The sequence below is a fragment of the Dendropsophus ebraccatus genome, chromosome 5 (genome assembly GCF_027789765.1).
Source record: "Dendropsophus ebraccatus isolate aDenEbr1 chromosome 5, aDenEbr1.pat, whole genome shotgun sequence".
Lineage (NCBI taxonomy): Eukaryota > Metazoa > Chordata > Amphibia > Anura > Hylidae > Dendropsophus > Dendropsophus ebraccatus.
In genome coordinates this window covers 54,062,554-54,134,642 of record NC_091458.1, presented here as the reverse complement: position 1 = coordinate 54,134,642, position 72,089 = coordinate 54,062,554, and the positions used below count along the sequence as shown (strand labels likewise).

The window sequence follows — 72,089 nt, the reverse complement described above, 5'->3', positions numbered from 1 at the left end:
ACTTTATGAACATTTCCCGTAATAAGTGTATATTGGTGATTTGTATAACTTTTTGGGGGCAATACAATACTTAAATAAAAGAAAATTGCTGGACTTCTCCTTTAAACAATTTCATGATAAATGATGGAAAGTGTGTTGGATGGAGATTTGCGTGCAGCCATAGGCTGGAGAACTACAGAGCAATGTGGAATACATTAGCACTCTATAATTACTATAATTAGCAATAATTAGTTTTTTTTCCATCAGATTCTGTAAAAAATCGGAAGTATATATAGGTATGCTAAGTTTCCATACAGATTCATGGATGCCCTATTACAGCTGTAATATGGCAATGAGCTGAGGCTTACAACTAGAAATATATATGACAGACACTTTAATCTCCAGCCACACAGGCCCATGTCTGAGAGCTTCTTCTCACCTCCCCTGTCGTCCCTGAGTGCAGTTTTTCTCTCTATAAGAGCTGACATGTACACACTTCAGCTATGTCAGATCTTTAATTTATTCTCTATTTTGCTTCTCATCTTGGATCATCCAGCCTATGGTTGAGGTTGTCAGCAATAACTTTTAATGGCAATGAACAGCCGCCAAATGGTTGCTATGGCGCCTGGATCTAAGTAATCTGATGGACTGTGAAGTGTTAATTATTCCCCGATGACCAAACCTGCTTTAAGCCGTCATAAATTTCCCTGAATTATACCAAATGCAGGACATTCTTTATAGCTAGGTAGTGTGGGGGACATTTATATGGATCTACATGCTGTGCTAAGCAGATGTGTCTGTAGTAGCCCTACAACATGAACGCTAAGGTATACACACCTATAATGTCCCACGTACCTAATATGAGATTGATTGGTTAAAAGAGATCATTGCGTTACTAGTGCTGAAAATACATCCATGCTTTTTTTAAGGTTGTCTTCTTTTCTCAATGTTACATATTGTTATATTGCAATCTAACATTAACTTCAATGACAGAAAGTATATTCAGGCTTATATACCGGGAATATCTTGTATCACATACATGTAATTTCAAGGAAACGTTATACCCTATGAAATCCAAACTAGATTAGTTTCACCCATCAAGGTAACATTACTCACTCAAAATGTTGGGCTGCTTCTGTTTATTCTGAAGCCCCTGGTTTACAATTATACCAAAAAAAGTAAAGACCTGCCAAAAGTAAGCATGAAAACACAGATTTATAACCCATTAAGCCATATGGGCATTGTAATAGCTAGCATTAATGTCATTAAAGCAGTGTGGGGTAATCATTGTATAGACTCATCTACTATATCACTGCTCTCCTGGTCCCATAGGCATGGCAGTAGTATTACTTTCTATAAATGAAGGGGGCTACAGATACAGCTGGGTGGGAAAGGGAGCGGTATGGGAGCTGCCAGGAAGGATCTGACAGGAGATTATATAATCCTGTAGCTCACATAAAGTCTGCCACACTATTGGTTGTCAGGCATGACCCGGCATCAGTGATGAAATCTATGGATTATGGCTGCATCTTTTCTCTAGTGTACACCAGGGGCGTAAATGACAAATTTTCCCCTGTGTGTCTTTTTTTAATTAACTCCTAATATTGCCAGCTGGCACTATGCAACTAGTCATTTCCCCAGCATGCCCCACTGCAGGATAACTGTAGTAGTAGATGACACCCATTGAAATTATAGGATACTTCATTGCGCCAAGTCCACTCGAGCAAGAGTAACTGTTTGCTTTGCTCATCGAGGGAGTGATAATTGAGCAAAAGTCTCTATGTGTCCATATTCATCAGGGCATAGGGGAAATAGTTGTCCATATGGGACATTCTCTTTAATCTGTTACTTTTCATCATCTCTTAGGCCAAAACAAAGAATATTAAAAGAGAAAAATGCTGAAATATATATTTTAAGTTATTTTTTGTATTTCAGGACAAAATGTATTACTCCTTGCATCGTAGCTGCTGTATGTGTCAGGAACATTTTACACCTCTCTTATATTATATATGAATAAGGCTAACTGCCTTTTTCATACTGGATCACCCCATATTTTAGGTTTATTGGTCCTGCAAGAGAAACAAGAGCAATTCAGCTGCTTGTACATTTCCCCCTTTAGCCAAAATTTACGGAGCGGCAATTGGCAGTACAAGACGGAGCATACAAATGCCAATTAATTCATTAATTACCAGGAAGCATTTGGGCCCGAGTGGAATTATAGATGTGTCTGTTGTTTGCCCTTTGGCAGAGAGTAACTGCATAAGCAGAGCCATGACACAAGCCAGTAAAGACAGACAGGGATTGATAAGCAGACATGTGACATCATCACTTAATGTAGTGCCGAGCAATAGTCACATACTGTATGCTAAACAGAAATAATGGTCAACTGGCTTTTCACCATGTTATGACTTTGGGGTCAGCAGACAAACCAGTGCAGGCACAAACTGGACTAAGAGCTCATATATCACATAAAAGATAAAAAAACAATTAAGGAACGTAGGAAATATAGAATGCCAAACATAAACCTATGCCTCTTATGACCAAATACCAATAGATCCATCAGTTTCCATAATACAACAGGCTGGACCACTCATGTGCAACAAAAAAATCCAAACTTACTTGTAATAGTACAGAAGAAGTACCACCCAAGACAGTTTAACACTGGGCTTGAGAAAAGTACTTCTCACCCTCTAGGGTTTTCTCATTGTATGACTATGGCCTAATGTAATTGCATAGCACTTCCTAGCTCAAACTCTGAACACGGTATATAGTAGGAACATTAACAACATATCAACAGTACAACGATTGTACCACACAACCGATAAACAAAACATTTGAGATGAGTGAATCACTCCGAAATTCGTTTCGCGAATATTCGCAAATTGCATACAAATTCTTTATTAAAATGGGCAAACTATAGAAGCTACAATAGTGGAACTATTACAGAGTAGCATTTTTTTAACAGCTGTTGCTGTGACAGTGTCAAAATTGGAAAATATCAATTTTTGAAAATAGTCATTCAACCTGTCAATCGTTCTGTTTCCGCCATGGACAGAAGTGGATGTTGGTGGATCAGCGGCATAATATCATTTTTTTCCCAGGACAGCAGTGGACATTAGTGAATGAGCACCCAGTGAGTTATTAAGATGGACACTGTGTTCACTGTGACTTCCTATAATGCACACCCAGCACCCAGTGATTGGTATAATGATTGGTCCCATAGAAAACCACCCACAATCCACCCTCCTCTCCTCTCTGTCCCTATCTCTCTGTATTTCTCTCCCTGCTCTAAGGGCCCTTTTCCATGGCACGATTATCGTTCAGATTATCGTTAAATGGTTTGAATCTAAGTGATAATCGTTCAGTTAAATACTTTAGCAGTTAACGATTAAAGACCGAACGAGAAATCGTTGATCGCTTAATAAGACCTGGACCTATTTTTATAGTTGCTCGTTCACAAATCGTTCGCATTGAATAAGACATCATACGGTCGTTTGCAGTAGTGACAAACACAATAGCAACGACAAGACGACTGCAAGAACAATCATAAGTAACGATTATCGTTCCATGTAAATGGGTGAACGATTTCAGGTCTTTCGCAATAGCGGTCGTTTGAGATCATTTATCGTTAACGATTATATTATGCGAACGATAATCGTCCCGTGGAATAAGGCCCTTACTGCCTGCTGCAACCAACTCTCCCCTATACACAGCTGACTGGCCGCCTCCAGGAAGCCAGTCACTTTATATAGAGAGTGCGGGGGGGGGGGGGGGGGTGCTGACATTACAGTGGGGTTTGCAGCTGATTGGACTGGCGCAAGGGATTATGGATAATCCCATGCTCCCGCCAAAGACAGTTCCGCAAGCTAACATGTGTGCGGCCACTATGTTTAGTGAATTTGCAAAGCGAATCTGTTGAATTCACGAATCACTACAAAACTAATTTAATGCCTGAATCACTGTGATTTAGAATTTGTCAGATTGGCTTCACTCATCTCTAGAAATCATGAGAGGTCAATGTTGGCCAGAGGTATATTTAGCCTACAAGAAGGATTGATACTACAGTTGTATAATATGTTTTTGTCAACCCAAAAGCCATATTATCGGTTACTACAAAAAAATAATTCCTATCGTATCAGAATATGAAAACAATGAGTATACTGAGCTGGGCCGGTGTGACCCTGACAGTGACTGTGACTGAATCATGGTACATTAAGAAAGTGTTAAGCTCTAAAAAATATATTCTTTTAGAACATAGCAAGAACAAGAAGATTTTTATGAGTAAATCATGTTTCTAAAAACATTATAATCCAATATGTTTTGCTATATAATCACCTCTATAACAACACATTATACAGCTCCAACATGCCCTGTGGCAAACCCATATCCCTCTATAATAACATTACATCAAATAAACCATCTCCTTACACCACCCTTCAGTGAATGAGCGCCTCGTAATAATTGAAACTGTTTATAGGGGGTAACAAAGCATATCTGTTTCAACATAATGCTTTTTATTTCCCAGAATGTGTGAACATTATTAGAAGGGATTGCAAATTGCAAATACTTTCGTTAATGCAGAACAAAGTCTGGAGATATCCTTGCTGATCTTTTATGCCCCTTTGCAGTCAAAGCCTTTGAGTGCTAATACATTGAAGTCTATCTGTCCTATTTGTATCTGCTACCCCCTGTTGTTTTTTGGGGTACATTTCTGAGTCACACAGTAGGAAGCAACAACCAATAACATGCTGGCTTCCTCTGCTTTACAAAATATGGGGTAATTTTGATTTTTATAGAATAATTATCCTACTATATCTTAGAATGGAAGGGGCTTCTTGTAACAAACAATACATATTAATACTGTATATTCCCTCAAATTCTTTGGGAAAAAGCCTAATGTTCATATTAAAAAACATTAAAAAAAAATGTTTAATTTTGCATTAACTTTATCCAGAAGTAATTTATTGGATTATTTTGGCTATCGTCTAAGATTTTGAGATGGGGAAAGATGATCTGGCTTCTTTAATAAAGTGTTTTAGTGTCTAATTACATTGACAATACGAGCTTCCATTTTAGCTGCTTATTAATTTCGTAAGTGTGCAATATGTTAAATACATAGCTTATTATACTCCAGAATGACAGATTGATATTTTCTTTATTGCCAGTGTCTGGTGGAAATGGAAGAGTTAAATTATTCAGCATTCTGTAGAGTCTGTACACTGGCATCACGCTGAGTAGCCCTGGAGGTTACTGGCATCTGTCAAGGGCAGAAGGCACCAGCATTTGAGAACAGTAAGACTGCAGAGGGCGGAGGAGAAAGGCCATTTTCAATAACTCTTCCAGTAGTGGCAGATGGACCTTTGCACTCAACTACAGCCTGGCGTTGCCGAAGAATGTTGAACTGGCAGAGCTGACCATGAGGCATGTGGCTAGAAACACAATGTTCTACTTGGCAAGTAAAAGGTGGATGTGCTTAAACTCCCAAGTCCATCTGGCCCTAGTGTGAAGCGACCATTTGCTTCGGGTTGTGTTAATGTGTTTGCAAAAAACACTGTATCTCTGCTCTCAAATGAGCCACATAAGGGCAGAAGCCTCACATATTAGTTATCTGTTGTAGTACACATATATGAAATTATGAAATTTCACAAATGGGTTTGAATTGATACAAACAGACACACTTTATAGTAAAGGTATCAGCAGTTTAGATCCATCTGACCTGCTGATATGTCCCTATAGTGCACTGGGTGCTCAGGATAAAGCTAGTTGCTTTACCTTGATCCTCTGCGCTGATTTTGGGAACTTTGTAGTTTAATCCTTATGCTAATGAGGCAATTTTGTGCTCCGGAGTAGGACTACTGTCCTCATTGCTCCGATCCGCCTTTCCGTTCTATTAAATATTCATCTGGTACTATGCGGTAATGACTGCCGGAATGACATCACTGCCCAATATTCATTAGAAGAGGCAGTGCACCAAACTGCCTCATTTGCAGATGGATTAAACTACAAAGTTCCTGAAAACGATCCAGAGGATGAAGGTAAGAAAATTACCTTCATCCTCAGTGCCATAGGAGCATATCAGCAGGTTAGATGCTTTCCCTTTAAATACAATGCATTTGGAAATTCTTAGAACCCTTTCACCCTGTTCAACTGGGTACAAGTCAGGGCTCTGGCTGGGTCAATCAAGGACATTCACAGAGTTGTCCCTAAGCCACTGTTGTGTTGTCTTGGGTGTGTACACTGTGTCATTGTCTTGTTGGAATATGAACCTTTGGTCCTTCCAGAGCATTCTAGATCAAGTTTTCATTAAGAATATATTGTACTTTTCTCTATTCATCTTTGCTTTCACCCTGAACAGTCTCCACATCCCAACCGCTAAAAAATCCCCCCACAGCATGATGCTGTCACCATCATGCTTCATTGTAGGGATAATATTGGGCAGGTCAAATCAGCCAAAAAGTTAATAAGGCCAGAAAATCTTGTTTCTCACAGTCTGTGTGTTCTTTAGATGTTTTTTTAAACTCCAGATGGGCTTTCATGTGTTTTTTTTTACTCAGGAGAGGCATATTTCTCGCTACTCTGCCATGAAGCTCAGATTGGTGGAGTGCTGTTGACCTTCTGGAAGTTTCTCCCATTTGCACACAGGATCTAGGGAGCTCTGCCCTCAGGTTCCTGGTCAATTACCAAGGCCCTTCTCCCACTATTACTTAGTTTTCTGGGGCACTCAGCCCTAGGAAGAGTGCTGTTTGTTCCAAACTTGAGCCGTCTTCAGTGATCGCAAGTTAGCAGTGAGATACAGAACTCAGCTGTTTGTCTCTCTCCGCTGGTTCTAATAACTGGTGGGGGGCTCCACACTCAGACCATGTCCGATAAAAAAAAAAAAAACTTTAGGAAATTTTCAATGATATTTCCAAAGTTTTCTGAAACGACAGTTACACTTTTAAAAAATGCATTACATTTTTGCAAATAGACTCATTAATACATCAGCAGTTCTGTCAGCAATTATGGAATACAGACCTATTCCTTTGAATGGCCCCATTCACATGTCCGTACAGATCACCATTCCTCTATGAAGAGGTCCATACATTGCAGACAACTATGGTTGTACATTCATAGTGCTGTCTGTAGCTGCAGGTCCAAAATATATATATATCTAAGGTCATATTTTTCAAATGTGGTGGCACTGTCTCTCTACGTTAATGTCCCATATTAGCAATGTTGCAGACATATTTTATCCTAGGAAACTGATGCTTATATTGTTTGGTACGCTCAATGTGGTAAAGGTTGTCCCATTTTTGTCACATCACAGACTGACGGAAATAAAGGGATAGTAATGTCTCGGGACTTGTAGAAGTGGAAGTGTTTAGTGTCAAACTTCACACTAAAACACTTGTAGTGATCCGCAAGCATTTGCAGCTTTAATTCTGTGTTGTTGTCCATTCTTTCTCCAGAACAAGTTCAAAGTGGTCCTGATCATATTTCAGAGTTAAATCACGCTCAAGAGTACAAACGACAGAGGATTTTCATTCTAGTATACTGTAGAGTCAATCAACGGAATTACAAAATGTGATCTTATCAGAACATTACCTATCTGTAATATTGGAGGGGATTATACAAACCAGTTCAAAGGAACAGTGGAGCAAATGCCTTTAAAAACCAATTACATCTCATATAGCAACATTTGTTTCTATTCGGTTAAAAAATAGAGTTAAGTGACAACACTAAAGATGATAAAGAGATATTATAAGAACAACAGATTTCACATTAGCCGACTGTAAAGCTAATGTTAATGAATATGAAAATTGAAAATTATTACTTACTGAAAGAGTAGTAGATGCTTGGAACAAATTTTCAGCAGATTTGGTTGGTAAATCTATAATAACTGAATGTAAACCTGCCTGGGATAAACATATATCTATCCTAAGATAAGAAAGTAAATACTAAAAGGGCAGACTAGATGGACCAGGTGGTCTTTTCCTGCCGTCAATCTTCTATGTTCCTATGAATAGTCACATTTACTCACATTTACTATTCTCCTAAAGTAATGCTAAAACTTTATCCATTTTTATCCATGCACAGAAACGTGTCAAAGCCGATAGGCAACAAATATTAGCATGACAAGTTCTTTTCATTCTGGCTATACATTTTAATGATTATTTTATGCCTAAATGTATGTTATTGTTTTTTATCACGATTAACCGTTTTGCTGACAGACACCTTTGATCCTTGATCACCGGGCAAAAGGCATTTGTGTAAAAAGCTGGCCAAATAGTGGCACTTGAGCACAGAAGGCACCCACCCTTAGAAGTGAGATTTTCATAAGTGTATTTTCCCATGTGTGTAATGTCTTCTCCACATGGGGTCTCTTGTTTCACAAGTGACAGCTGCCACTAATATATATCTTGAACAGACAGCTTCAACATTTGCCCACATGTAGATAAATTCACCAAAAAGTATATATATTTGAAAGAAACTTTTTGAAGAAAAGTAAAATGTGTTAACATATAATGGCAGGATTGAATTGATAGATCTCTCCCATTATAAATTGTGCACTCTTTATGTGGAAAAAGTTTGTCTTTTCTGTCCTCTCCTTGGAGACTGCAAAAACAATGCCCTCAGCTTGTAACGTAGGCCAAGAATTAGTCATTGTTCTTCCTTGAGTTTTCCTTCCTCTCAAGGAAAATGAAGCTGAGGTTAGATCTTTCCAATAATCTTGAGCGGCAAAGGAGGGAACTAAGACTAAATTTGACTGAATATACATCAAAAAAATCACCCAACATATATGCACATATGGCAATATCCTAAGCAAAAGTATGCAAAAAGGGTACCCTCTTATCACACATTTGGTCAGAATACAGATCTGGTTCCTGCAGCCCCAGCTATATGGAAATCATATCTGACTGCACTTTACAATACATCAGCATATCAAACCCTAGTCCTGCTACCTTATTGGAGTCCTAGTGTGGGTCTCCTATGAGCCTGGTCTTCTTAGTTGGTAAAAATCATGTCTAAGCTGAAGTATTACTGTACAGTGGTCCCTCAACTTACAATGGCCTCAAGATGCAACATTTTCAACATACAATGGTCCTTTCTGAACCATCATAACTTGAGACCAGACTCAACATACAATGCTATGGACAGTCAGGATCTCTGGCACATGTGAATAACTAGATGATCAACCAATGAAACTGGGCATTTTACTGGTAAAACCCCAGTATTACTGAAATGCATGCACTGGTTGGCTGTCTAGTAGTGATTCTCCAGAGTATAGTGTGATACTACATGCCTATACTGCAAAGAATTTCGGTCTCAACATACAATGATCCTGGAACCAATTAATATCGTATCACTGGGGATCCCTGAGGGATCACTGTATATAGTTTTATTAGTTGAGCCTTTAGAAGATTGACCAATTAAACCATGCTCAGGTTTCTACTTGCATCCAAAGGGTTTCTGAACTATCTAAAGTTATGGAACATGGAAAGATGTCCCAATACTTCATCCTCTATTTAGGTCTGAATATTAGGGTGTATACCATCCATTAGATTGAAGAGGCAACAGCTCCTATAAAGTACAATGTCCTGGTGCTGTGTAAGTTTAAAATTGTGTTGTGTGCAATTTTATCTAAGAAAAAAGATTGTACTCAGTAGCAGCATCATTGTTTGGAGCCATTGTACTTCCTTAGTCGTCTCTGCTGATTGGATGGTCCCTCCTAAAGATTGTAAGCCCTCGCGGGCAGGGTCCTCTTTCCCCATGTACCAGTCTGCCATTTCCCTTTATGTAATGTGTTTTTGATCTTATAATGTTCTGTTTGTCACCCCCTATTTCCTGTATAGCGCTCTGGAATTAAGGGGGCTTTATAAATAAATAAATTAATTAATTAATTAACCTAGGGTTATGGATGTAGGTCGGACCCTGTCCTTTTTTTTTAAAGTTATCGCACAAGGCACTGCTGTCCTGGCTTTTTCTATTTCTATTCAGCATACATGTAGGTAATGGGAAAATGTTTTCTATAGCTCCTTCATTCTAGGAATTGGTGAGGGTCCAGTGATAATAGAAACTCACCTATCAATACACTGTCCTGTCCTGAAGTTGTGGAATTGGAAGTTGTGCCGAGGTTTCAGACACCTTGGACTCTGCCCTGTATGATCAGTACTGTACATACCTGTATATTGCATTGGATACTTGTGCGATGCTCTGACCCGTGGGGGTCACTTCGCAGTGCAGGTGTTGTGAGCGGGCAGGAACCGGGGCAGCTGCAGGTTATAGGATTGTCACAGTATGGGGCCTGAGGATGGCACAGCTGAGGACCGGTCTGCGGATTTTGCGGTAGAATTGCTACTGGGCATGCGATTCTTCGCTGTACCTAGTCAGGGTACCAGTAAACGGACACCAATGCCAGGGTTCAGTAACAGCGGTGGTTACACTTTTATTGTAACTGAGGTAACTAGTAGCAACAGTCTCGTCCGGTTGCAACCGGGTATATAGCAGACTTATAAAGACAGAGCTAAGGTGGTGCTGCATAGGCTGAGGTGAAACGTGCCGGATGATGGGAGTAGTAGTGAGAGAGGAATAGAGAAGCTGGGTGGATTTAGAGTACTTGCGGTATTAATCTTGACTTGATGAGGAGATGAATAACAGGAACGACACCCATATGAGAGGATTCTCCAGGCATTTGAGCAGACGGACAGCCAGGATCTGTTACAGCCACACACCAGGTCCACTCTTCTGAAGGTGAAGAGGGCCGTAGGACACCTTATCTCCTTGAAGGTAGGAGACAGGAATACACAATCTCCTCCCTTGAGGACAGGGAGAAGACCACTTCCTTCCTCTCTGAGTTAGAGGACAGAACTCAACAGCAAGGGGAAGTCACATGGTATCCCTGGCCAAAGCTCGACGGCCATTGGAGGAACCATGGTTACAGGGCACGGTCACGTGATCCTCAGCCTTTGCATACCACTGCACAGAGTTAAACACATATACAATATACATGAACCTGAGAGTAATAGGGACTACATAGTCACAGTTGCAGTGCAAATAGTTTCCAGAACAGGCATGGCTGTAGCAGCAAAAGTAAACTGACAGTGAGAAACAGACAGCGTGTTCTGGGACACTGCACTTGTAGCTTTACATTATGCCTCCAGTGCAGTAGAAAATGTCATTTTAGTATACTATACAGTAACATACAGTATTTTTAACATCACGTCCTTTGCCCATTTCAGGCATTATCGGCTTCTTCATACTCTCTTTCCATTTACTCGGTTTGCATTTCTTAAGATCACTATTAAAGATGAGCGAACCGGGTTCGGGTTCGAGTCGATCCGAACCCGAACGTTCGGTATTTGATTAGCGGGGGCTGCTTAACTTGGATAAAGCTCTAAGGTTGTCTGGAAAACATGGATTCAGCCAATGACTATATCCATGTTTTCCACATAGCCTTAGGGCTTTATCCAACTTCAGCAGCCACCGCTAATCAAATGCCGAAAGTTCAGGTTCGGATCGGCTCGAGGTTCGTTCATCTCTAATCCCTATGTATTTCTTGCTCTGAATAGAACAAATACAGTGGTAGCTTGGTGTAAGAGTGACTTGGATTGAGAGCGTTTTGCAAGAAGAGCTCACAGTTTTTCAAAATTGTAACTTAGATTAAGAACATTGCTTTGGTTTAAAAGCTCCCTGTACTGTGTGGGAGGGTGAGTGGGGGAGGGACATGGTCTGCACAGGGTGGTCTACAGCCCTGTACTCTGACCCAGGAAGTCTCCCTCACCTTCCAAATCATAGCAGATCCACTTCAGGCTGGGGCTTACATCAGGGGACAGGATTGTGTAGGTAATTTCTTCATAGCTGTAACCCCTCTCTCCCTGGACAGAGAGTGCTGCATGTATGTGATGTGTCCACATCTGCCCTGCTCATTCACTCACACGTAGCCATTCACACTGCTGTATAGAGAAGTTTCTGTCACTGTCCTCCTGCACAGCTCTGTGATTCTCACTTCCTGATTGCTCCATGCTGTACACACCCCCCTTCCCCATTGCTGTAATGTGACCTCACAGACCTCTGACAGCAGCCCCACTTCTCTATTGTAGCCTGTTGTACTAATCTACTGCATTATGGGGATCTGCAGTTCCATCCTGTATCTACAAACTGTTGCTGTTTTTCAGGTTTATGCAATTACTATACATTAAACTCCACATGATGATTGCTATATTGTACAGTAATTTATAATATGACATATTTGGCTGTTTCTCATTGTTTCATCTGTTCGACATGTTATTCAGAGTAAAAAAAAACTTATTTTGGGGTGTGGAACCAATTGTCTGCATTTCAACAATATGTTATGGGAAACTTTGCTTTGGTTTAAGAGTGGATTTGGATTACAAGTGCGGTCCTGGAACGAATTATGCTCGTAATGCAAGGCACCACTGTACTGTCAACCAATATATAGTGAAGTAACATCCCCTTTTGGGTTGATATGTTTCATATAAGGAGAAAACAAACCCATCTGATGACAATCTGAACCCTGTAGTATTTTTAACGAGTGCCCCGCACTAAAACCTCCATCTGCATATATCATTACATTAGCAGTATGCTGGAAACATTTAATCATCTTGCGTATATCTCAAAATGAAATGCTCCGTCTTCAGTTATTATGTTGTGAACATGGCTGTACATCTGCCTCCAGTGATGGGAGACAAGGAAGCGCTAATGGTTAATGTTGTTCATGAAAGGACCCTCAGGTCTGAAACTCGCTGCTTTAATTAGTTGCTTACACCAAACAAGCTGTGGATTTTAGCACTCCAGAGTGCCTCGCAGCCTTACTGCCAGATCCTGCCCGCTCAGCGTTTTACCTTTCCTTGTTCCCCAGAAAGATATTACACCATACTAATGATACGCCCCTGACCTCCTCTTACCTGATTGCACTGACGAGGCAGAAATACAATATGCTCAGTTTTTACCGTGTGACAGACGTACTGTATATGAACGCTTGTTTTATAGCAACGATTAATACATTTTCCACTTGTGAGTGTTTTAGTGGGAACGTAATTTTTCTTTTAGATAAAAAAAAAAAAAAAAAGCTGGTTAAAAGTTTCAAATGCATTGACATGATTGTGATAAGTCAGTGTGGCAGGAACTTTAATGGGAATATATCATCAGAAAATGATTACACCAAGTCTTTGTTATCATACTCATTCACCAGTCTTAAATAAGACCCCGTCCCCTTTCCCTAGACGGATTTACTAAGAGGCGTATGCTACGCCCGCAGCAGGCATTGCAGAGCAAATCTACACCTGCAGTTGTAGATTTGTATCATGATTATGAGCGGGCATAAATAATAATATATCTGGCACAGGAGGTGGCCATGCCTCGGCCCCACCCATCAGTTTAACCCTTTCCCGCATGAGGACGTAACTGTACGTCACGGTTGCCGCATGTAGCCCGGGGCCGCAGCTATTAGCAGGCACGGTCCGATCGCCGTGCCCGCTAATTAAGTCTTCAGATGCAGCTGTCAAAGTTGACAGCTGCACCTGAAGACTTCAGAACAGCTCTTCCCTGGTGTCTAGTGGTGCTGGACTCCGTAACTGGTGCTGGACGGGGTCTGTGCCGTAATGGCGCTGATCCCGGCTCAGCACTCAGTTGCTTCCGGCTGCAGCAGTCGGAAACAATCAATGTGCCGATGTCATCGATCTATGCTGCATATCTATGCAGCATAGATCTGAATGAGAGATCAGTGCACTTATACTAGAAGTCCCCCAGGGGGGCTTCTAGTATAAGTGTAAAAGTTAAAAATAAAGTGTCATTATTAATAAAAAGCCCCCTCCCCTAATAAAAGTCAGAATCACCCCCCTTTTCCCATTTTATAAATAAAAATAAATAAATAAACATGTTTGCTATCGCCGCGTGCGTAATCACCCAAAATATTAAATTATCACATTCCTGATCTCGCATGGTAAATGGCATAAGCGCAAAAAAATCTCAAAGTGCAAAATTGCACATTTTTGGTCGCATCAAATCCAGAAAAATTGTAATAAAAAGCGATCAAAAAGACGCATATACGCAATCAAGGTACCGATAGAAAGAACACATCATGGTGCAAAAAATGACACCTCACACAGCCCCATAGACCAAAGGATAAAAGCGCTATAAGCCTGGGAATAGGGCGATTTTAAGGAACATGTATTTGTTAACAATGGTTTGAATTTTTTATAGGCCATCAGATATAATAATAGTTATACATGTTACATATTGTTGTAATCGTAACGACTTGAGGAACATACATAACATGTCAGTTTTTCCATAGGACACATGGCATAAAAACGAAGCCCCCCCCCCCCCCAAAAGAAAAAGAATTGTGTTTTTTTTTCAATTTCACCACACATATATTTTTTTCTGACTTCGCAGCATATTTTATGCAAAAATTCAGCCTGTCATTGCAAAGTAAAATTAGTGACGCAAAAAATAAGGGCTCATGTGGGCCTGTAGGTGTAAAAATGCATCTGTTATGGCCTTTTAAGCACAAGGAGGAAAAAACGAAAATGCAAAAATGAAAATTAGCCTGGTCCTGAAGGGGTTAACAGGGGGTATAACGGACACCATAGAAAAGGGGGCAAATCTGCCCCTTTTCCTTGACGTATGCCAGGGGCGCATTGTGATCGATCTCCCCCAAAGCGTTTTTGATAATTATTTTTACATTTTCTATTTTACTATCTATATCAGGGGTGGGGAACCTTTTCCCTGTCGAGGGCCATTCGGGCATTAATAAAATCATTCGAGGGCCGCACTCAATGTTATAATGTGCGTGGCAGCGGGGTAGCATGGGTGCACAGCACCCGGGGCAAGGCAAAGTATTGTTTCCCTAGTGCCCCTGCTATTGTAGTTAACCCTCTGTGATGCCTCTAGTACCTGATGTGAATCCTTAGTGATGCCCGTAGCCAGAGTTAACTCCCAGTGATGCCCCTGGTAGTCTAGTTAACTCCCCAGTGATGCCCCTGGTAGTCATAATTAAACCCCAATGATGCCCTGGTAGTCATAGTTAACCCCCAGTGATGTCCCTGGTAGTCATAGTTAACCCCCAGTGATGCCCCTGGTAGTCATAGTTAACCCCCAGTGATGTCCCTGCTAGTCATTGTTAACCCCCAGTGATGCCCCTGCTAGTCACAGTTAACCCCCCAGTGATGCCCCTGCTAGTCATAGTTAACCCCCCCAGTGATGTCCCTGCTAGTCATAGTTAACCCCCAGTGATGTCCCTGCTAATCATAGTTAACCCCCCAGTGATGCCCCTGCTAGTCATAGTTAACCCCCCCAGTGATGTCCCTGCTAGTCATAGTTAACCCCCAGTGATGTCCCTGCTAGTCATAGTTAACCCCCCAGTGATGCCCCTGCTAGTCATAGTTAACCCCCCAGTGATGCCCCTGCTGGTCTTATTTAACCCCCCAGTGATGCCCCTGCTAATCATAGCTAACCCCCCAGTGATGTCCCTGCTAGTCATTGTTAACCCCCCAGTGATGCCCCTGCTAGTCATAGTTAACCCCCCAGTGATGCCCTGGTAGTCTAGCTAACCCCCCAGTCACACCCCCCAGTCACCCCCCCCATAAACATCCCACTCACCTTTCCTCCGCTCCCACGCTGCCCAGGTCCTCTTCTCTCTCCTAGTCTGTGCTGGTCTTCTCCTGCAGGCGGCAAGTGATGAAATGACGTCATTGTGCAGCCCGCAGGAGAAGGAAGACGTGCTCCGCTCTGGTGGAGAAGGAGCCGGCACAGACAGCATCCTCCTGTGTCTGACAGCCGTCACAGACACAGAAGAATGCTATGTATGCCAGCTCCTGCCCCACCGGAGCAGCGCACATCACAGGAGAACCGCCGGCCGCATCTGGAGGTCTCAGGGGCCGTATGCGGCCCGCGGGCCGGAGGTTCCTCACTCCTGATCTATATTATAAAATAATTGAGAAATCTTTCAGTTTTCATTTTCTCCACTAGGCTTAAAATGGTACTCCAGTTAGTAAAATGTTAACCCTGTTCAGTTTCGGCCCATAATATAAGCTTGTTTGTAATAGGTTGCTATTCCATGAATTGGGGCGTTTGTCTATATCACATGCTGACAATCTGGGTCAAGCAAGCTGTAACACCTTATCTGTAACTCTCTCAGTAATCACCTGGTTAAGGCAGAACAAAGCCAGTGGTGTGAAGGTAGGAGATGTAGTTTCCCGGCCAGGTGCCAGGATGTAAAACTGGGATCATTTGTAAAAGTTTAAATCTGGGCCTAGGAGCAGTGTAGACAAGCGGGAAAGGTTTCAAATGATCAGTGGGGGATCTGTAAGTGCACCTACTTGCTTTTTAAAACCAAGTACAGATTATTTCCCAGAAGTCTCGTTCTTATCAACACAGATAGAAGTACAGTAATATGTGACACCAGTATATAGATAACAGATGTATACACAATAGCTGCTACTCACAACTTAACTCCACCTCTTCCTTTTTTCTGGGGAATGAGCCCACGGAGCATACTCACAAATGTGCCCCATACAAAGAATGGAGTTTGGAAATGTTCATTGTGTCTATGTCCATGAGGCTTGCCATAAAGCATGTTTCCAAATGCTCTTAAAAACAGCTCAGGCAAGTAGGCAGCCCCTATAATAATGCAAATTAACAATCAGAAAATAGAAACTAATTAGAGGAAAATACCATGTTCCAGTGTCTGGATCTAATCAGTAAAGACAAGATAATAAATTCGGTTTAACCCTGAAATGGCCTGAAATGGCATTGAGGACTGGGACTATTGTCAGTTTATTCAATAAAGCAAGCGGCTCCGGCCGCACGCTCCGTAGTGTGCTGTGGGCAGTTCTGATGCAGGCGCGCGCTGATGCGCCCGCATCTGAACTCTGTGGCCGGGATGATTTTTTCAGTGTGAACATGGACTTATGCTTGTAAGGTGGTTTGGATGATGCACATAAAAAAATATATTATGAAGCCTTGACCACCAATATACAATATTAGGTAAAATTATAAGGGTCTAAACACAGATGCATCCGATTTACAGCCTGACCAAAGGTTTGGTGACCCTAATTGACAGCTGTCAGTTCTGGTTATCAGACCCCCCAGTCACATAGGTTATAATACAAAAGTAAAAATGCTGTTAAAATAAACCTATGTGTTCCAAAGTTTGCATGGAAATATATACCAGATCAAAAGTGTTCAAAGGAGAAGTCCGGCCCAAACTATTTTTTAATATGTTATTACTTACGGAAAGTTAGACAATTTTCTAATGTACATTAATTATGGGAAATGCACATATAGGGCTATTTCCCTTAATTTAGTAGATCAGGAAGACTTCAGATTCTCTGAAATACCGTGACTTCACGAACCGGGGGTGTAATTACAATCGAGTGTCCAGCAGGGGCGCACTATATATAGAAGTCAATGGTACTCATTGACTTCTATATATAGTGCGCCTCTGCTGGACACTCCATTGGAATTACAATGGATGTGTATGTAAATATAATATACAGTGTTTTTGATTGAATACATTTATGAAATACTTTGGGGAGCAAGTGTCCTTGCACCCCAAAGTATTCCATAAATGTAATCAATCAGTACATTTGGATACTGTAAGCCCGCCGAACTGCCGCCGCTCTGGACTACACTGAACTACTACTCCCATCACCTGCTCATAGCATGAGCAGGTGATGGGAGGTGTAGTAGCGTGGTTATCGCTATGAGATCGCCGCTGCCACTAATTCTGCCGGGCGCCGCTCGTCACTACAGCCATCATCCCCCTCCGCTCCCCCCTCCTGCTTCTTCTGGGATCCGGAAACTTTACACTATCTGATGGCTGACTCCCCGCCCGGCCGCCGCTCTCCGATCACACGTGCCAGCCAGAGACACCAGGAAGCCCCGGGAGCCGATATGTTTGATCGGAGAGCGGCGGCCGGGCAGGGAATCAGCCATCAGATAGTGACGTCACTATTTTTTTGAGAATCTGAAGTCTCCCTAATCTACTAAATTAAGGGAAATAGCCCTATATGTGCATTTCCCATAATTAATGTACATTTGAAATTTGCCTAACTTTCCATAAGTAATAAGATTAAAAAATACTTTTGGCCGGAGTTGTCCTTTAATAGTTGTTTGTGATGTGCTATAAATCCACAAATCCTATCAATGATTTTATTGTAGGACTAAACAGGGAAAGATCCAACAGCATAGGGAGAACGAGTGGACTGTTGTTGATACCGGTGACAGTACTTGAGGTGAGTTATCGCAGTCCTTTGGAGATGCAGAATTTATTGGGGTGGCAACACTTGAAGGTACTAATCAGTATAATACCTATTATTGTTGTTGTGACGCATGGAGGTCCATTCTCATACAGAAGTACACCAATATACACAACCTGAGTAAAAACAAGAGTTAAAAATAGACTTCAACTCTTTAGTCGGTGCAGACTGCTAAGCTTTATGTCATTTGGGAGAAGAAGAATCTGGAAATATAAACAACACCACTCAATGAAAACTTGTCTCCTCTGCTGTGTAACTCACCATCACTATAATGAATTGTCAGGACAGTTATAGACAACGTGTATAAAGAAAGACTCACAGGGGTAACAAAGGGGCCATAGAAAGGAGCAAACGGCAGGAGGGGGCGCTAAAAATATCCACAATTTAATAGCCTGAAAATAAATGCTTTGATGGGCAACATTTAATTGGTGTTGATTCCTCGGTGGAGTCTGGCATTAGTACATACCTTTCACATTACTTTTATTCTATTGTATCTGTCTTCTAATATGGTTCTAACCTGTCTTCCGTTAACTCAGTAAAGCTGATTTAAAGAGAACATGTCGCTGAAACAGACCTCTTCAAATGACAGCATATATCAAATGCCCTAAAAACACAAAATTAGAGGACGCCATAGCACCCAAGCCTTCAATCAGAACCTTAAAAGACAACTCCGGCGAAAAAATTTTTTGGCTTATTTAACACACATTACAAAGTTATATAACTTTGTAATGTGGTTAAATACCCGGTCTGGCCCCCTTCCCCCACTTTCCGACCCCCGACCCCCCACCCCGGAAGTTAAAGAATGTATACATTACCTATTACGGTCGTCACGGTCCTCTTTTCTGGTGTCGGGTGACGTCAGAGCTGGGGGGCGGTCCGGGTCTTCTTCCTCTTCGGCGTCTTCATTGAGAGTGAATGGGAGAGAAAAGGCTGCTGGTGCACATGCGCACCAGCAGCCTTTTCATTGGCTGGAGCGCATCACATGGCTTCCAGCTTGCTCAGCCCTGATTGGCTGAGCTTGCTGGAAGCCATGTGATGCGCTCCAGCCAATGAAAAGGCTGCCGGTGCGCAAGCGCACTGGCAGCCTTTTCTCTCTCATGGACCCGGGAGCAAGAGACATCGCTGGACGGCGGACGCAGGTGACGGTGAGGCGGATGGTGGGCGAATGGAGTGGCGATCGTCACCGGAGGGATGGTGAGTATGGTGTCTGTGTGTGTCTGTGTTTTTTTTTTTGGGGGGGGGGGTCCCGCCGGAGTTGTCCTTTAAAAAAATTCAAACGATTGGTGGTAGTTCTGGTGGGCGGCCTATATGAATGGACATCAACCAAAAACCACAAGAGATAAAAAGCCAGAAATAAAAACACCCATACTAATTCAAACTAATGATAAATGGCAAAAAAAAAAATGTTTTGTGACTTTTTTTAGCCTAGAATTTAGATCTGTAAATGATCCTCAGCAGGTGTTGAAGTGTAATCTTTGGTCCAGTGTGCACTTATGGTTCCTAACACCCATATGTGTGTTTGGTGAAGGGGGGTGGGGGGCACCAAACTGGATCTTCACAGCGGCTACAGGAAAAGCTAGCTACGCCTCTGCTCTTTGCTTCACAAAAGGTACTTCTCATTTGAATCACATGGCAGAATATGCCTTCAAACTGCCATTGTAGTGTCCCGCTAGGGGTGGTCCACTACGTCTTATGTCACGCGGGTAAAGGTAACTCTGTCAGGTGCCACAAAAGGGGATGATAGCTGCCTTTAGCACTTTCACCACTTTGTGTCTTACTCTCCCGTCTGTATTGTAAGAGCACAGCTGAAAGCTAAGGGTTAACTATGTGTTCCTCTGTTCACTGTTTCAACCAATCACAGGTGCAGGTACCACACACATTTCCCACCTATTACACTTCTTCTCTCTCATTTCTCCATACTGTCCCTACCAATGAGAGGTTAGACCCGGTCACCCCTATAAAAGGGTAGTTAGTTCCTGGTGGGAGGTCTTAAGCCCGTATTCCACGGGTCGTTGGAGGAGCAAACGAGCGCTGTCAGCGCTCGTTTGCTCCTTGTTCGCCGCTCGCTGCCGCCGCTATTCAACGCGGCTGCAGCGAGCGGGTGAGTGCGGGAGAGGGCGGCGGGGAGCTGCGGGGGGGCTGCCCGGGGGATCGCTGATCGTCCGGGCAGCCCATAGGATATAGCAGCATCTGCTGCCGATGCTCCTATTCAACGGAGCGACGGCAGCAGATCGCTGCTATATCAGTCGCTTGTTTTTCAACATGTTGAAAAACAAACGACTGCAACGATTAGCCGACATGAACGATGTCGGCTGATCGTTGCACTCTATTCCACGGAACGATTATCGTCCGTAGCGGTCGATATCGTCCGAAAACGAACGATAATCGTTCCGTGGAATAGGGCCATTAGTTGGTCTGGAGTTGGAGAGATATTTCTCCTATGAAAGAGCTTATTTTAATATGCACTGCTAAACCCAAAGGAGGGGTAACAGTCCTCTAGAGCAAACCTTGTCTATGCCAGGGATCCTTCTCCAAGACTCTCAGGACAGTCTTCCAGAGTCAAGGGATTGATCCGCAATAAGACAAAGAGCCTAAGCCAGGCATGTCCAAAGTCCGGCCGGAGGGCCATTTGCGGCCCGCGTTCCGAACTTTTACGGCCCCCCAGGTATCCAGCTTGCTATTATCTGCCTGTGTTATAAAGCATATAGCATGTAGCATGTAAAATGGTCGGCCCTCGCACATGTTCACTTCATCAAATTTGGCACTCTTCGAAAAAAGTTACCTTGGGAGACCTTGAGGAGTCCAAAATTCCAATGGAGTACTCATTTACGAGTCTCCATTGATTGTCCGATACAAAATTTAAATATGCAAAAAAGGGGTCCGTGGAGCCTCAGTTACGAGTCTCAAAACACGGGAATAGCCAGATATCCATCTCTCCAGAGAACGAAGCTCATTGCCAAGGGGTGCCTCCTAGTGGGGAGAACACCAAACCACCCTGATACGTAGTCCCTCAGGTCCTCACTCTGTTGCGAGCTTTGGGACCTAAATAGGGAAACACCAGGGTGGCCCCTGCTAGTCAAAGTCTAACTCTGTGGCAAGTATAACGACATAAGACAAGGGTTACCAAGGCTAGGCATCCATCCACAGACTGCAGTTTCGGGATATTTGCCCCTCGTCAGTGTGGAGCAGGATTCTGGCTACTGGGGCAATGATTAATAGACCAACAAAACACAACAATCACTGAACTCAGGGAGAACAGCGAAAAAATTCCAATGGAGTACTCATATACGAGTCTCCATTGATTGTCCCATACAAAATTTAAGTATGCAAAAAAGGGGTCCGTGGAGCCTCAGTTACGAGTCTCAAAACACGGGAATAGCCAAATATCCATCTCTCCAGAGAAGGAAGCCCATTGCCAAGGGGTGCCTCCTAGTGGGGAGAGCACCAAACCACCCTGATACGTAGTCCCTCAAGTCCTCACTAACCATGAGTATTCTGCACACCAAGTACTTCTTTCAGCACAATCCCAGTAGAGTACATTGCTACATTAGACAAGGCACCCAAAACGGTCCCTATACTCTCCTACTTACAGTAAGTCAAACTACACTTCTACTAAGCTCAACTCTACTTCCCCACTCAAGACAAGTTACACTTGTTTGCTCCCTGTCACCTCAAGTCACTACCTCAAGCACCACCATCATGTGTACCTGCACATTGTACACTGCATTAACTGTATTGCACTGAAGTTCTCAAGTGAAGCTGTTGATTGTTTGAGAGTTGGACTCGGGCTGATTTAGCCGCCGCACCTGCACCTATATCCACACCTTGTGCTACCCTTACAATGGCCAGTGCCTGTGTGTCCGGAGGTGGGTATCACCACTCCTAGCCATCGTGACAAGTGTCCCAGCAAAAATCGACTTCTTGACCAACCGGGAGGGTTAAGATGGCCACTCAGGGTGGATTCAAAAGTCAGTCCATGGTGTACGAGGCCCCCGCAATCAACCGCCGACAGATGATTGGTGGTGATAGGTCTTGGCCGTGAAAAACCACGTCCGACCCCTTTGTTCAGAAAGAGATAAGCTGCAGCAAGAGCACTGAAAGAGATAAACTACAGCGAGAGCGCTGTCGCTTCAGGATACACAGGTCAACACAGGAGTGCACGGCTGTGCTGAATGTCCTGTGTATGACGAGGGAGAGTGGCGGGAAGGAGACTGGCCGCCTCCCATTATTAAAGGTGTATGGGGGCCATAAGATACATGGTGAATCTGCCTTAATTTCCCTGGTTGCTTTTTGGGAACAAGGCCCAGTGGGGAAATTCATAAGTATGCAAAGGCGGCTCCTGAAAGGTGTCCGCAATCCTGCCCAGTAACACCACCTTACTAACTTTTTCTGCACCACCGCTTGTAAGTCCAAAACAAACTTTAGCCAAGAATGCAACATGTCCACACTCACTGGCATCCTCAGGGCCCTATTACATGGTGCGATTATCGTGAAAAAAATCGTTCACCATATTACACAGAACGATAATTGTTAGATACGATCGTTACTATGATCGTTATTGCGATCGTTTCTATGATCATTTATTCCTTCTCATCCCAGCAAAACAATGAACAATGTGCTATTACACTGAACGATTAGTGAAAAAATGTGGAACTTGAGCGTAGGAATGTGGAATTACAGCGAATGATTAGCGAACGGTTAACGATAATTTTAGGTTCAGATCTAAAGGCCCTATTCCACGGAACGATAATTGTCCTGTGGAATAGGAGGCGCCGATCAGCCGACATTGTTCATCGTTGAAGTTGTTTGTCTTTCAACATGCAGCAGCATGCCGCTATATTCTATGGGCTGCCCAGACAATCAGCGATCACCCGGGCAGCCCCCCTGCAGCTTCCCCCAGCCCTTCCTGGACTCACTGACTCGCTGCTGTCGCGTGTAATAGGGGCGGGGAACGAGGAAGCAAACGAGCGCTGTCAGAGTCGGGCCGTGGAATACAGCCTTAAATCAACGACACATGTAATTGGAGATAGCCTCGGCACTACTAGCTATGGCAATGAACACCGGTTCCAGGTGAACTCAGGAAAGATGGGGTCGGCTCGTATTGCGCAACTAAGACAGGCTAAGACAAAGGCTAAGACAAAGCGTGCATCAGCTGAGCACGCGAAACGATCGCCGCCTGTTTGCACCCATCCCAGTGACCAGTGATGGAATAAAGAATCTATTTTGCAACTTACATCGGTGAGTGCCACTGTATTCTTCTTAATGCTTTAAATCAACGACATGCGATTGATTTTGATTGTTGCCTCCAATTACACAGAACGATTATTGTTTGAATTTGAACGATATAATGATTTTTTTTGTGTAATAGGGCCCTTAAACTTGCATGAGGCAAACAATTGACAGTGTCTCTCATTAAACAGCCAGCCTGCTTCTGGGCATTGTGGTGCAGTGGACAGGGCCAAACCCATCACAGGCTGAAAGGGAGGAGTAAGACGTTTGGAAAGCATGAGTTAGATCCTGACATCCGTAACTTTAGAAGCCCAATCGACCTCAGGCCACAGGGCAAGACGGCAACAGAATTCTTGATCATAAAGCCACCAAGCACTACCGCCATGTAATTTGTACACTAATTACACGAGTTATACTAGTAACTAGCACCCAAATATACAAAGAGGTCAGCACCGCATTTGGGGCACAGTGTACAGATAACTATTGCTAACACTGCAAAGGCTGTCAACCAAATTACTAAATGTTTTAGCAACTTTAGTTTTTTTATCATCACCCCCATACGTCTTTTTTTCAGGAGAAATTAAAGACCAGTTGTCGATATAATCACTCCTAGCTATCGTTTCTCTCAATTCAGAAGATAAGGGTGTGCCCGCAGGTACTGTGGGGGAAAATACAGTCTCAAAATGGGCAACTAACCACTAACAACTGGGGGGACCAATTTTTTAAAACTGTCTAAACTTCACCGCTTGAGTCACAAGCTGCAGAGGATATTACACGACTCCCTACATAGGTGGTGCGGGAAGTTCCGCTGTGGCACCACACCGAGATTTCCGGAGGGGACTGTTATAGAGCAACCAGGGTGTCTCTGGGGAAGTCGCAGCCTCTGCGCTTCGCTCTTCTATGAAGTGTTCTGCGCTGTCTTTGGTGACTGCCAGAGTGGCTGGAAACGTTGCAGTAGGGGCTAGTTAATAATAAAGGTGATTGCCTGTGCCTGGATGCCTTCATGTTATGCTCGCAGCTGGTTGGGGAGCAACAGCTGCATCTGGACCGCAGGAAAGCAGAACGCTGCGACGGCCCAAAGGGCTGCGGCCGTCACGCAACTCCCCAGAAGCGGAATCCGATTGCCGCAGGAAAAGGGCCCAGGATGTAGTGCAGGACCTGTATTCACTGCACGGCCTAGACAGGGATCTTACTCTATCTGGGGGAGGGGGAGGATTGTCACTGTCCCCCACTGCATCCAAAAATGTAGCCTCATTATGATGAACCCTCAAGGCAGAGATCTCTTCTGTAGTGGAAGGGTTAACAGCACTGCTGGGGATAGGAGGGTGATAGGTGGCGCTAGAGGGCCGAGCTCTGTGAGACAACAGAGCTAATAGTGAAGGGGAGGCTGAGGAGCTGCTGGATCTGTACTGCTAGCAGGGGGATGGGAGTCCTGAAGTGTCAGCCCGGCAGCAGGTACAGAGGATCGCCGGGGCAGGGGACTGGGATCAGGTCAGGAGCAGCAGCAGCAGGGGGAGCCGGGCACCAGCAGAGTTGGGGAGGGGGAGGCAGCTGCACTGCGTATCTTCTGCCGGCTATGCTGTGTGGGAGCAGGCCCGGGGCTGAGGAGGGAGGGGGGGGGAGTATGTCTCCGAAATTAACCCCTCACAGTCAGGAGACACCTGCACTAGATGGTGTGTGACAGGACGCAAGTGCTGCGCAGCCGGATAGGCCTCGTACGGTGACGGCTGCACAGGAGGAGGAGGAGGAGGAGGAGGAGGAGAAGGAGATGCCCACTGCCACAGTGACGTGCCGGGGAGTTTGCTTTCCACCATAAGTTTTGCTGGTAGATTCCTGAGGGAGTTTGGGATGGGTGAAAAGACCCGAGTGATTATAGACACCCCCCCCTGTGTGTAGTTGTGGCCCCCTCCTCTTCTGCTGCAACAGTAGTTACCATAAAGGGGGTGGGGGGCTCTCCAGCTGTTGCAAAACTACAATTCCCATCAGCTTCCCAAAGCTTTAGCTGTCCAGGCATGATGGGAGTTGTAGTTTAGCAACAGCTGCAGAGTCAAGGTTCCCTACCCCAGCCATAAGGTCACCCAGCTTCTCTCGATCCCTGAATGGCCAGACATGTGACCGAAACTCACCAAACATTTTCCACAGATTTAACGCTTTGCAGGGATTGTACGCCAAATAGATAGTATGAACACGTAGCCTGGAATCATATGGGATGAAAACAATAATGCGGCTATATTGGCCATCACCCAGCTTTCCTACATAGAGATGTGAGGAGAGGTGGCTGAACAGAATCTATAATATAAAACAGAACAGGGCACTTATACAGACTTACAGGTTGAGGCTGGGTTCACACTATGTATATTTCAGGCTGTATTTGGTCCTCATGTCAGGTCCTCATAGCAACCAAAACCAGGAGTGGATTGAAAACACAGAAAGGCTCTGTTCACACAATGATGAAATTGAGTGGATGGCCGTCATATAATGGTAAATAACGGCCATTATTTCAATATAACAGCCGTTGTTTTAAAATAACAGGAAATATTTGCCATTAAATGGCGGCCGTCCACTCAATTACAACATTATGTAAACAGATCCTTTCTGTGTTTTCAATCCACTCCTGTTTTTGGTTGCTATACAGCCTCAAATATACGTAGTGTGAACCCAGCCTGACACTGCATTTGTGTTTGTTTAAAGAGTACCTGTCATGATGGCATGCCGATGGATCAGCAGCAATTTCCTCTGTTACACTGCATTCACACTACGAAATCTGGGTGGATAACCGGCTCATCCACACCTGTGCCTGCGCAAATTTCAGGCCGTGCCATAGACTTCAGGCCGTGGGCAGTTTACACCAGGTGTATATTTACACCCTTTCATAAATCCCCCCCATAGTATACAATCTGGCCGGATCCCTAGCGGCACGTGTCAGTTTTCTGCGGCCGATTTTCACTGAAGAGCGGCTGCAGAAAATCTGCCAGTGCACGCAATGGAGCATGCAGCTCCGGCCGCACGCTTCATTGTGTGCAGCGGTGAATTGGGATGCGGCTGCACATGGATGCGCCCGCATCCCAATTTATCAGAAGTTAAGATCATACCGGCCAGGAAACAGGAAAAAAGCATTGCTGCATATACATGTCACTGCAGTATACAACAGTGTAGCCAACTGTGCTTTACTATACAGCAAAATGAAACAAAAAAATTAAACAGCCGCATCCCAATTCGCCGCTGCACACAATTAAGCGTGCGGTCGGAGCTGCACGCTTCATGGTGTCCAGCGGCGAATTGGGATGCGGCTGCACATGGATGCGCCCGCGTCTCAATTTATCAGAAGTTAACATCATACCGGCCAGGATGATCTTTGACACCGACCGTTCCGTAGCCTGGCCGGGTCACGGGACAGCCGGTGTCTTACGCCATGTGAACATGGCCTTAATCTGGAAGTTCAGGTCTCCATGGCGACGGACACACCATGAGACTGTAAAGCGCGCAATGCCCATTGGATTCAACAGAGGAAATCTCTGCTGATCCGCCAGCGGGCCGTCATGTATACTATAATATAAAACTTAGAAACTAGAAGGGGATAAACCACTGACTTTCCCCATATTAAAAAAAAAAAAAAACAGGAAAAAAGCATTGCAGCATATACATGTCACTGCAGTATACAACAGTGTAGTCAACTCTGTGCTTTTCTATACAGCAAAATTAAACAAAAACCCAGTGTGAACCAGGCCTTACTGTTTCTAGCATATGTTCCCACAATGCAGATCCATTACATGCTTTCTGCAACAGATTTTCAGTTGCAGATTTTGCATAAGTGATCCGTATTGTGTAAACATACCCATGCAAACTTTTGATTGGTGATAGGGATTAGTTGTGAGCAAACATCGGAAAAATGTCCGGGCTTGGCCGTGTGGCGGAACACAGGCACTTGGCATTCAACTCCCTGAGCCTAGAGAAATTGGATGCCATCTTAGGGCTGCCAGGAAAACATGGAGTCCGGGTGCTTGGTATTTGACTCCCTCTGCCTGGAGAAGTTGGATGCTGTCCTAGGGCGTCCTAGATCACCCTACTTCTCCAGCCACCGGGAGTCAAATGCCAAGCGTTCGGGTTTAGAGATCGTCCCTAGGTTCTGCAGGTGTCGTAGAGGTTGGGTCCCTATTAGTGGCCCATCCTTTCAAACTGTTCGGGTTTACCAACATTTTTCGAACCCAAACACTTGGCGTTTGATTCTTTGTGGCTGCAGAAGTTAGATGCCGCCCTAGCAAATCCCAGAAAACGTGTACACAGCCGAATACTGTATCCACGTGTACCTGGCATCCCTAGGCTGCATCTGTCTTCTGCAGCTGCGTGGAATCACGCGCTGAGCGTTTGGGTTTGTAGAAAGTTGCTGAACCCTAACAGTTTGACAGGTCCGCTCAACACTAGTCCCTATCAGTCAGAATGTTAGGGAATATCCTAGTCATAGTACAATGATGAGAATATATATATATATATATTTTTTTTTTATCAATTGTGTTTTTATTATTTTCAACATGGAAACATGAACAAACAATAACAACAGTAAAGATATGTAAAGTGATTCCCTTTGCATAGGGCGTAGCATATAAGGCATATGATAACAGGTAAAACAGTAGTGAGACATCTTGAGTCAAGGGAGCTAGCCTGATATCCGTTCAAGGGAACTTATGTCCAGCATTAGGAGGGTAGAACTGGGGGGTTAGCAGTCATCCACTTAGCAGCAACCAAAATGCTGTAGTGGCGCAATTCACATTTCACTTGTTGTGTGGAGTGACTGCTGATAACAGCTATGCAAGATCAGACAAAAGGTGGGTGAGAGAAATAAAGGTAGAGAGAAAGAAAAGCCAGGGGAAGGGGGGGAGGTAAGCAAGGGGGAGGGGGGGGATAGAGGTTTTTTTGGTAGCCTAGGCTAGGACACGGCGGGTCATACTCTCCAGTGGTTTGTAGTGGACTATTAGGAGGGGATGATAAGAATATTTTAATAGGTCATATAAAAAATTGATTTGCATATTGACAGGATTTGAATAAACATCCTCTGGGACCCAAATCTATCCACAGTACAAGAGCCCTTGACTCCGTCTGGTCTATGTGCAGCCAGAGGCATTTCAGGTGCTGAAAACAGAAGAGCAGTGGACTTCATGCTGTTTACATAACGCTTATACCCAGGTTTGTTGTTTGTTTGTTTTTCTCCGATATAGTGTGGCTTTGTAGTGTGGCTCGGAATGTTCTCATTGCATATATGATATATAGTGATATATACATTGCAAGTGATATATAGATCATGTGGTTCAGTGATTTCTCCATGAATTACATAATTTGCAATGTGTAAATCACAGCTATTAGTTTAGGTCATGAGACCCACTGTCAGGCCAGAACTGTAATGTTCCTGTATGGGGGTAGGCACTTGGGGAGGGGAGGTCACACACAGATTTTGTGGCTGTTCTCTTTTCAGAGATAAAGCCACAAGTAGGTTTACAAGAAATGGGAGATATAAAGCACAAAGGCCAAATTCATACATACTGTATGTTTCTGTCTGCAATTGCATAGACCCATTCATTAGTGATAGGTTATGCGTAAAAAGGTCCATTGAAATCAACGGGTACTATGCTGTCTACAATTACAGATTGTAATTTGTCCTGTTGGGATGGTTTCCGTTGCATGTAGAAGTTTACCTAGAAATCACTTATTTTCTCTGAATATGCTACAGACGTGAGACAGTGTGTTACTGCTTAATGTGCCTGTTTGCAGGTAGTGCACTTACTGAATATCAGTGACTTTACACCCTGCTTTAATACATCCACAACTCTTGTAAACACCAAGATTTTACAACTGCACGTAGAGCTTTCTGCAAACTGCAAATAAGTGGTGCAAAGTTCATTCTTTATAAAATCTTGGGATGAGTCAAAAAGTATGACGGCTGTCAAGTCCTAAGGCCCTATTACACAGAGCCATTATGTGGTAGGCAGTAGGATTGGTGTTGTTGTGACAGCTCAGCCAAAAATGGTATTGTCGTGACACCAGTGCTTGTCCAGCACACAGGTGTGATGTTGGTACCTGCTTTGTATTGTGGCAGGCGGTGTTCCCCAAATGGTCGTTTACCTGCCGGGTTTGTGTGGGTCCCTTGGGTTCTTGTCACGGTAGTCCTGAGTGACAACTGACCTACCCGGACTATCGGTACCGCAACCCACAGAAAGAGGAAAAATAACCCAAGGTGTGCGGTTTGTGTGGGTGCTGGTGCGTACAAAGTTTGACAGAGTCCCAGTGTTGTAAAAATAGAAAAGCTTTACTGTAAAGTCTTTTAGCAGTACAATACACTTTGGTAGAATAGATAAATCTTTGACACAGACTCTTAATAGTGAAACTTATTGTGCTTAAGGAGGTGCTTGGAGAAGTAGCGTAGAAGAGAGGTAGTTGTAGAGTTGCTTAGAGAGTAGAGGGGTTTGTCGGAGGAGCCCCAACCCAGTGTAGCAATATACTCTGCCGGAACTTGAAGACATATACTTTATAGTGAAATGCTTGTACTTGTAGTTGTGTTGAGACTGTGTGCCCTACAGACAGTGTTGAGTAACCCATCCTATCAGGGTACTACAAGCCCCAGCCGTGGTTATCTGGGCGTGGCTAAGTGTCCGGGGGTGTCCCAGTTACCTGCACTGATGAGATAGGATATGTAGACCTTCTTTACAGTAGCTTTGTCCTATCCAGGCTATTTTCTCTTGTGTTCAGGATACTGCGTTGCGCTTTTTAAACGTGTTCTGGGCATATGTTAGGGTGTTCCTGGACTCTTCTCGCTTTAAAGTGTAAGTGTAAAGAGTAAGTGTGTGGAAAGAGCAGGGATAGGTAGAAAGAGAAAAAAATCACCTCCTATTGGCTGGCACAGAACACATGATACAACTGTAACATTAACCCATTACCCTCCTTCAGCTGTGCATGGAACAACAAGAATAAATAACACTGACACCTAGTGGCGAAACTGCAGACTTCTTCATCACCACTTAATCTGGAGTGAGAACTTTCAACAGGTGCCAAAGGCACTTAATAGTGGGACACCACAATTATCTGCCGGAATCAGGCAGATATCTCCCCTAAGAGATAGAGACAGTGTTCAGCCAAGGAGCTAGCAGTTAGTTGGCTGATGCTTAAAAATCATCAGCCATTGGACGCACATCACTCCATGTAATTGATTGATGATAAAAGCAAAGGCGAGGGTGATGCCTGACTAAGGCTACATTCACACGTTCGTGGAATGTCTGTAACATGCTGGGAGGCGGGGGAACTGTACAGATCCCCCGCTCCCAGCATCTTTTCACAGATGCTGCCCGAGCGGGGGGAGAAGTCTGTTACCGACTTTCTACATCCACGGAACGTGTAAATGCATCCTAAGGGGGGGGGGGGGGTGTAATTTCTTTACCTCTCTTTTACACGTTTTGTGTGTGTGGAGGGGTGGGGGCTAGCCCTGAAGGTCCCATTGAGTGTAGCGATGTGGAAAAGGTGACATGTCTCTTTCTTTGCATTTTTCCCATTGTCTGATTGTTTTTAAAGTGTCACCTGGCAAAGGGATCTGAGCTGCAGTACCTTGGCATACTGTACAGAGGCTTCTGCTTTTGGCTCTATTCACTGTGTAGTGCAGATGCCACAGCTATACTGAACAGCTCATCACTGGATGTGCTGGGGGTTGGCCCCCTGCTGATTAGATATTGAAGGACCATCTTAGGGTCCCCATTACTTTATATTTTTGTCGGCCATTGACGCTCGCAGTAAAAGGGTACGTTCACACTAAGGAAAACAGGCGGAAATTCCGAGTGGAACCCCCACTGCTGACTCTGAATCCCGCCTGCCTCAGTGTCTTAATGTAATCTGTTGCGTGCCTCCACCCTCCGACGTTCTCTGCTCAAAGAAAGAAAGACATGTTCCGCTCGGAATTTCCGCGTGTTTTTTTTTCTCAGTTGGAACTGGCCCTTAGGTGAATGGGGCTCTACTGACTGATGATGTTGGTGGTCATAGGGATTAGGCATAATGGAAAATCATAACCTGACCGCTTTGTTCTGGGAGAGCTTAACCACAGTCAAAACTCTCCCTTTCCCAAAGAGAAGACAGGGGCGATTGGCAGGACAGGGGGCGAACAGGAGAGATGACTGATGGCTGTCAGTTATTGAATAAGTATGGCCACCTTTAAGAAAAGGCCATCAATATGTTTTCATTGCAAAAAACCCTTTAAGATCCAATGCTAGAATTCAGCTGTAATTTTGTAGGCATATTAGCTACTGAGCATCTGCAATATAAGGAGTTAACTTAATTTAAAGAGAGAGGAATAGATCATTCATGACCTGGCAAATTTCATGTAAAATATGGAAAGAAGCTAAGCTTTGCCCACAAATGAAATCCTGATTCATGTCCTTTGGTTTTCATGCAGAGTTTAATTGTGATTAAAAATATTAAAGTCAATTCATTATAAAGCTTACTATGGGGACCTAGCAGAAGCAGCTGCCACAGGTTAGGGCACAGGCGCAGTAAAACAAAGCAACAGATTTAATTTCTCCCTGTGAGATCTGGAGTAGGTCCAAGTTACAAGCACCCACTGGCACCGAGCGAAGATGCTTCATTCTGAATGCATGACGCTATTGACTTTTTTTTTTTTAATAAAGAGACAAACTATACATTTAAGGACCAGACAGTCATAGGCTGTATACATGTTTTCCTGGGCTGTATCCATGTTTTTCAGGCAGTCCTTGAGCTGTCTCCATTTTCTCCACGGACTGGGCAGACAACGGGATCCAAAAGCTGATCGCTGCTTTGTACCAAGCTTAAAAAAGCTGCTTCACTCATCTCTAGTGATAAGTATCTGATCAGTGGGCATCTGACCCCTGGGATCCCTACTGATCATAGAATAAAGGCCGTATTATGATGTTCCAGGGGAAGCGAGCGCTGACTTGTCAGTTTAGCGCTTGCTTCCCCCTCATTTACCACTCGCTGCTTGTGCTATTACAGGCACAGACAGCGAGCAGGAGGGGAGGCCCATTGAAGTCAGTGGCCTTAAAGCAAGGCAAGAATTGTGGATATAGCTTACTTCTAGCAGACATTGAAGTGGGAGCTGTGTATACCTGCAGCAAAAAGTAGGTAGAGAGGAGGCCAGGGGAAGATATGCCGGCAGCTCAGGTGCCCTTCCAGGAAGTAAAGGGTAAAATGAACTTGTTTTTATACTGCCCTTCCTTAGAAAACATACTAGCTTTCCTAATAGCACATACTGTATGGCAGTGCTTCCCAACCTTTTCTACCTCTGGGCACCCCTTGGAAAAAAAATTTCATAGGGGCGCCCCTACCAAATAATGTTCTACAAAATAAAAAAAACGGTCATACAGCGACTCACAGGTGACGTCTTCTTTGATCTGAGGCGTCCCTTTCCCTTTTCCTCTCCATCCAGTCCAGTCCTCCATGATGATTCTTTCCAGATACGTTTCATCTCTTCAGAACCTGCGAGACAAACAATTTAGGCTCCGCACATTTCTAGCAACTTCCTTTCCTTTCTCCCTCCTGTAGGCTCCCATAGTAACTGCGCTGTTTGGTGTTATGTGCAGTAAAGCGAGTAGGAATGTGGGATGCCCCCTGTATGTAGGATCCCCTGCTGTGCCCCCATGAGCTAATAATGCCCCCAGAGGTGCCCCATGAACTAATAATGCCCCCAGAGGTTCCCCCATAAACTAATGCCCCCAGAGGTGCCCCCCATGAACTAATAATGCCCCCAGAGGTTCCCCCATGAACTAATAATGCCCCCAGAGGTTCCCCCATGAGCTAATAATGCCCCCAGAGGTGCCCCCATGAACTAATAATGCTCCCAGAGGTGCCCCCATGAGCTAATAATGCCCCCAGAGGTTCCCCCATGAGCTAATAATGCCCCCAGAGGTGCCCCCATGAACTAATAATGCCCCATAGGTGCCCCCATAAGCTAATAAAGCCCCCAGAGGTGCCCCTCATGAGCTAATAATGCCCCCAGAGGTGCCCCCATGAGCTAATAATGCCCCCAGAGGTGCCCCCATGAGCTAATAATGCCCCCAGAGGTGCCCCCATTAACTAATAATGCCCCCAGAGGTGCCCCCATGAACTAATAATGCCCCATAGGTGCCCCCATGAGCTAATAAAGCCCCCAGAGGTTCCCCCATGAACTAATAATGCCCCCAGAGGTGCCCCCCATGAGCTAATAATGCCCCCAGAGGTGCCCCCATGAGCTAATAATGCCCCCAGAGGTGCCCCCATGAGCTAATAATGCCCCCAGAGGTGCCCCCATGAGCTAACAATGCCCCCAGAGGTGCCTCCATATACTAATAATGCCCCCAGAGGTGCCCCCATGAGCTAATAATGCCCCCAGAGGTGCCCCCATGAGCTAATAATGCCCCCAGAGGTGCCCCCATGAGCTAATAATGCCCCCAGAGGTGCCCCCATGAGCTAATAATGCCCCCAGAGGTGCCCCCATGAGCTAATAATGCCCCCAGAGGTGCCCCATATACTAATAATGCCCCCAGAGGTGCCCCCTATGAACTAATAATTCCCCCAGAGGTGCCCCCTATGAACTAATAATGCCCCCAGAGGTGCCCCCCATTAACTAATAATGCCCCCAGAGGTGCCCCCATGAACTAATAATGCCCCCAGAGGTGCCCCCATGAACTAATAATGCCCCCAGAGGTGCCCCCATGAACTAATAATGCCCCCAGAGGTGCCCCACATTAACTAATAATGCCCCCAGAGGTGCCCCCATGAGCTAATAATGCCCCCAGAGGTGCCCCTCATGAGCTAATAATGCCCCCAGAGGTGCCCCCATGAGCTAATAATGCCCCCAGAGGTGCCCCCATGAGCTAATAATGCCCCCACAGGTGCCCCCATTAACTAATAATGCCCCCAGAGGTGCCCCCATGAACTAATAATGCCCCATAGGTGCCCCCATGAGCTAATAAAGCCCCCAGAGGTTCCCCCATGAACTAATAATGCCCCCAGAGGTGCCCCCCAGGAGCTAATAATGCCCCCAGAGGGGCCCCCATGAGCTAATAATGCCCCCAGAGGTGCCCCCATGAGCTAATAATGCCCCCAGAGGTGCCCCCATGAGCTAACAATGCCCCCAGAGGTGCCTCCATATACTAATAATGCCCCCAGAGGTGCCCCCATGAGCTAATAATGCCCCCAGAGGTGCCCCCATGAGCTAATAATGCCCCCAGAGGTGCCCCCATGAGCTAATAATGCCCCCAGAGGTGCCCCCATGAGCTAATAATGCCCCCATGAGCTAATAATGCCCCCAGAGGTGCCCCCATGAGCTAATAATGCCCCGAGAGGTGCCCCATATACTAATAATGCCCCCAGAGGTGCCCCCTATGAACTAATAATTCCCCCAGAGGTGCCCCCTATGAACTAATAATGCCCCCAGAGGTGCCCCCCATTAACTAATAATGCCCCCAGAGGTGCCCCCATGAACTAATAATGCCCCCAGAGGTGCCCCCATGAACTAATAATGCCCCCAGAGGTGCCCCCATGAACTAATAATGCCCCCAGAGGTGCCCCACATTAACTAATAATGCCCCCAGAGGTGCCCCCATGAGCTAATAATGCCCCCAGAGGTGCCCCCATATACTAATAATGCCCCCTGCTCTGCCCCTAAAGAAAACAAACATCCTACTCACCTAATCCGCGCTGTGGCTGCAAGCAGCAGCTCTCCTCCTCCTCTTCTGGCTCCATCTTCATCTGCAGCCGGAAGTAAACGAGTGCCGAGCCGAGGACGGCGCCATCTTGGACGCGTCCCCGGCCGGCATCAGTAACGGAGATCGCTCCTCCGGGACAAGGTCCCGGAGGAGCGATCTCCCCCACTAGACACCAGGGAAACGTTGCCTCCGGTAATCGGAGGCAGCTGTCAACTTTGACAGCTGCCTCCGATTAGCTAATTAGCGGGCACGGCGATCCGACCGTGCCCGCTAATAGCGGCGGTCCCGGGCTACACGCGGCACCCGGGATCGCGGCACTTCAAAGCGGGGCCGCCGCGCGGCCCCGCTTTGAAGTGCAAGTGAGGACATAGGACGTACCGGTACGTCCTATGTCCTTAAGAGGTTAAAGTATTGTATTGCTCCCCAAAAGTTATTCAAATCCCCAATATACATTTATTACGGGAAATGCACATAACATGCTTTTTTCCCTGCACTTACTACTGCACCAAGGCTTCACTTCCTGGATAACATGGTGATGTCACGCCCTGACTCCCAGAGCTGTGTGGGCTGTGGCTGCTGGAGATGATGATGGCAGAGGGATGCTCAGTGTCGCTCCAGTGCCCTGTGTCCCTCAGTGTCCCTCTGCCATCATCCTCTCCAGCAGCCACAGCCCGCACAGCTCTGGGAGTCGGGTCGTGACATCACCATTTTATCCAAGAAGTGAAGCCTTGATACAGTAGTAAGTGCAGGGAAAAAAAGCACTTTATAAGCATTTCCTGTAATAAGTCTATATTGGTGACTTGTATAACTTTTGGAGGGCAATACAATACCTAAGTAAAAATTTTCACAGGACTTCTCCTTTAATACTTTTCATGCATGAAGTTGTTAATGTGTATACTTTTATTTGTTGTCATCCTTAGACATAAATAGTGACCATCATGGAGGATTCTCCTCAACCTCAGGTGTCATGTGTCAGCTTCTTGAATGTGGCCCAAACATATGTACCCAGTACCAAAGTGGAATGCCACTACACCTTGCCAGCCGGTATGAAGAGTTCTACCAGCGACTGGATCGGCGTTTTTAAAGTAAGATGTTGGAATTGTGTTTGTATAGGGTTCTAATACTTTTCACCTAAATTATCATCAAATTTATGAATATTAAATTTGTCCTATTTATCTGGGTAAAAAAACAAACAAATGCTCTTTAGAAAAATTGCACATTTTAGACTCACCCATAGTGTATATATATTGAAAAAAAATCTATTATATCTATGCATACACCAGGAAGACCACTGCTTTTAGAGCAGAGTGGTGGTCCATAATCTAGACAACAAGCAGCATATCAGGAGAAGGAGACAAGTTTACTAATTGAATGTATTTGCAAATAAACTATATTGTTCGTGGTAAGAATACACCTTTAAGTGTTCTATAAAAATGCACTTAATAAACAACTCATGTTTTCTCTCCGTAACAGTTGGAAGCTTCTTCTATACGGGACTATGAAACGTTTGTCTGGGCAGGGCCCTCTGAAGTACTTGCAAATGGATCAGAATGTCATTGCAGTGTTCAGTTTCAAGGTTAGATTTATGCTTTGACAAGTAAGCAATGGCTGACATATTACAGAAGGGGATATTGTTGGATATTAGTCCATATTAGTAAAGAATGTATGTCTTAGAAGTCTGCAGGCACAGGTTAACTGGTGTCTGGAAATTCACCCAGTATGTAGGCCGCGCTTTCACTCATCTATGGCTTTAAATAAAAAAGAACATTGCATTTCCCTTCTCACCGCATCAAGCACCCACTGTGGCCTTCCCACTGTCCCTCGCTGGGTGTCCTCCTCTTATTCCTACAGCATCGTACACACCTGATTAACATATAAATATCCAAAATCAATTTTGCAATATGCACCATTTATTCTATTTGTATTGCCTTTAGAAGATGCTTTCCCATCAAGGCCACCTAATGTAGGTTAGAAGCACTTTAGAAGCGATTTCAAGTTTTTTCAAAACATTTATTAACCCGCAGCCTGTTATCTACCACGCCCCGGTGAGCAGCAGTATAATTTTCGCTATGTGGATGCCCACGGAGTTGTGAAAGGAATCAGTGAATCTTTTGTGTTCAATCTACCACGTCCTTTAGAAGACTTGGTCACACTGGAGGATGAGGAAGCATCTCTGGACATGATCTTGGTTATCCCAAAAGCGACTTTCTTGCAGGTAATAAATTTATTAACTAGTAAAATATTCAAGGTTTCAGTATTTTTCAGAATCCAATCAAGTTTGGGACAAATGTATCGTTTGCCAGTGTTAGGCCCTGTTCACACTATGGAATCGGCGCCAAGAGTCAGTGCGGAAACCCCCCACGCCCCCGAATCCAGCCTTCAATCTCTTTGAACAGGAGGGCTCATGCACCTCCACTCTCTGCGCCTCTCTGCTCAAAGAATTGACATGTCAGAGCAGAGGCACGTGAGCCTTCCTATTCAAATACATTGAAGGCTGGATTCTGTTGTGTGAACAGGGCCTTACTGTCATGTGCCTGAGAAATGGATTATTTAATCTGTTTGCTTGTGACTATACCAGGATGCAAAGTTTCAAGGGGTAAGTCCAGCATTAGAAAAGCATGTCCTATTTCTTCAAAAAACAGTGCCACCCTTGACCACAGGTCAGCCAATTTAGCTTTGATGGAGATGAAGTGCAATACTAAACGCAACCCATGGACAGGTGTGTTGCTTTGCAAGATGAAAATGGCTATGGTTTTCTGATCTTGGATAACCTCTTCACTGGTGGTGATGGGGAGATGTGGCAGGTGGCTTCTTTGTCTACCAACAACATGGCTGATCCTTTTTCTCGTCATTATTTGGCAGGGGAGAGTCAGGAGGTCCCCATACACTTAAGACAGTGACATCATCCCGCTGAATTCAGTAGGTTCAACTGACTAAAGAGTGTGGAGACCTTAACAGTATGGCTGATCTTTCTTGAGTACTTAAAGGTGTACTCCACTACCTACTGTCAAAAAGTGCCAGATGTTTTTACTTTAATTCTATTTAGAAATCTCAAGTCTTCCAGAACTTATCAGCTGATGCATGTCCTGCAGGAAGTGGTGTTTTCTCTGCTGTTACCTCTTTCCAGGTAAGAAACTGTCCAGAGCAATAGAAAATCCCCATAGAAAACCTCTCCTGCTCTCCAGACTGGAAAAAATACACCACTTCCTTCAAGACATACAACAGCTGATAAGTCCTGGAAGACTTGAGATTTTTTTAATAGAAGTAAATGACAAATCTCTGGCACTTTATGGTACCAGTTGATTTGAAAGAATTTTTTTGCAGGAGTACCCCTTTAACAAGCTTAGGGTGGCTTCACACGTACAGTACCTAGTTTACACATTCACAGTGAAATCCGCTGTGATGCTCAATACCATTATAGTCTATTAAATCCACTGTGAAAATGTAGTTACAGCCTTCAGTCTTCAATGTAGAAAAAGCAAACCTGCACTTCTAATTGCCTGTATACAACTCCCAATGCCTTAGAGGTATTTTAAATGGTCTTTTCAGGGTGCTCACTCTCTAGAACAACAGTAATATTTCCTAGAGACAATGGGGGAGGTTTATCAAACTGGTGTAGCAGAACTAAGCCAAGTAGAATTGGCTCAGTTGCCCCTAACAACCAATCAGATTCCACCTTTAATTTTTCAAAGAATCTGTGAGGAATGAAAAGTGGAATCTGATTAGTTGCTAGGGGCAACTGAGAAAATTCTACTTTACACCAGTTTGATAAATCTCCCCCAATGTGTGTAGAAAACAAGAGGCCGCTCACCAGTTATAATTACCAAAAAACCTTTCTCATTGCCAGCTCACATTCACAGGTGCTAGTTGCAGCCGCAGCAGAGGACTCTGACACACTTGCAATCAGTATTTACAGCTTTTTTTAACCGCCTAGCTGCCATGGTGTTAAAAATAATAAACAGCCCATGCTTACCTGCACTGTGTTCCCCTGGTGTGCTCCTGCCTTCTTCTCTGAGTCCCCGCTCACTGATGGCCTGCTCAGCCAATCACTGGCTGCGTTAGGACAATGCAGTGATTGGCTGAGCGGGCTGTCAGTGAGGCAAACAAGAGCATGGGCTGTTTCTAGTTAAACAAGGCTGTCGCCACATTCTCACAGTGTGAAATCTGCTGCAGACTCGGTACAAGACAAAAATAATTAGATGTCATATTTGTGGGTTTCCTATTTTAATGCTTTCTTTCCCATTACTTGTTTTGTTAATCCATTTAATTCTATGTTAAATCCTTCTTTTTCTGTATAACTGATCACGTGTAATATATCAGAGTGATATTGTAATGCCTGGCCACTCTATGTAAATTTGCCTAACGTCTGTCATACTCTCTTTTATTAATAACTATTTGAAATCTTTTTGTCAGCAACAACTGGAGCTGTCCCAGCAGGAGAGGAATGATCTGATGAGAGTCAGGCTTGCGCTGGAGGAGGATGTCGGCTCTCTTAAAAAACAAATCAAGGATCTTGAGGCCACACTGGAGGTTTCAAACAACAAACATGCCAAACTCAACCACCAATACCAAGTATACATTTTATGATAATTTAATAGTACCTTTTTTTTTGTTAAGGTATCATTGTGTTTGCAGTAAGTTAGGGTCCTTTTACACAGGCCGATATGGGGCTATGTAATAACGCAGATGAGCGCCAATCAGCGACATCGCAGCAACATTTGCAGTGCCTTCGGAAGGCACGATCAGTCACTCTGCCGGGCAGCACAAACGATCCCTGCATTGTTGTTGGATTCGCATCCCATTTACACAGAAAGATATGCTGCTGATAGCAATATATTTTAGAACACCTCAAAAGATGAGGATTGGGTGTGTTTTCCCGATCCTTAGCTGAGTATTGGCCGAAGGAGATTTTGTAGCCTGTTTTGTTCCTCTGGAGCATCCCATGCCCCTCAGTGTATCACTTCCAGCCAGCTGCTGTAAGCACACCTTTTTCATAAATACTCTTATGCCTCCCCTTAGCTGACGTAGGTAAGTCCCCCTCTCTTTTTCCACCAGAGAGTCAGCGCCAAGCCAGGCAGTCAAAAGTGTTTAGAAATCAAAGAAAGAAAAAGCTAGAGCATATGAGAGTAACAGTGCACCCCGAGAGTAAGAATAAAACCGCTTTATTAAAACCATTAAAAACATAAGTACAGTTTTTAGAAATGACAGTAATGCTTCAACTGTGCCCTGTAGTGACAAAGGTTTCTTTCCCTGGAGTGTGTAGATGTAAAGCTTTTTTGGCATAGATCCTGAAACAGTGAACCTGCTAAGATATCACTTAAATCTTTTCACAGGATCTCTACTTGAGAGAACAGCTACTAAGGGAAGAACGTGATGTACTGAGCTTTAAGGAGACTGAGCATCGAGATCAAATAGCAAAACTTGAGGGCAATCTCCACATCATGAGTCTAAAGCTGCAGGAAAAAGAGAAAAAACTTGACATGTAAAAACTCTTGCTCTTTCTTTGTTCTAAAAAATTAGTCATATGCATGAACAATACACGTAGGGGGAGATTTATCAAAGGGTGTAAAATTTAGACTGGTGCAAACTGCCCACAGCAACCAATCACAACTCATCTATCAGCTCTGGTAAAAATGAAAGCTGAGCTGTGATTGGTTGCTGTGGGCAGTTTGCACCAGTCTAAATTTTACACCCTTTGATAAATCTCCCCCATGGTGTCTTTGTCCCAGATTATAGATTGTATATTTAGTAACAAAGTAATCGGTAATCTGATTATTACTAAAGAGGTATTCACCATATATGCCCTAACCACAGAATAATGAAGGGACTGACCTTCGGGGCTCCCTGTGATCTTGAGAATGGGGACCCCAGATTCCGAGCCGCAAAAGTTAGCTGAAAGCATGTAACTTTTTTTGAACATGTAAGAGTTAATACTGATCAGAAATCCCACAGCAAGGTCCCAGCTTTTGATTATCTCCATGGCAATCCATGGTGGGGCTGCCCTGGATATGACTCTACTGCTGTGTAGATTGCCTGTCTGCATAATGCTGACCTATATAATACACTGCATTACAATAGTAGTGCAGTGTATTGTACCAGTTATCAGAAGATCACTGGTTAATGTACACTAGTTACATAGTTACATAGTTAATACGGTTGAAAAAAGACACATGTCCATCAAATTCAACCAAGGAGGGGATGGATACAGGGAAGGGGGAGGGGTGATAGGTTCTATACATATGCATTTATATTATTTTGCTCTAAGAACTTGTCTAGGTCGGTTTTGAAGCCCTCTACTGTTTTTGCTGTGACCAGATCCTGTGGTAGACTGTTCCACAGATTCACAGTTCTCATGGTAAAGAAGGCTTGTCGCCTCCGGAGATTGAACCTTTTTTTCTCCAGGCGGAGGCAATGCCCTCTTGTCCTTTGAGGGGGTTTTACCTGGAACATCTTTTCCCCATATTTCCTGTAGGGGCCATTTATATATTTAAATAAGTTAATCATATCTCCCCTTAAACGTCTCTTCTCCAGACTAAACAAATTTAATTCTTTTAATCTCTCCTCATAACTAAGATGCTCCATTCCCCTTATTAGTTTAGCTGCCCGTCTTTGTACCCTCTCCAGCTCTAGAACATCCTTTTTATGAATCGGGTTCCAAAACTGGACAGCATACTCCAGATGAGGCCGCACCAAAGCCCTATAAAGCGGTAATATTATATCCCTGTCCCGTGAGTCCATGCCTGTTTTAATGCATGACAATATCCTGCTGGCCTTAGAAGCAGCTGCCTGACATTGTGTGTTGTTCTGTAGTCTATTATCTACAAGTACACCCAGATCCTTCTCCATCAGCGACTCTCCCAGTGTAACTCCCCCCAGGACATATGATGCATGCGGGTTATTAGTACCCAGGTGCATAACTTTACATTTATCCACATTAAACCTCATTTGCCAAGTGGACGCCCAAACACTCAGACTGTCTAAGTCATCCTGTAACATCTGCACATCCTCCATAGACTGTACTGTACTTCAAAGCTTGGTGTCATCTGCAAAGATAGAAACATTGCTGTTAATTCCATTCTCAATATTATTAATAAACAAGTTAAACAGAAGAGGGCCCAGTACTGACCCTTGGGGTACACCACTTATTACCGGGGACCATTCATAGTAGGAATCATTGACCACCACTCTCTGGGTACGATTATTAAGCCAGTTTTCAATCCAGTTACACATTAAACTTTCCAAACCGATAGACTTTAACTTACCCATCAGACGTCCATGAGGAACTGTGTCAAACGCTTTTGCAAAATCCAGGTACACGATATCCGCAGCCGCGCCGCCATCCAGGCTTCTACTTACCTCTTCATAGAAACATATTAGGTTGGTTTGACAGCTTCTGTCCTTAGTAAAACCATGCTGGTTATCACTTATAATACTATTAGCCACCACATATTCCTGGATGTAGTCCCTTATAAGCCCCTCAAATAGTTTCCCCACAATGGACGTTAAGCTTACGGGTCTATAGTTACCTGGGGAAGTTCGAGAGCCCTTTTTGAAGATCCGCACTACATTTGCCAGTCCCTCGGCACAATTCCAGTAAGCAAAGAATCACGGAATATTTCATACAAGGGTAGAGAAATTACACAACTGAGTTCCCTAAGAACTCTGGGGTGTAATCCATCAGGCCCTGGAGCTTTGGTTACATTGAGTTAGTTTAATTTGTCTTGGACCATATCTATAGTAAACCAGTTCAGTACATTACATGTGTTAGCAGCACTGGCCCCACCCACCTTAGTACTGGCCCCGCCCACCACAGATCCATCCTCTTTTGTATATACAGAACTGAAGAACCCATTAAGTAACTCAGCTTTCTCCTGATCCCCAGTTATTAATTCCCCTTCGCCATTATTTAGGGGTCCTACATGCTCTGACCTTGGTTTTTTTGCATTAATATATTTGAAGAATTTTTTGGGGTTTCTTTTGCTTTCTATAGCTACCTGCCTTTCATTGTGAATTTTTGCTGCTTTTATTACATTTTTACAGGTTTTGTTGACTTCTTTGTAATGTTGAAATGCTACAGCTGACCCCTCTGATTTGTATTTTTTGAATGCCCCTTTTTTCTCATTTATAGCCCTTCTAACCTCGGTTGTAAGCCATGTGGGATTTGATTTTAACCGTTTATATTTGTTACCCATAGGAATATATTTGGCAGTACAGTTATTTAATGTGGATTTGAAGATTTCCCATTTATTAGCTGTATCCGTATGTGACAGCAGCCGCTCCCAGTCTATGCCCTGAAGTTCTGCCCTTAACCCAGGAAAATTGGCCCTTTTAAAATTAAGAGTTTTTGCCCTCCCAACATGTTTTTCTTTTCTACACTTTAAGCTAAAAGTCACTATATTGTGGTCGCTATTACCCAGGTGTTCATGGACAGTGACATCCCCAACCAGCTCAGCGTTGTTAGAAATAACCAGATCCAACAAGGCATCACTTCTAGTTGGCTCCTCCACAAACTGGCCCAGAAAATTATCCTGAAGGAGGGTAAGAAATTCCCTCCCCTTTGTGGTTTTAGCTGAACCGTGACCCCAATCTATATCTGGGTAGTTGAGGTCCCCCATTACCACTACTGTCCCCTCCCGGGCAGCCCGCTCTATTTGTCTATTCAACTGACCATCTATCCCCTCAGTAATGTTGGGAGGTCTATAGATTACACCAAGAATAGTTTTTTCACTCTTTACCTCCTTCTGTAGTTCTACCCATAATGCTTCCACATCATCACAGTCATCGCCCACTATTGCATCTTTTACACTCACTTTAATATCACTTCTGACATACAGACATACTCCTCCTCCCCTTCTGCCCACCCGGTCCCTTCTGAACAATGCAAATCCCTGAATATTGAAAGCCCAGTCATGTGAGGAGTCCAGCCATGTCTCAGTCACACCAACCACATCAATGGACTCCTCCAGAACCAAGGCCTCCATCTCCCCCATCTTGCTGGCTAGACTTGTGGCATTAGTAACCATACACTTTATATTACCATTGAGTTTCACTGCTTCATTATAAGAAATGGGATTTATTACTGTGCTGTGGCTACAATCATCCTCACTGTTCATCCGCAACATATGGATCTCCCTATCCACTGGTCTTATCCTCCCCCCACAGGACCCTTCTCCTCCCACCTCAATGTTCTGTCCCCTCTCTAACCTATCCGCCACTATATTACACACTACATTGTCGTAGTGAAAAAGTAAAAAGCAAAAACAAAAAAAAAAACTGTGAAATAAAACATAATAAAATAGACATCCCCCCCCCCCCCCAAATAATAAAATATTGTATTCCCCTTACAAAATAAGCTGTTATATAAAACAAAACTAGACATGTTTGGGATCGACCATGACCCAAGCTGTAAAAGGATTTCATTATTTATACCACATGGTGCATGCTGTAGGAGAAAAAAAAAATTTGAATAATATTAAGGTTTTTCACAAAAAAAACACTTGCGATAGTGACCACATTTTGCCACTAACATAAAGTACAATATGTCACGAAAAAATAATCTTAGCATCACTAGCGTACATTTAAGTATCACGGAGCTATAACCACATACAGTGAGATGGGTTTTGAAAAATGAACTTGTTCATTAAGGCCCAAACTAGCCACAGCACGAAGAGGTCAGGGTGCCCTCACACACTTGTTGTCTGCCATTTTTCAGGCCAAAAAAAAGAGCCACAAAAACGCCAATGTGGCACATGGCATTTATTTTATGCGTTTGCATTTTTTCTGCATTTTTTTCTAGTGCTTTTGACTTTTATGTATGAATGATCTTTTTTGTGGTGTAGGCGTTTTTGTGTGCTGAACTTTTTTTCCTCTGCCATCGCATGACCTAGCTGCTGGACCACAAAAGGTGACGCCACTCTCTCAGAAGGCTGCGTTTTGGAAAAAACGCCCAAGAGCCTCTAAATCGCCAGAAAGGAGAGAAAAACAGCACCTCAAAAAACGCTGTGTGTGTAAGGCATATCATAAACTTCCATTGATGTTCAGCTAACATCTGGCTGCTGGCGTTTTTTGCAACAACAAAAAAATGCCATGGTGTATTTTTTGCCCTTTTTCTAGGATTTGAAGGCAGTGTGAAGCCAGACTCAAATGTTCTGACAAAGATAAGCGATCTCAGCAGTCAACAGATTAACACAGGTCTAGCTTCTTCAGACTTCAGGAAGTAGCTCTTATTGCTAAAGAAAGCCACACTTCACTATAGTTACATAGTATGGTTGAACAAAGACGTCTCTATCAGGTTAGCATTACATTTCTTTTTACTGGCTGCCAGTGAATAGGTGACCTACCATATTTTCTGGAATACAAGACGACTTTTTAACCCCGAAAAATGATCAGTAATGTCGGGGGTTGTCTTATTTGCCTTATATGGTCGCCACATACGGTTGGGGAGCTTTTGTCCCTGCACTTACTACTGCATCAAGGCGTCACTTCCTGGATAAAATGGTGATGTCACGACCCGACTCCCAGAGCTGTGCGGGCTGTGACTGCTGGAGAGGATGATGGCAGAGGGATGCTCAGTGTCCCTCCAGTGCCCTGTGTCCCTCAGTGTCCCCCTGCCATCATCCTCTCCAGCAGCCACAGGGAAGTAATGCCTTGATGCAGTAGTAAGTGCAGGCAAAAAAGGACTTTATGTGCATTTCCCGTAATAAGTTTATATTTGTGATTTGTATAACTTTTGGGAGGCAATACAATACTTTAATAAAATTTTTCACCAGACTTTTCCTTTAAATTATGGCATTCCTGATCTTGCACGGTAAATGGCATAAGCGCAAAAAAAAGGCCAAAGTGCAAATTGTACATTTTTGGTTGCATCAAATCCAGAAAAATTTGTGACCAATAAGTCACATATACGCAAGCAAACTACCGATGGAAAGTGCGTAAGAGGGGTAGTCTTATACGGTGAGTATATTCCCAAACTCTTTTATTTTAACTGGGTTGGGGGTCATCATATACACCCAGTCGCCTTATACACCAGTACTATGTGATGCTCATTATTTCACTGAAATAGTTATCCTATATGTACTTGAGTACCATACAGTAGGACTAGATTGTAAAGTTTTCTAAACTTTATAATACGCTAAACAGTACATTTTATATGCTTCTATATCACTTAGGTTGGGAATAAGAAAACTCTCATTGGAAACTGAGAAGGATGAGCTGAAACAACGTCTTACAGATACAACATCAGAGCTGGAACGCTCCCAGGTGTGTGTCATACAATGACATGAGAGGCCTCCTCCTGAGCATTCTGACAATGTCTGTTTCTGTTTCTGCAATGTCTGTTTGTACATCTATAACTTTTACATGTTCTTACATCTTCTGTCTCCACACATTCAGGCCTTGATTGTAAGATGCTTAAAGCGTATATATACAGTATATATATATATATATATATATATATATATATATATATATATATATATATTTGTATTTGTATTTTTTTATTAATTTTTTTTTTTACTGATTAAAGCCATCTACAGAAACATATTTTTTTTATAGCCCGAGCAGCTTTTAACAGCATTTAGAGAGATGCTTTACAGCAAACCTCATAGGCCCAGTAGACTGGGCTGGGCTCTGAGCTTTAGCTTTTGTGAGTTATGTGTTATCTATATACTGTTACGTTCCACTGTAATCCTGTCCGTAATGAAAAGGAGGATGGACACTGCTGGTAAATACTTTGTACAAAACAGAAAGTCTCAGCTTAGGGCCCTATTACATGGAGCCATTATCTGCCAATTCAGTAAAGACAATGATGGGCCAAAGAGACAATCATCAACTGATCGTTGTCTTCCAACATATTTAAAAATCATTGGTTGTTAATAATGTGTAATAGGGATGCGCGACCAACGACAGACAACAGAATAAAGTAAAAAAAAATTCTACTTACCTGTCCACACTCTGCGTTATCCTCCCAGCTCTCCCCTGCCGACCACTGCCACCACTTCTGAAGCCATCAGTGAAGTGACAGGCCACTCAGCCAATCCGTGGATGCAGCCCTTTCCCGTCTAAGCCAGTGATTGGCTAAGCGGTCTGTCGCTCCAGAGACAGCTTCAGAATTGCCAGCAGCAGCTGCGGTGAGCGGGAAATAATCAGAACATGTTTATGTTTTTTAAAGCTGCAGATGGACGCACTGCGTGAGAAGCTGCGTTGCACACAGGATCTACTCTCAGCAAGCCAGCAGAAAGTGATGCTCCTGGGGGAGGAGCTAACAACAGTGTCTTCCATACGGGATCGTACTATCTCTGATCTTCATAAAAGTCGCCTTGAAACTGCTGACCTTGCCATTAAAGTATCTGACTTGAGTCTGAGGTATAAGGAAGGCATGGGGCAGTGGTGGCAAGAAAAGACAGCACTAAATCATAGCATGGAGGTAAGTATGATATCATTATGACTTGTAAGTGAAACTATACTGTGTATAAGTTCTTGCACCCTTCCATGTATATACCCTTATTGTAAATTAATCACACTTTATGATAAATGGTCTTTGGTTACTTTAATATTCAGATTAGTGACCTTAGGAAACAACACATTTTTTGGATTATAGGGTTTTCCATTCAAAAGTATTGGTACCATATCTATGTCAGAACATGAGGTGCCAGGCCCTGAGGCCCTGAGGTTTTCTCACACCACAGTATATGTCTGTATGATGTTCTCACTGTGGAATCTATAGTTGCATTATGCTGGATGTTATTGGCTCTTGGGTCTATGTCGTCAGAAAGTTCCCATACTGACTCATCTGTCCAAAGGGCTTTATTTCCAGCTTTAGGATCGTCCAGGTGTGAATTTTATTGGCAGTGGTGACTTTTGCTTTCCAGGAATCTCTTTTTAGTAATGTTGTAAAAACTCAGTGGTAATGCTATACCTTTGTGCAATAGGCGGCATGGGTCAGTGGTTAGCAGGGTTTCCTTCCAGTCCTCTGGTCTTGTGTTTTCATCTGTACAAAAGTCCATCTGCAGAGAGTTAGGATGTTCCCATGTTAGCATTAGTTTCTGTTAGTCCTGCTTTGATCCTACCCTCTTAAAATATAGATTATGAGTGGCTGTCTGTAAAATTACCCCTTGTGTGTATGTGAGTGTTTGAGAATTGTTTGTGGGGATCTGTTGGGGCAGTAGCAAGTAACAAAAGACCGAAATAAAACCACATATATTGTTATAATAATTGTAGCTGCTATCTTGCTTGGTTTTCACATAATGTATATGGGTTTACAGGTAAACAAGGCATAAAAGGAGAAGTCCCTTAAAATAAAATGGTTTGACCCTAACTTTCTGACCACCTGACATTGTGTATATTTGTCCTTGTCTCGTAATTGTCTCAAGTTTGTCTCGTATTTGTCTTGTGTCCTGTTCCACCTATATTCACTTAGGGGACAGCTCCAAGTTGTCCCTTGTTTTCTAAGACACGTTAAGGCAAGTATGCAGGAACAGTGGGTGTGGGACAGCATCAGGGCCGCACTTGTCTCTGGGTCACCTGTGTGTACCCTGGCCTGTCCTGACACTTACCAGACAAAAATGCTTCCTGAGACCACTTACCATTGAGTATTGTTCTGCATTTCAGGCTAAAAGGGACCAGATCGTCAATCTGAAAGCTGAGAAGCTGAATTTGGAGAGCAGCCTACATGAAGAGAGGAGTCAGAGGCAAACGCTTCAATGCCAGTTAAACCAGGAGAAAGATGCCAGACAGGTATCAGATTTACATTACAAGAAATAAAATCTTTTCAGCTTGGACCAGAAAAATTGCCTTGCCTCATATAGACGAGCATATTCTGCCTCAAGGAGGTCATATGTCAGCACAAAGACTAACTATAGGTCCTAATATAAACCCGCAGAGACATGTTTGCTGCCTGACAGTGTCCATGTATTGCTTTGCCATGTACATGAGCTTCTCACCTTCCCTTATCCTCTCACGGTTTCATTAATGCCTGGTTCTGCTGCTCACCACTTCATGGCGTCTTTGTTGGTACGGGAAGTGGTCACTCCAGCTGAACTGATGCTTCCAAGTTCCTTTAACAACCAGGATGTACTCAGCAACTGGACCAGGCATTGTTAGAATGGCAGGGAGTGTGGGGAGGGAAAGGTGAGTACATTTTTTTACCCCAGCATGAGCATCACATAAACGTTTTATAAATGCTTATAAATGTCTTATGGTCTACAGGTGCAGTTATCAGAGAGCAGAAGAGAGTTGAGTGAGCTAAAATCTGCCCTGAAGGTCGCACAAATGGAAAAGGAGCAGCTAAGAGAGGAGAGACAGGTGAGACGTTTACCACTGTATTCCCTATAACGCTTCTCTCAGTTAGTCTTACATTCCCTTTGGATTGAACACTTTCTGTTGTCTCATTAGGAATTAATACAGTATGTGAGGAGGCTGGAGGAACGTCTGGACAAACTTGCAGATGAGAAATGGAGAGAGGACAAAATGGCTGAAGAAGATATGACAGCAGCACTAAGTATGTCTTTTATATGTGACACCAAATGAGTAATAGTAAATTCACGATTGGTGGGGATAATACATCTTTTTGAGTACCCATGGAGGTACCTGTATTGGACAGAATAATACAGTGCATATGAACACTAAGATCAAAGTTAATCTGTCATTAAAGTGTACCTGACATTTGTAAAAACTTTTGACATGACATCAGGAGAACGAGCGGAGAGAGGATCAGGGCCGGTGTTAGCACAGGGCTTAACCGGGCAAGTGCCAGGGCCCATAGACTGAGAAAGGCCTGGTGTACTAATGTTTAACTCGCTCACTGTAGTGGGCTGGGTGACTGGGCTGAACATGAGAAGACACAGGAGATGGAGCAGGACCTGCACAGAGAGAGAAAAGGGTGAAGGACCTGATCACATGACTCGAAGGTCCTCAACCTTACAGTGTGGAAAGTACCCTGACAGAGAGTAAGAGTCAGAACACTGAGCTGGAAGTGCTGTATGTCAGTGTCAGTCTGTCAGTGTTTGTGTCAGTCTGTAAGTGTCAGTCAGTCAGTTTCAGTCAGTCAGTTAGTGTCTGTGTCAATAAAGTGTGTGTGTGTGTTTGTGTATGTTAGTGGTGTCTCAAGTGATTGTGCATAGTGGATGGATGAGGGGCCCGCTAAGGCTCTGTTGCCCAAGGGCCCACAAAAGCCTGGAGCCGACCCTGAACAGCACCCTGCTGCAGCGCATCCTCTTCCCTGTCTGTGTAAGAAAAAAAGAGTCGAACTCCATAGACTTACATTATGAGCCCAACATTTTTTTCCTAATCAAAGCGGGAATGCGTCCTCTCTCTCATTCGTTCTCCCCATAGGTACGGATCTGAATACTCAGATCTGGACCAAACGACAGGTAAACTTTAAGGGATGATATACGTGTAATAGTTGTAATAACATATTTTTGTTTACTTGCATTACACAGGTTCATCAAATTCACTGCAGGGTCTTCCCGACTCAGATGATGAGTCTGTAGAAAACATGAGGCTACCTCAGCAGGAAGACCCCTACAAAATAAGTGAGCAGCTTTCCTCTACTCTGCCTGTCTTTTCACGAGATTGTCAGAGGGTTGTGATCAACCAACCTTCACCAATCGCATGTCAGCTGCAACCATTGCCTGAAGACAGCTCTGACTCGGTGAGTATATTTCAGCCTATACTGGCGAAACGTGCATGCTTATGCAGAACAGCATACGTCAGACCTAGATAAAGTTTAAAATAAAAATAAAAAAATCTTTTGCAATTTAGCGCCAGTTTTTATTGTCCCCAAAACGATCTTGTTTTATATTGGTTGAATTTGGTCTTTTTAACAATTCCAAGTATTTATTATGTATTCTGTGTAGTGTTAGCATCAGTCTGTATCTTCAGTAGAGTGCATAATATAAATTTCACATCCTAAGGAATCTGGAGGAAAGCAAGCCAACACATGGAGAACATGTCAATGTTATGCTGATAAGCTTGGTTGCATTTGCACCCATGGCTCTAAAGGTGGGCATACACCTTCAGTAACGGATGTCCTTCCCCCTCATACACATGAATGTTAATCATGGCTAAACATTCCTCTGTTTTCTATGGGGAGAGATAAGCCACATCCAAACTGATCTGGTGGTGGCTTATCTCTCTGAGAACAAAGAGGTTGGGCAGTGATTTTTTCATCACATCTGACCCCATCTACAAATGATGTTGGTGAAATCTCAATACAGCCCCATGCATTTTACACTGACAAACTCGCCACAAGCAGCGGGTTCAGCCCACAGAAGTATAAAGTGTATAGGGACCTTTTAACTGCTAATGTCTTTAATCTATATACTGTAAAAGTCCTTTTATAGATTCCAATATGGGGCCGTGCAAGGACGCAAGCAAGCAGGGATCAGTGAGATTGGTGCTCGTTTTCGGTGCCCTTTGCACAGTGCTTCTCAAACTGTGAGGCGGGCCTTACCAGTGAGGCAATCCCTAGTTGTTCGTGAAGCACAGCTGGGGAGGTGGTTTTCACAAAATTGACACAAACGATATTTGCATTGATCATGCTGCCGTTTACACAGATTTTACTACTCAGATGCGATCAGCTATTGATCGGGCGTTTTCTCACTCCTTGGCTGATCGCTGACGGGCCCAATATTGGCCAAAACACCATTTACAGCAGCACTTCTTGCCAATAATTGGCCTGTGTGAAAAGGCGTTAAGAGCGGCCACTTGTAAGCTCCTTGTTTTTCACCTTTGCCTTATCCTCCGGGGGAAGGTTTTGCTGGATAACGCTGACAGCTTGCCAATGCACTTTGTCAGTTTTAGCATCAGTTTTAGCATCTGCGTTTCAGTCCTACCCCCACGTTTCCCTCCCTACCATTATCACAAAGGCAGCAGACACATACAGCTTCAGGTGCATTAAAACCAACAAAGACGGAGACAGTAGTAAGGACGGGAAACGACCCGCGGTCAGCTACTCCCTGTGCGTCAAATTAAGATCTTCGGACATTGACGACCACAGAAAGTTCAGAATAGAGGGTGAACGATAACATAGTGCTCTGCGGACATCTCAAAGCATTAACTTTTAATGTTCAGCAGATTTTCTGAAGCTTCCTTATAGCATGTTCTGGAAGTGAGCTGCAGCACTTACTTAGCCACCTTTGTGTGTAACGCTTTTGCTGCCAGAATCGAGCGTTTCTTCTACATGAGCAGCAGTTACGCATTCTGGAGCTTTTAGTGCGAGCAATTTGCTTATTGCTGTCTCCAGCTGGAACCGAAATCATTGATCTGTTCACGCTGGCTTCTTTCTTGTTTTCTATCACCCATCTGCTCTGTAGTTTGAGCACATTGTTTTTACGACACACTGTACTACCATATCCCTGTCCTTTGCAGTTATATGTCTCCAGTGCTGTCTTTACATCTCAAACACCTTTCTCATACTGTAGAGTATAAAAATACCTCCTGGTACTGCAGGTAGGCATCTCCCTTATGTCTTTCTGTACTTGGCATGGCTACACACTACGTGCAGGAGTGCTTATAAATCTGCAGTCTGGGGGGGTGCGTGCTGAAAGTGCCAGCCGTCAAGGGTCAAATGAAATGTACCTCCATGCCTAGTTAGTTTGCAGGTCCATTAAGCAGGTTATAGCAATTTATGATCACATGCAGCACACTTACTGCAGTACATTTCTGATTGTATGCCTTGGTAACACTTGGCTGTCTGAGAATTACCACTTGTGAAATTAAACATACTGAGCTCACGCTTCTTCTGTATAGCAGTACCTCTCACATATACTTATACCTGAACTCAGCCGCTTACTTGTTTGATTAGATTTATTGATTGCCAGAAATACATCTACTGCCAGGGGAGCAAAATCCCTTCCACTCATCACTTGTTGTGTATTCGGGAGGATGTTTAAGCCACAGATTGATCACTTGTCTTCTGTTCCTTGCACTGATACAGTTTTAGTCTTAAAATACTTGATAATTTTATGTCAACCTTTTTACGGCCAGTACCCAAGGGGCAGGTTCATAATAAGCGGTGGATCTCTTTCTAACAGCTAAAGCGCACATCTATTGAACTAAAAAAAAAGGCTAGGTCCTAGTTATAAAGCCATCCTACACATGAAAGGTTATAGTATAGATCTTCACACAAAGTCCTAGTTCACAGAAAAATAAGGGTAAGATACAGCCGTATTTGAATAAATACGGCCTGAAATAATCATCATGTTCTTTATTTCAGGCCGTATTTATCTAAATACGTCCATATTTTACCCTTTTTTTTTTTTTTTACGTTTAGTGAACACGTCCTGAATGTAAAATTACAACATAGCCTCAATCCATTTGTACCGGCTACTTATTGTTACGATTCGCTTATTTCTGAGTGATTGTAACAATAATTGTATTATTTATAACAAGGGATTTATAACCACAGTGACCATGTAAAAGATTGGGAGACCTACAATCAGTGCCATCATCTATTATCCAGAGCAGAGTGTGGCTACAAACGTCTTCTCACATTTTAGAGGACCTAACATGTTTATGCAGAAGGTGACCAATTAAACTGAGTCTGGGTACAATAAAAAAATAAATCATACTTACCACTGACCACTACTGCCTGGTTCCTAGGATGTGTCAGTCCTGCAGGAACTGTATGCTGACTGCACTGGTTACCTGGCATTAAATAGGCACTGTCATTTCAATAAACTTGGTATAGATCAATAGTACAAGCGACTATGACGCTTGGTAATATATCTTATCAGGCAAAATGCTTCCTTTTCCGGTTATCAAGCATCCTTCCTCTTTCCCCATCCCTGCTAAACTGTATTCCACTTTGAAAAATCAGCTAAGAACTGCCCTGTAGCTAGCTCAGAAATCAGGTTACAGGCAAGGAAAGTCTATAAAGGAGAGGGGAGATAGGAGTGCCTGGGGACACAGACACAGAGAGCGATGGCTAAAACACTTGAGACTAGGCCGAGACACAACGGCAAAAATATTTGATATTTAAAAAAACCTCAGTTTTTGCCGCGATTTAAGTGACTGTAATGGCAATGCATTGAAGTCAATGAGAAGGCGGACGTCCAATGCACACAATGCATTGAATAACGGACATTTTACCGCGAACGTCAAAATAATGAACATGGTCATTATTTTCGGATGTCTTTTGCCAACAGCGGATTTAAAAACCAAACTAAAACATTGTAGAATACATTTGTAAAATAAGAAAATAGAACATGCACAATCAGAAATCAGGGCCCCCCTTGTCTCTGCTTTGCCTATTCCAAATACACTGCAGTCAGTCACTGCCATGCTTCAGGTTTGGAGTATTGTTGGCCGAGCTGAGAGAGTGCTGGTGCTGGCTCAATAGGGTTGGTATGCTTTGTTATATTACACATGTAGAAAAATTATTTTTTAAGTAAATCTGACCCCTTTTTTGTATGGGACATATCAAAATTAAAACAACATGGGGGGGATTAAACTAAGTATAAAAAAAAGATATTATTCGGCTATATACTGTACAGTGTATATAAATATGTATACTAACTAGACCACTGCTTTTAGAGTGGAGTAGTGATCAGTAAATTAGACAATGAGTTGTCAATAATAGGAGGGGAAGAGTGACATATCAGGAAGAGACAGGTTTTCTACATAAATGTATTTGCTAAAATATTTACTTTGAAGAGCCCTACAATGTTAACTATATATATAGAGAGAGATGGGAATATTCCTTTAAGGGTCCTTTTACATGGGCCGATATCGGCTAACAGGAGCTCTTACTGCTTATAATCAACCCGTGTTAAAGGACCAGTGATCAGCAAACAAAAAAGAAATCTATTGTTCATCAGCTATTGGCTTCTGTTGTGCAGTTGTTAAAGTAACTCTGTACCCACCATCTGACCCCCCCAAACCACTTGTACCTTCAGATAGCTGCTTTTAATCCAAGATCTGTCCTGGGGTCCATTCGGCAGGGGATGCAGTTATTGTCATAAAAACAACTTTTAATCCGGCAGCGCTGTGTCTTAACGGCCGGGGGCTTACATTTGTATATGCATTAGGCTGGCACAACCTCTCTGTCCTTCCTCCCCACCCTCCTCATCATTAGGAATACTCCAGGCAGATTGCTTCCTATTCCCCATGGGCTGGATCGTTAATACACCTGTGCAAAGCTCAAACAGCAGTAAATGTTCCTGGATCATTCCTAATAATGAGGAGGGTGGGGAGGAAGGACGGAGAGGGTGTGCCAGCCTAATGCATATACAAATGTAAGCCCCGGACATTAGACACAGCACTGTAGGATTAACCCCTTAGCGTCCCATGACGTACCTGGTACGTCATGGTGACGCTGGGGGAGTTCAGAGAGGGGGACCCCGCTCTGAACGCCACTGTTCCCGGCACTTCAATGCAGCTATCAAACATGACAGCTGTATTTAAGTGCTTTAAACTTCACATCCCTGGTGTCTAGTGGGTCGGATCTCCCCCAGAGAGCAGCAGGCCACAGCAATCTATCACCGATCTAATGGATCTTTGCTGTGTATATACAAGTCCCCCAGGGGGACTTCAAGTTACAGTAAAAAAAAATAAAGTAAAAATGTTTTTTTATAAATTAAAAAAAACCCTCCCCTATAAAAAGTTCAAATCACCCCCCTTTTCCTATTTTATAAATATAAATACATAAATAAACAAATAAACATGTTTGTTATTGCTGCGTGCATAATCGTCCAAGCTATTAATTAATCACATTCCTGATCTCGCATGGTAAACGGCATCAGCGCAAAAAAATTCCAAAGTGCAAAATTGCGCATTTTTGGTCGCATCAAATCCAGAAAGAATGTAATAAAAAGTGATCAAAAAGTCGTATATGCGCAAACAAGGTACCGATAGAAAGTACATGTAATGGCGCAAAAAATTACACAGCCGACACAGCCCCATAGACCAAAGGATAAAAGCATGGTTTGAATTTTTTAAAAGCCATCAGATACAATAAAAGTTATACATGTAACATATCGTTGTAATCGTAACGAGTTGAGGAACATGCATGACAAGTCAATTTTAGCATAGGGCAAACTGCGTCAATGCAAAACTCCCCGAAATCCAAACAAATTCCTTTTTTTTTTTTTCAATTTGACCGCAAATGATTTTTTTCCGGTTTCGCAACATATTTTATGGAAAAATAAAGTCTGTCATTGCAAAGTACAATTGGTTTCGCAAAAAATAAGGGCTCATATGGGTCTCTCAGTGAAAAAATGCAAGTGCTATGGACTTTTAAACATAAAGTGGAAAAAGCAAAAGTGCAAAGTGGCTTTGACCTTAAGGGGTTAAAAGTTGTTTTTATGACAATAACTGCATCCCCTGCCGAACGGACCCCAGGACAGATCTTGGTTTTAAAGCAGCTATCTGAAGGTACAAGTGGTTTGGGGGTGTCAGATTGTGGGTACGGAGTCGCTTTAAAATCATCAGATCAGAATAGAAGGTAGACGGCACTCACCCTTGCCTGGTAAAGAAATTCAGGCTTTACTGGTGCGAGAAGGTAGCGGGGGGGGGGGGGGGGGGGGCGCTACCATCTTGCCCAGTAACACCAGATTTTCTTTACCAGGCAAGGGTGAGTGCCGTCTACTTCCTTTCTGAAATATTGGGGTAAAGGTAAGTAAGGACAACCAATTTAAGAAGCAGTTTATTATATGTATCTTTAGAACAAAATTTCTTGAACCTGGCAACCATTATTCCAGAAATTCTCATGATACTGCATTGTTTCACAACAACTGCAATCATACAGATCTGACAAGTACAATTGGCTAGGCATTCATATGACACCAGATGAGCCTTGTTCATTGCTCCTATTAACTAGGATGGACCATTGCACATGACTCTTGGTCTTAGTAATATGGCACTAGTGGACAGACTTGAGATGGGTTCTCTTTGGAGCTTCTTCTAGACAGAATGTCCCCCACAGATAGCCAGTGGTTGCACAGTTGTGCTGGTGAGATTGCCTTTTTACCACCAGAATCATGTGGTAATTGTCCATTGCATGTGAGTTTAGTTTTGTCTATATGCCGCAATCTGAGGCGCCATCTAACAGTGCCGAGACAGTGTTATAACCATATGCCGTGCGGCTGAATTCAGTCTATTGTTCCCTGTTATCATTGTAGTTAGACTGGGAGATGCCGACTGTAATCTTTTTCAAATGGATTATTATGCTCCCATGATCACTACGTCCCGTCACATGTATCCACTTCTTAGAGTTTAGTGCTCCTTTAAAGGAGATATCATAATGCTAAGTATACTAAAATACATCTTTCCTAGAATCCCTTAAAGCAAATTCTATAATCTCTAAAACATTGGGATCACTGTAACATATGTTTATTGAACTCGCCTTGTTCTTTGAATTTTTATGTTTCAATAAACTAATGATATTTCACATGGTCTCTTATGAAACTGGAGTATGAAGGTGAACAGATGACATTGGCTATTATGTATCTATAAGAACATGACTGATCAGCAATTACATGTATAATCATCACAGAACTACAGTAGGAACCACACATTTCCTCTTCAGATTGCTAACAACGCCAACATAATATTACTCTATATAATGATTGCCAGGTAGTGCCCACTCACTTGTGATTGCCAGGTAGTGCCCACTCACTTGTGATTGCCAGGTAGTGCCCAATCTCTCGTGATTGCCAGGTAGTGCCCACTGACTCATGACTGCCAGGTAGTACAGCCAGCAAGTGATTCCTCCAGGTAAGTCTGGGTTCACTCTAGGTTTTTGCAATCCGTTTTTTGAAGAAAAAAAAAAGGATGAAAAACAGATTGCAAAAAACAGATGCAACTGTGTGCATCTGTTATGATCCGTTTTTTTTTTTTTTTTTGAAGGACACAAAAAGTGGTCGACCTCATTTTTGGGTCCGTTAAACGCATTGCAAAAACGTAGTGTGAACCCAGCCTAGCCAGTCAGTAAATAGGTAATAGTTTGCTGAAGTTTGCCTACTAAAACCATTAGGTGGGTGTGAAGCAAATGAAACAGATTTATACTCAGAGCAAGTACCCTTAGTGTTGAATTATGTTCTCTGAGACCATCAGTGGTCTCCATGTTGGTATGTTGGAGGTATATGTTCGGAGCATAGCATACACTGTTCTATCTAGCATGTGTAATTAATTGAGATGTTCTCTTGTCTCATTGGGGTAATGTGTCTGTGCTCTCATTGTCAGACTGAGTGGGTTTCATACATGCACTGTTGGAACTCTAAACCCCTAGCTACATAAAGACTTGCTAGTGGTTTGGTGTTCTAAAACCACTTAACAAATTTTAACATGTATACAAAATTTAAGCTTTTTATATACATGTAACATTTACTCAGCACAATCTGCAGCAACAGTTTAATAAAATTGATTTGTTCATTAATCTGTTACATAGCGCAATACAGCCTTTTCTTCTTCTTTCTACTTTCTTCCTTCTAGATAGGGTGGGAATAATAGGTGGCTCCCCTTTAAGTCTGTACATCATCAGAGGTAATAGAGATGTAAAGAAACAGCGACCACCCTCCTATTTAGAACACAAATGTGTCTGTACGGTTCAGTATAAGATTGGTTCCACTCATCGCTTATGTTGTCACACTTGTCATAGCTGCAAGAGCAATTCAGTATACAGACGCCATGAGATGTAATCCATAATGTAAGAATAGCAGAGACTATCAAATAGAAATTCTGCCCTACTGGTAGATTTTAATACTGTATACAAATGAGACATTATCTGTGGTACGATACATGAGGACTGGATTTCTGATTCTACGCCTCTCAGAACTTTTTTCGACAAGACACAGGTGAAATTTGGAAAACATTTTCCCTCCTTGCTCTGGAATAGGGCAGCAGCAGCGAGAAGGGTTGCAGCCTGCGCATTGATATAAATCCGCCTCTCTCCAGTGGGAGTAAAAGGGACTTTTACAGCCGGAGGCCATAAAGATGGCAGGCGGGGAGGGAGAAAGATGTACAGCATTGTCAGGACGCTTCAGAATCAATTTTCAGCATCATTAGATTCTTTTCTCCTGCAGTCAGACATAGGGAGAGAAGCTATGAGAAAGGGAAAGAATAGGGGTCCGGGAAGGGAGGAGGGGGAGGCAGCACAATTTGCAAGTGTAATGGATAAAATCAAAATGGAAGTCTTTTAAAGAGTGTAGAGAAAAGAGGAGGAGAGGAGCAAGTGAAATATCAAAAGGAGGGGGAACGAGAGAAGGCACCTTGACAAAAATACAGACGTGTAGGGCGAGATGTATCAATGTCGTTATGACAATCTTGTGGTGTAATTTTATTGGACAGAAAATAGTGCTAGGCGCAAAAACCATATCTATTAAGGGAGTTATCAAGGTTTTGAGAAACGGGAACATTCTTGTCAGTTTGTGTGATAATGAAGCTGAGTTCAATTGAAGTCAATAGAGCCAAGTTGCAATGCCGCACACAACCTGAGGACATGTGTGGCACTGTTTTTAGGAAAATTCCTACACGTGTTTGTGACAAAACAAAAGGTCATAATAAAAAGGTGGACTAGATAGACCCCATGTGGTATTGCTGCCATCAATCTTCTATGTTTTTACTTTTCTATTCAGTGTTTTTTGTTAAAAAAAATTAATGGAATATATTTATATATAGAATAGTGTAATGTATGTTTACAGGAGGCCATAACCATAATGTAAAGAGGGCCTCTTTTACACTTAACGATTGTCGGCCTTACTTGACCAATTACCGGCGGCTCAGGCTGATAATCGTTTAGTGTAATAGCGCTGTTGAAAGGCAGTGTTGAAAGGCAATGATCAGCCAGTATGTACAATGACATCTGCCCGTGGTCTTTCAGCATGCTGGAAAAGCAGGATATGTGCACCGATGGTCTGCTCCGTGATGCCCTGAGCTATAGGAGCGGAGGCAGCAGACCGCTGCTGACCTCAATTGGGCGCCCTAACGATCTAAGGATCATTCAGGCAGCCCTTCTTGCTGCTGTTCCCCACGCGCTGTCTGTGCATGTACTAGTACAGGTAGCGAGCATTGACCTGACAGGTTGGAGCACCCTTCCCCTGGGTTATTGTGCCATGTAATATGGCCCTTAGCCTGCTCCAAACTACCTTCTACTTTGTTAATAAAGTGTTGCGCCCATCTTCAAGCCTGGCTCCATATAAATCCTGAACATTCAGCTGTGAATTCTGATCACCTTAATATTCTTCTTTCCCCCATGTCACTCTTACAAGTTACAAGAAGTTGAGATTCGTGAGTCTGTCGGTATCATTGTCACTCTGTTGAGCGCCATTAGCTGTCCTGTCACAGCTGTAAACACTTTGGGTTTCCACCTTGGCCTAAAGGCCTTTTTGCACAGATTGATTGTTCGACAGATGAGCATTACTAGAAAAACTCATTTCCGATAATCGCCCCATGTACAAATGTCAGCGATGAAGTGAGGACCAAACAAATGCTCATTTGTCAGCTGATCGGATTTTTTGAGCAGCTGTATAAAGAGGAACTATCAGCAGGTAACCTGATGACTCTAACCTGATAGCCCCCTACTCCACACAGGGTGGTGATGAGGAAGGTATGTCTCTTACCTTCCTCCTCAGCGCTGTTTTCATGCTGTTAGCAGTTTACTCCTTGGCATGGAGCACCATTAGAAGCAGTGCCCCATCTTCCATATTCCATTTTCCATATTTCCAGACCATCCATGGAAAATGTGAATGCCCCTTAGGGCCCTATTTGGCAGGAGAATTATTGGTCGAGAGATGCCTCCAATATCATCCCCTAAACATATAAGGCAAAAATCACACAATAACAAAAAAAAACCAGCATATCATTACCTTTCCACATACGATTACATAATTAGTAAAAAATTAACCCAGATGGAAGATTCCATAGTAAAATGTTTTTAGTCCTTCCACATTACTAGGCTGCTTATATTCGTGTTGGCATATCTGTAATACGGTTTTGTGTTTGCTTGTTTTTTGCAGTGGTAACTTCTTATCCTCCCAGACTGGTTTTGTAGAAGATTGTGGTAGTTCTTCCCCACAAATGTAAAAGGAGGACGCTGAGGTCATCGTTTTCTATAAAGCTCATGCATCATCTTCCAACTGTGGCGCCAGTGCAATTTTGCACCAAAGACCAGATAGCCGCCATTATGCAATGACTGAACTATGCGTAAGACCTCAGTGCTAGTGTTAGAATGGCTTTTGAGTGGACCTAAAACACCATTTCTTCTTTTTATTCATAGAGCTATTTTTGTGTAACCTCTGCAGCATTAGCACACATGTAACCAGTTACTGTCACCTTTTGCATTAATAGAGGCCATGGTTATCAATATTCACCTGGCAGTAGAATTGTGGCACTAAGTTAGATAACCCCTGACATGTCAGACATTTATGTATGTGTACCTATGTATGACTGTGTTTCTATAGGAAAAGTATCAGAAGCACTGAATTGTCATAAAGGGCAAAGTCAGTTCTCTCTTATAGCAATAATTCTCTTAGGGTTTGTTCACACAATGGTTTTTAAGGCAAAAATACGGCCGTAATTTCACCTCAAAAACATTGTGTGAACATAGCCTTAAAGTGAAAAATGTACAGAATCATCAGTCACAAGTTGGATTTATATGTGTCCCTATATATGTGTTCTATCTTTTAGCAAGAAGTATTTTTTTTATATTATCTTAAATGTTTACTTGTTTATAGGAGTTTTTGGTAAAGTGAAGTAAGTGATTGGCTGATTTTCATTTTGATTTGTGCCAGAAAAATCAACATGGAAATACAGAAGCAGCAAGAGGATGAAATTTTAAAAGGGGTGCTGTAGGCCAATCTGAAAATTCAAGGCCAGCAGGGGGTAAGGGATACATAATAAAGAATCTATACTTACCTGTCCCAGTCCCCTCGCCGCAGAACGTCACATTCCAGCAGAAAATACCCACTCAGCCACTCAGTGACTGCAGCGTTGTCCCACCAAGTCACTGAAGTGGTTTGGGAACACATTGTGTTGCATTTTAACTATTGTTTTTATTATAATAAATAATAATTTTATTATTCACATCGTTTGATGGTTTTGCTGGACCTGCGCCCTACAGTACCTCGTGGTGGAGTGGGAGTGTTTTTTGGCTGAGTGGGCATTTCTCAGCTGGGACATGACATTGTATGAGCTGAAGGGGGTGTTTCCCCCACCCCCTTCCAGCCCTGCATTCTAAGATTTCTACAGATCTGGATTTTTTTCTGTAGATAAGTTGACCTGCAGTGCATAATTTAACATTCAAAGGGGAAGTCAAAATCCACAATAAAATCTGCAAGCAATGTGTTGCTCTGGATTTTGCTATGGAGTTCACACAGCAAAATCCTGAACTGCAAGTTTGGTCTCATTCTTAAAGGGATATTCCCCTTATGAAAGTGATCAGTATGGGTGTGATCACCAATCCCAAAAATGTGGACAAAATTGTTGGCAAATGGAATAGTGCGCAGAGCTCATGCAAGGCCTTCACTTCGTTCATTTTCTGTGGGGCTACCGAGTTCATTGCTAAAAAATGTTTAGCAGCCCATAGAGAATAAAGGGAGAGCTGCCTGTATGCAAACACTGCACACCATTTATTCTGGCTATAGGACCTTGTTGTCCTCTATCCTGTGAATAAGGATAACAAGGTGAGATGGGAATATCCCTTTAAGGATGTATGATTACTTATAGGGGACCGGCTTTATACTGTGATTATTGTCACTGTGTAGTTTCTACACTTTAGCAGCCAGCAACTTAAGTTTTCTCCGTAAGGGTGCTTTCACACGTACCGTATTGCAGCGGATTTCACACTGCAAGCTCTGCAACGAAATCTGATGTTATACTGTGTACTGTTACGGCCTGTGGGCTCTACATTCTCTCAGCCGGAGAAGCAAATTGCGAGTTAAGAAAGCTGTGGCTTACATTACAGAACTCACAGCATTAAATCCGCTGCTATGTGAAGGGATCGTAAGATGCTGAAGTATGCATCAGATGTCATGTTATTTCTCTGACCCTACACAAGTGATAATATAGGAGGTGCAATAAGTCATGTGACAAGCTCCACCTGTTAACGCTGGTTAATGGTGTACTGTGTAAAATGACATATCTAAAGGGCCTTATGCAGAAAACCGCTTTTAATAAAAGCCGTTTATATTCCATATTCCATTTTTACTTAGCAGGTTTGAAAATTAAAGAGGTGATCTGACACCAGACTGTTTATCTAATATTATTCTGTCATTTTATTTCCCATCTTTATTGTTATCCTATAGGAATATTATTTATATACCAGTGCAATGACTGCAATATTTCACAAAAATGTCCCATTTAGCAACAATTCTGGTGCATTTATTTTCCCATTGCATTTTCATTCCTCTCCAGGGTTGCACAGTAACATCTACAGTACACACATTTATTGTGCACATTTCAACAGACTAAAGGGAAACTATCAGCAGGTTAGAAGCATCAAACCTGCTGATATGTCTCTATAGAGTACAGGGCGCAGAGGTTGAAGTTAATTTAATTCATATGGTAATGAGGCATTTTGGTGCACTGGGGGCAGGGCTACCACCTTGGTCCATCTATCTGCCCTTGGCTGGCCCAGGGGGCGGTGCTTTGCTCTGCTAATGTTCATTAGTAGGCGTAGGCCAGCTGGGGGCGGATCGGTGCACTGAAGGCAGTATCCCCGTCCTAGTGCACAATTAGCATATTAATCGACTTATAAATATCCTGAAAATGGTGATGAGGATGAAGGTAAAAAATAACCTTCATCCTTAGCTACCCGCGCCCTATAGGGACATATCAGCAGGTTAGAAACTTTAACCTGCTGTTTTTCTTTAAATATCTGGGACTCATGTAAGTCAGTTGCTAGATTTACAGTTGCCATCTTCACAATCAAATGGCAAATGCTAAGGGCTAGTTATTCTTAGATCAAAACATCTCTCATATCGAAACCCCCCTTTAATTCATTCTGCACAGTGTGATAACTGAGTGTACTGTATAATATATTACTGACATAAAGTGAGTTTCTATTGTATTGTTGTACCTGTTCATTAGATCATCAGACTCCCTAATACATAATTTTGCATCCTCACCATTTGCGAAGAAAAGTCTCTTCACAAGCACTTCTGTATCCCATGCCAGGGAGCAAGATAGACTTGGTAAGTGGAAAAAAGAGAAACATGCCGTTGTCCCTGTCCTGTAATGTGGAAAATCTTAGTGTCCATTTACACTAATCAATCTTCAGCTGCCCATGACCGCAAATGATCGTCAATCGGCGAGATCGGCACTCTTGCAGTGCCTTTACACAACACAATTACTCGAGTGGCCATTTAAATTCATTGCTATCGGCCACACATGTCCTGTTTACACAGGGAGATGTGTGGCCAGTAAATGATGATGTTTAGGCCAGCTGAAAAGATACGATCGCTGATCGCTGTCACTTTACACAGGCCGATTATCGGCCAAATGAGCATTTCTAGGAACGCTTGTTACTGATAATCGGCCTGTGTAAAAGGGCCTTTATTGGTACCAATAGTCTCATTATATTCAACCTTTTTAATAGGAAATCCACCGGCAAACAGCTGCTAGAGAAACACTAACAATGTTTAGGTGCATTTATGAAAAGATGCAAATGTACATCAGGTTTCCTCCTCCAGTGACAACATATAAAAGTGTTCTGTCCTTTTTAGCATAAGTGTCATACAGATAACACAATTAATACAGTGCATCTAGTATTTAAGGGCAAAGATTTGTTGGTGCATCCCATTCTATAATATTATATTTCTTTGCATACTGAATAAACATATATTATTTTACACTATATATTGTGGTTGGTTTGCTTTGTTTAGCACATGTAAAGCTGCAGTTGTTTACACTGCTTGGGAATTTTATGATTTTTTTTTCTCAGTTTGCAAAAAGTTGGGGAGATTTATTTAATGGCGTATTCCAAAAATACAAATAAATACACAATACACGAAGTCATTTATAGACTTATATATGATTTATAGTTTCTTTGTTAAGATAACTTTTTATATAAATGTAAATAAATTTTTAGCAGTGGTAGTGCCCTCTGTGTTTTCCCTTCTCTGCTGATCACTGTGTTCTCATATTTGTCAGAGTAGGAAAGTGAAACTTTGTATTCTCTTCCACAGCAGTATACCAGACTAGCCAGCAGATCAATATAAAGCACATTGCAACTTCTTTCCAGGGCTGCACCTGATACAATGCTTGCTGACTTTTGACGTAAAAAATAATCTGCTAGTGGCTGCACATATTCCTCTGCAATAAGAAATATGCAGCTGATGTCTGATTAACGCTAGGGCTGCATGAAAAATCTAGAGGTTGTTTGGGCAACCTTGACTGCACAGTTATCGAGCCATGTAATAGGCACTCTAGGAGATTGGTGTCACGGCTGCTACGCTGGTCCATGCGCTGGACCGCCGCTGTCGCTCCCCCTGCCCTCAGTCACTAGCGGCCACTGGTCCCTATGTGCAGGGGTCCAGCACCACTGCCTCTTCAGCCGCGCTGGGTGCCTCATGTCCGCGCTCCTCTCCATCTCTGGCGTCCTCACTGTCGGCTCGTGCGTCCCTGCCCCCTGGGGTGCGCGCTACTTCACTGAAATTTAAAGGGACAGAGTCTCTGGTATGCACCAAACACCTCCCTATAAATTCCAGCCCTGCCCTGACCCTAGTGTTGGAGGCTCTGCATGCTTCCCATAGCGTGTGGTCCCAGCTCTCGTTGTTCCTGCCCATGGTTCCTATCTGTAGCCTTGCTGTGTTTTTCCTGCTGTGTGCCTGTGGTTTCTGCAGTGAGTCCTGCCTACGTGTCTCCAGATGCACCTCGCCCGCCACCGTTAGCTAGCCTAACCAAGGGTAGCGACCTGGGGGTCGTCTGCTGCATCAAGTCCATCCCACCTTGCGGCGGGCACTGGTGAAGACCTGTGCCCCCTTAGACTCCGCTCCCTGGTGCGGTTTACGCCATCGCTAGCAAAAGTACAGTGGGTCCGCGACATCAGTTGTTACAATTGGCACTCATTTACAGTACGGCTCAGGTCGTCTAATACAACATTTACTTATTTTGCATTCAATGTAAAATAACTCTTTTGACACTGGAGATGGAAGGACAGCACTCCGAGGATCAGTGGTGTACGAGGTGGGTAGATTCAGCAATATGTAGAGAAAGAGACCCGGAACTCACCAAGTAGATTTGCTTATTAATTCAGTGAAATGTGCATTAGTTTACAGCAAGTGCGCATTTCTGCCAGACATGGCCTTCTACCAAGCTGATGAAGCCCATGTTTGGTCGAAAGGCGTACTTGCTGTAAACTCATGCACATTGCACTGAATAAATAAGCACATCCACCTGGTGAGTGCCGAGTCTCTCCCTAAAATTCTTTTAACACTTTCTTAAAGAATAAAATTAAACAAGACAGGCTGAAACCGTGCCATATTCACCTGGCACTGTGTGATAAAATAGATACACCCTGTGATATTAATCTTTCTTCCACCTTCTCTTGCTAGGCTTAATATAGTACATGACAAGGCATTTGTTGTGCATTGTATGACTCTTCTTAGCCATACTCCTTTTCATTGACACTTCTCCAAACCACCAATGTAATTGGGGCACGGCATGTACTCCAGATTGTTTATGCGAATTAAAACTCCCCAAAGTTTGCCAACTTTACTAAAAAAATGTATATTTATAATCTAGTAATTATTTTCTATTTCCAAATGCCCTTCTTCACTTCTTTTAGCAAATAGAATACAGTATGTGTCTGTCTCCAAACAAGTTTCTTCCGAAGCTGCTGGTAACAAAAGAAGAAGTTGTGGGATAATTTATGCAGTGTAAGTCGTGATTAATTGCCATGGTGGAAAACATTGAGCTCCTTTTTGATTTACAGATACTGTAAATATGCCATAAAAATTCATACAGATTGTAAGTATGGGTCATCAATCCCCTCAGTGCTTTAATTAGCTAAGGGTTGTGCCATTCATTCTGCAGAGGAGCAGAACACTCCGTGCTGAAGGCCCGATGACAAAGACCACAGTAACACCATAAAGAAGAGAGAAAAGTCCCATTGTCAAGCACAATATACTTGTACTGCGAAAACACTTATAGATCCTTCACTGGTGATTTATCTGGAGGACAAGGGGACGGCTAGAGATGTGAGGCATGTGTAGCCTGCATAAATCCTGTATTTACATAGACTTTTACCTAACATGAATATTGGATAGAGTAATAAGAACATGTCACCTCTTTTCAGCACTCCTCTTTACGACATTCTGGATCACTACAAAATGTAACTTGACTTCAAAAAGTTAAAATATTATTAATCCCTATTGCTGCTTATCCTAGGAACAAAAAAAACTATTAAATGACCATTAAAAACCATAAGCATTTAATAAATTAGTCTTAATTGAAAAAATGTTAAAATCACATAAAGGTTAGGGAATCCATACAGGCAAAGTGTTGCAGGGGTGCATGATGCAAGTCTACCGCAGTGCCTCAAAAAAGTTATTGTGTACGTGTCATGGTAGCCAGGGCATAACTATATGCACTCACAGTCACTATGTGCATACATGCATAGAAAATAAACATCAACTTGATTCAATATAAACCACCTTAAATAACTTCTAAGGTAAAAAAAAAAAATCTACCGACTGAAGCAATAGAGAGATGCAAAACAATGTAATTACCGCACAGAACTAGGGACCGGTAATCCTGCAGCTGCGCAAACCCAACACATATTGTACATGTAGCATGCTTCAAAGCACACAAGCATTGGGTTTGCACTGCTGCAGGAATATCGGTAAAGGGATTAAATGGCAAGATCAAGTTTGTTTGTTGTTTAACGTTTATGTATTTTAGCTGGTAAAGAGGGTTCAACCTGTACTTTAATAGTAAAGATGTGCTTCTCTAAGCTCACACTACTGTCAAGGTTTCCATTTTTCAGTTTCATCACAAAAGCAGAAAAATGAAAATGATGGAGAGCTGAATCCTTCACAGTGAATGCAAATGATACTTGATGGACCCCACTGATTTATAATGAGGCCGGAGATGTTCTGTCTGGTGCATGTTGTGCTGGTGTTTCTATGAACTATGCTCTCAGATTGATTTGTTAAAGCAAATGTACCATCAGTACATCCGCTTTAAGTTTTGCACATGGATAGAACAGCGCAGGCGTGGGAAAGCCGGTACTGTGGTCCTTTTTATGAACCATGGCCTGGTTCCCGGTGAATTTGTTAAAGGGATTGTCCATGAAATGCTTCTAGTATTTAAAAGGGTATTCCTAGAAAGTATTCCCCGGAAAACTTTATATATAATTTTAGAGTGCACAGTGTAAAATTACAGTGTACAATATGTGAAAACGGTAATAAACATATAGCGCTTATATGATAGGGTACCAAATGTAGTATTATGCTTTATGTTGATTAAAGAGAGAGCTTCACATATTTCTAGCATCTATACATTATAGGTGACACGGTCATCTATTCATACAGTTTCCATATTTGTATTATATATGTTGTCAGCTTACATAAGCGGGCTGTTTTCATTGTTTTACCGTTATTATCCATCTCCTAAGTAGAGCCCTTGACCCCAGTATTACCATGTACTATCCAGTTTTATATTCTGTGCTTTCAGGACGTTTTATAAGCACATACTTATGCACTCAATGATGTCAATTTTGACACATTTTGAGAGTGCTAAAGGTACTTAGTCTTTGGCCTCATGCCCCTGCGTAGATCTAAGACATTTGTCAAACCATTTACTGCACAATTTGTCAATGATAATTGAAGCCAATTATGGTGTCAACAAGTCTGCAAACAGCTTGATATCCACAGTACCCAGGAGCCTTTCCCTTGTAGACCTGTTTCCTGCCATGCCTGTTTGAAGCTATATTTATTCTTCGCACCTGTTTTAGGAGGCAACGTAGGCGATCCCATAATACTGACTGCACTGCTCATTTCTACAGCTATGCCAGACCAGCAAAACATGAGCAGAACGTTTTAGCACAGGATATGTGGATGCATAAGACATTAGGTTTTCTAATGGTCCGTCTACACGGAGCGATAATTCGCCCCAATCGAACGATTAGCAAGTTCGAAGTAACAATGTGTTTTTTATAACGATCAGAGCTTAGACAGAACCATATATCGTTTGAAACAATCGTTATTGAGATCATTTTAAGATCGCTTAAGCGACTCTGTACCCACAATCTGATCCTCCCAAACCGCTTGTACCTTCGGATAGCTGCTTTTAATCCAAGATCTGTCCTGGGGTCCGTTCGGCAGGTGATGCAGTTATTGTCCTAAAAAACAACTTTTAAACTTGCAGCCCTGTCTCAAACTGCAGTGGCCTACAATATCTGTGCCCTAACTTTGCACCACCCCTCCGTCCCTCCTCCCCATCCTCTTCATTAGGAATGCCACTGGAACATTTTCTCCATGCTGAACATTGCACAGATGGTTAATGATCCATCCCATGTCAGTATTCACACAGCTGACAAACAGGAGACAATCTGCCTGGAGCATTCCTAATGATGAAGAGGGTGGGGAGGAGGGACACAAAGGGTGTGCCAGCCTAATGCATACGCAATCTAGGCCACGGCCGTTGAGCATGGGGCTGCCAGTTTAAAAATAGTTTTTTAGGACATTAACTGCATCACCTGCGGAACAGACCCCAGGAAAGATCTTGGATTAAAAGCAACTATCTGATGGTACAAGCGGTTTGGGGTGGGCTAGTGATGAGTGAATAGTGAAATATTCGACTATTCGATATTCGTTCGAATATATTCCCGATATTCGACTATTCGATTGAATATTCGATCCCAATAAAGTCTATGGGAACAAGTATTCGTTTATTGAAAAACATCTATTCGACCACTTGGAGGTCACCAAGTCCACAATGACACCTCGGGAAATGATGCCAACACCACTGGAATGCAACTGGGACAGCAGTGGAAGCATCTGACACCCCAAAATCGCTGGTAATAAAGTCACTGGTGAATTACCTTGTTATAAAAGGGTGTATGAATATTTTATAGGTAAAGCTGGACGGCTATATTATGTAGCATGCAGCACTTGGTAAACAGAGTGCCTTATAGTAGCACAGCAGCCTGCTTGTACCACCCTGTGTATTTATGTATGACGTGGCAGCACGTAGCACTGGATGAACACACGTACTACTCTTTTTTTTTAGATCGAGCAGTCTAGCATGTATCAGCAGAACAAAGCACTTGATGAGCAGAGTGCTTGCACTACCCTTTGTATTTATGTATGACGTAGCAGCACGTAGCACTGGATGAACACATATATATGTTATTGGGTCATGTGACTATGCCATCCAATCATTGTTATTCTCCTTTTTTCACTGTGGCGCTTTGGCTAAAAAAAAAAAAAACGGAAAAAACTGGGAAAAGGGGATTTGAACACTCATTGAATATTTATGGAATATTCGGCGAAGTATTCGATAATATTCGATATGATTGAATACCTTACTATTTGATCGAATATCTATTCGATTGAACAGTATTCGCTCATCACTAGGGTAGGCACATTGTGGGTACAGAGTCGCTTTAAGCCTATCTCACACATAGGGTGAATCGGTGAAGGACTGTTTAGACAAAGCAATCTGCAAATTTTCAGTGAACGACTGACAACGATTTGAGAACTTCTTGAAAGATCATGATGAACAATTTATCGGTCGTCGCTTGATTGTTCGCTGTGTTTACCCGAACTGATTATCGTTCAAATGCTATTGCACAATTATCGTGCTGTATATCGTGCTGATCTAACAGATTGGCACTTGCTTACATAAAGTTATTGGGCAGTATGCCCCTTAGGCTATGTTCCTACACCATCTATTTTTGGCCATTTAAAGGCTGTCTTTTTGCGGCAAAATAATGGCTGTTACTTGTACAATCAGTTTTCATACTTAACCCATGACTTAGTTTTGTTAACATCAAATATTGCTCCTTACAATGACAACTCTTCTGAAGGTAACTAAGGAATAGCAGCTTAATGTTCAATGTTCACAGGCTTGTATTATGTCGGTACAGACTTGTTCTAACTGGTCCAAAAAAGCTTACTGGAGGGTGTTAACAACATATAGTTTGTGCAAAGAATAGCTTATCTTTATTGTGGGATATGATAGATGCCCTAAATTAAAGAAGTCCATTAAAATGACTGCCCTTTATGACAGATACTCATCTATATTATAAAAATGAAAGTCTGTCTGTCTGTCTGTCTGTCTCATATAGACTTCCAAACGCCTGAACCGTTTGACCCCAAAATTTGCACACAGATACATTGGGTGCCCAGGAAGGTTATTGCGAAGGTTCCGTCCTTGCCAGATGTACAGGAGGGGGAAGGGGAAGAGCGCCCCATAGAAATGAATGGGAAAATCACACTGTACACACAGGTGATATAATTAGCTGCAGCAGCTTGCCAGCAGAAACGGCAGTTGGAAGCCTTAGCAACCAAAAGGATTACTAATTTCATTTTCACAGGGAGCTGTGGTTGCTAGGGCAGCTGCCTCACAACATCCACAGTAATAACTATTAGACCCCCTTTTAACACCACCATATCAGACCTGACAATACCGCCATACCAGACCTGACCAATACCGCCATACTGTGACTGGATAACACCGCCATACCAGACCTGACCAATATCACCACACTGTGACTGGATAACACCGCCACACCAGACCTGACCAATACCACCATAATGTGACTGGATAACACTGCCACACCAGACCTGACCAATATCACCACACTGTGACTGGATAACACCGCCATACCACACCTGACCAATACCGCAATACTGTGACTGGATAACACCGCCATACCACACCTGACCAATACCGCAATACTGTGACTGGATAACACTGCCATACCAGACCTGACTAATACCGCCACACTGTGACTGGATAACACTGCTATACCAGACCTGACCAATAC

General features: G+C 43.1%; 1 protein-coding gene across 4 annotated transcripts; it reads left to right on the top strand.

Annotated features, from left to right (window-relative positions):
* The first annotated feature begins 24,831 nt into the window (after nt 1-24,831).
* On the top strand, nt 24,832-64,949 carry CALCOCO1 (calcium binding and coiled-coil domain 1). Of its 4 annotated transcripts, none has more exons than XM_069970226.1 (14): nt 24,832-24,923; nt 28,542-28,649; nt 36,082-36,246; nt 36,635-36,737; nt 37,186-37,376; nt 39,575-39,733; nt 40,495-40,643; nt 46,330-46,420; nt 47,331-47,585; nt 48,770-48,895; nt 49,367-49,462; nt 49,553-49,658; nt 50,599-50,810; nt 61,114-64,949. In XM_069970226.1, exons 3-14 carry the CDS (start codon nt 36,100-36,102, stop codon nt 61,117-61,119), a joined length of 1,641 nt encoding a protein of 546 aa, XP_069826327.1. In that variant the 5' UTR covers nt 24,832-24,923; nt 28,542-28,649; nt 36,082-36,099; the 3' UTR covers nt 61,120-64,949. The 4 variants fall into 4 exon arrangements, with proteins under 4 accessions (XP_069826327.1, XP_069826326.1, XP_069826329.1 ...); XM_069970225.1 differs by having other exon boundaries at nt 28,501-28,649; XM_069970227.1 differs by lacking the exon at nt 24,832-24,923 and adding an exon at nt 25,273-25,293 and having other exon boundaries at nt 28,501-28,649.
* Nucleotides 64,950-72,089: the final 7,140 nt, after the last annotated feature.

Coding starts and splice junctions, on each gene's coding strand:
- CALCOCO1 (XM_069970228.1), top strand. CDS start 36,100: ATGGAGGATTCTCCTCAACCTCAGGTGTCATGTGTCAGCTTCTTGAAT. Junction 40,644..46,329: donor AAAGAGAAAAAACTTGACAT/GTAAAAACTCTT, acceptor TATATCACTTAG/GTTGGGAATAAGAAAACTCT. Junction 47,586..48,769: donor CACTAAATCATAGCATGGAG/GTAAGTATGATA, acceptor TCTGCATTTCAG/GCTAAAAGGGACCAGATCGT.